This window comes from Zea mays, chromosome 8 (assembly GCF_902167145.1).
Source record: "Zea mays cultivar B73 chromosome 8, Zm-B73-REFERENCE-NAM-5.0, whole genome shotgun sequence".
NCBI classification, from domain to species: domain Eukaryota; kingdom Viridiplantae; phylum Streptophyta; class Magnoliopsida; order Poales; family Poaceae; genus Zea; species Zea mays.
The window spans coordinates 75,903,652-75,975,740 of NC_050103.1; the positions used below are offsets into that span (position 1 = coordinate 75,903,652).

The window sequence follows — 72,089 nt, forward strand, 5'->3', positions numbered from 1 at the left end:
CCGCCTGTCCGCCAACACCGCACAAGCGAGCGCCGGCCACCCCAAAGCGCACCGGCAGGTCCTCACTCCCGTCCTCGCCACGAAAACGAGGACAGAGGACGGAATGTTGCACCCTGGCTGGGCAGCAACTGCTCGCCTTCCCCGACATGGCTGGAGGGCGCCTCCTCCGCAGAGCTAGAGGATGGTTTCCACCCCCAGAAGCTGGAAGAAGAGGTGGCCCGCCGACCCGTGTGGGAGGTAGAGCTCCGGCTCACCTCGCCCTCCGCCCCAGCAAGGATGATGAAGATCCTTGAAGCTAAGGGCGGGGCAGAGGTCGCAGCCCGGCTTGCTTCTCCCCACCATCAAACTAGTGGTCACCGTCTTGGGTGACCATCGGCGAGGGGATGCAGCCGGGCCGCCTGATGAAAATCCTTGAAGTCGAGCGATGGCTGAAAGGTACCAACTTCCGCGAAGTTGTGTTCCTCCAACGACGACAAGACGAAAGCAACGCGGGTGCTCCCCATCCGGGGGCTCGGAAGGTGGAAGGGCGCGATGCATGAGGAGAGTGCGAAGACATGGTTGCCATCCAAGGGGGTCGCCCTTCTTTTTAAAGGCGACTCTCCCCACTTACGTCCTCAGCCGTCGCGGACTGAGTCTTCACCAACACGCTCCAAGGTCCTCCCCCTACGACACGGGGGCTGGGTCCCGCGCGCCATGCAAGCTGGCCCAGGGCAGAAGAAGCCAAACCGCCGCGCGCGGAGCGCACAACTGCCCAGCGGTTACAAGCACTCCTCCACTTTCGCCCAAACTGACGGGTGAAAGGGTGGACCGCCATGCAGGCGGCATGCAACTGCACCAAGGGGGCGCACCCTTTTGACTTCGACGCGTCCAGCATGGAGGCCCAGGCCCACACGTCATGTAACCGGTGCGCCGGTTACTACGTGCGAGAAACTGCACCGCCACTTGCGCCAGTACCGCACCTTCTCGACTACGGAATCGGTGCCGCGACTCGAGGCAACCCTGCGCATGGCCCAACAGTGCCAACCAAGCACATCGGTCACGGGTCGGTCCACCGCGGGAGAAGACGCGACGGTCGATATGGCCAAAAGTGGGCCGGCAGTAATGGCGGCGGCAGGCGGGCGGAAGCAGCAGTCAAGTCGTCTGTAGGCTCACGTCCCCTCCTAGGATAGCGAGAGAGCCCTCTCCCACGGTGTGAAGACGACGCGCCCGTGTTCCGTTCCTCGAACGGCTCGCGCACGCACAACGGCCGCCCCGCCAACCACTCGTCCCGTCGCATTAACTCTGTGACAGGACAGGTGACACCTTTGGCAAGCGAAGCAGGCGACGCTTCACCTCCGCCATAATGACCGCGTCAAAAAAGGTGTGCCACGTCGTTTGATTTCGTATCCTTTTCCTCTTCCTCTTTCTCTCTCTTGCTACAGGGACCGGGAAAGGGGATACTCCGAAAGGGATCCTTCTCCGCGAAGGAAGCGGGCCCCGAGCCCTCCTACTGATCAAGGGTTCGTAGGCTGGCCCCCGAAGGGTTTGACAGCCGCCTCAGAGCACTCGGGCCCCACGCCTACTACTGATCATGGGTTCGTAGGCTGGCCCCCGAAGGGTTCGACAGCCGCCTCAGAGCACTCGGGCTCCGCGCCCACTACTGGTCAGAGGTTCGAAGGCTGGCCCCTCGAAGGGGTTCGACAGACACCTCAGACCACTCGGGCTCCGCGCCCACTACTGATCAGGGGTTCATAGGCTGGCCCCCGAAGGGTTCGACAGCTGCCTCAGAGCATGCAGAGCGAGGGATGACTCTGGGTACGTCCGATACATGGCTGAGGCTCGGGCTACGCTCCCGAGGTACCCTAGGACATTTCCGAGACCAGCAGGAGCGATTCTGTAACGGAGTCCCATCAGAGGGAGGCATCGAGCCCTTGGACCCTATCAAATGGGACCGGGACCGGCAAATCACCTGCAGGTACTTTTGGAGCGCGCCTCTGGGCCACTAGCCGACCCTTATCGAATGGGGCATGGACGTCCACTCGGATCACCCGTTAGCAACTCACTCGAGACACCATGTTCGGCGCCCTCCGAGGGCAACATGGTGCTTCCCCCCCCTCCTCCTTGCGGAAAGGCGACGTAGGGGCGTATGAAAAAAGCCGAGTCAGTCCTTGACCGTCCTCTCGCTCTGTGCGGAGGCTCGGGGGCTCCTCTCGCAAACCCGGCTCCGGCCAAACCGTTGACAGCGTCGACATACCAGCCCGAGAACTTGGAACATGACTATGCACCCGGGCTACGACCAGTTCGCATGAGGGAACAACCAGACCGGCCGAAGCATCACGAAACGCGCTAAGACCTCGAAGGAGCCAAACCACTCCTCCGAGGCCTCGGGGGCTACACCCAGCGGGTGCGCTCGCGCGCACCCACCAGAACAAAAAGCAACCGAGAAAGGCCGGTCCCCTTGCAAAAAAGTGCGACAAAAGCCTCCAAGTGAGTACCAACACTCCCTTCGAGGCTCGGGGGCTACTGTCGGGGACCATAATTAGGGGTACCCCCAAGACTCCTAATCTCAGCTGGTAACCCCCATCAGCACAAAGCTGCAAAGGCCTGATGGGCGCGATTCAGGTAAGGCTCCGTCCACTCAAGGGACACGATCTCGCCTCGCCCGAGCCCGGCCTCGGGCAAGGGCAGCCGACCCAGGAGGATTCATGTCTCGCCCGAGGGTCCCCTCAAGCAACGGACGCACCTTCGGCTCGCCCGAGGCCCAGGCTTCGCGGAGAAGCAACCTTGGCCAGATCGCCATGCCAACCGACCGTATCGCAGGAGCATTTAATGCAAGGATCGACTGACACCTTATCCTGACGCGCGCTCCTCAGTCGACAGGGCCAAAGTGACCGCAGTCACTTCGCCGCTCCACTGACCGACCTGACAGGAAAACAGTGTTGCCTTCCCTGCTCCGACTGCTGTTCCACTCGACAGAGCAAGGCTGACAGCAGCTAAGTCCAGCCTCGGGCACCATAGGAAGCTCCGCCTCGCCCAACCCTAGAACTCGGGCTCAACCTCGACGCTGGACGACGGACTCCGCCTCGCCCGACCCTAGGGCTCGGACGACGGACTCCGCCTCGCCCGACCCCAGGGCTCGGACTCAGCCTCGACCTCGGAAGACGGACTCCACCTCGCCCGACCCCAAGGCTCGGACTCAACCTCGACCTCGAACGACGGTCTCTGCCTCGCCCGACCCCCGGGCTCGGACTCAGCCTCGACCTCGGAGGAGCCTCCGCCTTGCCCGACCTCGGGCTCGGACCGACCACGTCACAAAGGGGGCCATCATTACCCTACTCCTAGCTAGCTCTGGCTACGGGGAACAAGACTGGCGTCCCATCTGGTTCGCCCCGGTAAACAAATAATGATGGCATCCCGCGTGCTCCATGACGACGGCGGTTCTCAGCCCCTTACGGAAGCAAGGAGACGTCAGCAAGGATCCGACAGCTGTACTTCCACAGGGCTCAAGCGCTCCTCCGACGGCCACGACATCACATGAACAGGGTGCCAAAACCTCTCCGACAGCCACGACGGCATGTACTTAGGGCTCTGGCTCCTCTCTGCTAGACACGTTAGCACATTGCTACACCCCCCATTGTACACCTGGGACCTCTCCTTACATCTATAAAAGGAAGGCCCAGGGCTCTCGTACGAAGAGGTGGTCGCGCGGGAGAACGGGCCGACGCGCAAGGCTCTCTCTCTCTCTCCCTCGCGAACGCTTGTAACCCCCTACTGCAAGCGCATCCGCCCTGGGCGCAGGACAACACGAAGGTCGCGGTTTCCCCTTACTGTTTTCCCCCCTTTGTGTCCCGTCTCGCGCCGACCCATCTGGGCTGGGACACGCAGCGACAATTTACTCGTCGGTCCAGGGACCCCCCGGGGTTGAAACGCCGACAGTGTGCGAGTGTGAGGCCGAGCTGTGGTGCGCAAGCGGTGGGACACGGAGTAGGGCGTGTGCTTAAGGATCAAGGAAGGGGATGACCGTAGGGGCTAAGAGCACCTAGAGGGGGGGTGAATAGGTGATCCTGTAAAACACTGAAACTTAATCCACAAAACTTGATTAGGAGTTAGCACAATTAAGCCAAGTGGCTAGAGAGGAGAACTTGCACAACACGATGACCACAAAGAGATCAACATAGAGATGGCACAATGGTTTATCCCATGGTTCGGCCAAGTCCAACACTTGCCTACTCCACGTTGTGGTGTCCCAACGGACGAGGGTTGCAATCAACCCCTCTCAAGCGGTCCAAAGACCCACTTGAATACCACGGCGTTTTGCTTTGTTTACTATATCCCGTTTGCGAGGAATCTCCACAACTTGGAGCCTCTCGCCCTTACACTTTGAAGTTAACAAAGAAGCACGGAGTAAGGGAGGGATGAGCAACGCACACAAGACACGAAATCAGAGTACCAACACGCACACAAGTCACAAGAGCTCACAACACAACCCGGCGAGTTCACAACTCAAATGGAGCTCTAGTTGCTATCACAAAGAATCAAATGCGTGGAATCGAAGTCTTGGTGCTTAGGAATGCTTAGAGAATGCTTGGTTTTCTCCTCCATGCGCCTAGGGTCCCTTTTATAGCCCCAAGGCAGCTAGGAGCCGTTGAGAGCATTTCAAGAAGGCAATTCTTGCCTTCTGTCGCCTGGCGCACCGGACAGTCTGGTGCAGATCTCTTTCCTTATTTGGCGAAGCCAACCGTTGCAGTCTTGGAGCCGTTGGCGCACCGGACAGTCCGGTGCCCCATCCGATCGTTGGCACTTTCCACGCGTCGCGCGCGGATTCCGCGGCCGACCGTTGGCCGGCCGACTGTTGGCTCACCGGACAGTCCGGTGCACCACTGGACAGTCCGATGAATTTTAGCCGTACGCCGCCGACGAAGTCCTGAGAGCAGCTAGTTGACGGATGCCAGCCTGGCGCACCGGACACTGTCCGGTGCACCATCGGACACTGTCCGGTGCACCACCGGACAGTCCGGTGCACCCAGACTGAGCAGACTCTTGGCTGCTTCGAGCCACTCTTTTTCAATTGCATTTTCTCTGATTCTAACACTTAGACAAACATGTTAGTACACAAAAACCAATGTACTAGGTCTAGAATCATACCTTTGTATTGATTTGCACCTTATCCATCATTTGACATAGTTTATCACTTAAGCACTTGTGTTGGACACTAAATCACCAAAATACTTAGAAATGGCCCAAGGGCACATTTCCCTTTCAATCTCCCCCTTTTTGGTGATTTATGCCAACACAACCTAAAGCAACTAAAAGAAGTGCAACATCAATTCAAATGAGAACACAAATTTGTTTTGAATCAAATTTGGCATATATGGATCATTCTTTGCCACCACTTGGTTTGTTTTTGCAAATTAACCTCAGTTTCCTATCTCTAAATCAAACACACTTGTTGAGACATAAGAGAGTTGTTCCAATAGAAATTGATCAAAGATTCAAAAACTCCCCCTTTTTCCCATGATCAAGCCTTCTCCCCTCAAGAGACCAAAAAGATCCAATAAGAGTATTTTGACAAAACAAAAAGCTCTATTCTACTATTTCCAAAATTCTCAAGTGGTAGCTGATCCATTTATTTCTTTGGCCTTATTTTCTCCCCCTTTGGCATCAAGCACCAAAACGGGATCAATCTTGGCCCTTTAACCCCATTGCCTCACCAAAATCTTCAACTAATAGTAAATAGGCAATAAGAGTATAGAGATGAACTTGGAATAAGTTACTCTTTCATCGGAGTGCAGTGGAAGTCTTGCATGGTCCAAGTCCACCTTTTCCCTTTCAAACCTTCTTTGAGACTAAATTAAGCAAACTCAAGCACACAGTTAGTCTCAAAGAGTCAAGTTGTAGCACATCTCCCCCTAAATATGTGCATCACTTGCAAATGTACTTGTGAGGTCCGGGGAGAGCTTGTACAACTTGAGCACCATAAATAAACAACAAAATGCATTAAGGAACATGATCAAGACATAAAACACATGTATGCTTATAAATCAATCCAAGTTCCGCGAATCTAAGACATTTAGCTCACTACGCAGCTTGCAAAAGGTCTGCTCATCTAAAGGCTTGGTAAAGATATCGGCTAGCTGGTTCTCGGAGCTAACATGAAACACTTTGATATCTCCCTTTTGCTGGTGGTCTCTCAAAAAGTGATGTCGGATGTCTATGTGCTTTGTGCGGCTGTGTTCAACAGGATTATCTGCCATGCGGATAGCACTCTCGTTATCACATAGGAGTGGGACTTTGCTCAAATTGTAGCCAAAGTCCCTGAGGGTTTGCCTCATCCAAAGTAGTTGCGCGCAACACTGTCCTACGGCAACGTACTCGGCCTCAGCGGTGGATAGGGCAACAGAAGTTTGTTTCTTAGAACTCCATGACACCAGGGACCTTCCTAAGAATTGGCACGTCCCGATGTACTCTTCCTATCGACCTTACATCCAGCATAGTCGGAGTCTGAATATCCAATCAAGTCAAAGGTAGACCCCTTTGGATACCAGATCCCGAAGCAAGGCGTAGCGACTAAATATCTAAGAATTCGCTTCACAGCCACTAAGTGACACTCCCTTGGATCGGATTGAAATCTAGCACACATGCATACGCTAAGCATAATATCCGGTCTACTAGCACATAAATAAAGTAAAGACCCTATCATAGACCGGTATGCCTTTTGATCAACGGACTTACCTCCTTTGTTGAGGTCGGTGTGTCCGTCGGTTCCCATTGGAGTCTTTGCGGGCTTGGCGTCCTTCATCCCAAACCGTTTGATCAAGTCTTGCGTGTACTTCGTTTGGGAGATGAAGGTCCCATCCTTGAGTTGCCTCACTTGAAACCCAAGGAAATAGCTTAACTCGCCCATCATCGACATCTCAAACTTTTGAGTCATCACCCTGCTAAACTCTTCACAAGACTTTTGGTTAGTAGAACCAAATATTATGTCATCGACATAAATTTGGCACACAAAAAGATCACCATCACATGTCTTAGTAAAAAGAGTTGGATCGGCTTTCCCAACCTTGAAAGCATTAGCAATTAAAAAGTCTCTAAGGCATTCATACCATGCTCTTGGGGCTTGCTTAAGTCCATAGAGCGCCTTAGAGAGCTTACAAACGTGGTCGGGGTACCGTTCATCCTCGAAGCCAGGGGGTTGCTCCACGTACACCTCCTCCTTGATTGGCCTGTTGAGGAAAGCGCTCCTCACATCCATTTGGAACAACCTAAAAGAGTGGTGAGTGGCATATGCTAGCAAAATATGAATGGACTCTAGCCTAGCCACAGGAGCAAAAGTCTCCTCAAAGTCCAAACCTGCGACTTGGGCATAACCTTTTGCCACAAGTCGTGCCTTGTTCCTTGTCACCACCCCGTGCTCGTCTTGTTTGTTGTGGAACACCCACTTGGTTCCCACAACATTTTGCTTCGGACGAGGCACCAGTGTCCAAACTTCATTTCTCTTGAAGTTGTTGAGCTCCTCCTGCATGGCCAACACCCAGTCTGGATCTAGCAAGGCCTCCTCTACCCTGAAAGGCTCAATAGAAGAGACAAAAGAGTAATGCTCACAAAAATTAACTAATCGAGACCGAGTAGTTACTCCCTTGCTAATGTCACCCAAAATCTGGTCGACGGGATGATCCCTTTGAATCATCGCTCGGACTTGAGTTGGAGGTGTCGGTTGTGCTTCTTCCTCCATTACATGGTCATCTTGTGCTCCCCCTTGATCATACGCCTCCTCTTGATGAACCTGTTCATCGTCTTGAGTTGGGGGATGCACCATTGTTGAGGAAGAAGGTTGATCTCGCTCATTTTGTTCCTGTGGCCGCACATCTCCAATCGCCATGGTGTGTATTGCGGCCGTTGGAACGTCTTCTTCATCTACATCATCAAGATCAACAACTTGCTCTTTTGGAGAGCCATTAGTCTCATCAAATACAACGTCGCTAGAGACTTCAACAAAACCCGATGATTTGTTGAAGACCCTATACGCCTTTGTATTTGAGTCATAACCTAACAAAAACCCTTCTACGGCTTTGGGAGCAAATTTGGAATTCCTACCCTTCTTCACTAGAATGTAGCATTTACTCCCAAAAACTCGGAAATACGAAACATTAGGTTTGTTACTGAAAGGGAATTAGGCTTACACCTAGTTCCTAAATAATTTTGGTGGTTGAATTGCCCAACATAAATAATTGAACTAACTAGTTTGCTCTAGTGCATAAGTTATACAGGTGCCAAAGGTTCACAATAAGCCAATTAAAAAGACCAATGTTGGGTTCAAAATAGAGAGCTAAAGGCATCCCGAAAGGCTCCCTGGTCTGGTGCACCGGACAGTGTCCGGTGCACCAAGGGACCTCGCGCAGAACTCCTCAGCCTCGGGAATTTTCAGAGTCGGCGCGCTATAATTCACCGGACATGTCCGGTGTACACCGGACAGTGTCCGGTGCTCCAAGAGGACGCGGCTCTGGAACTTGGCAGTCTCGAGAAACTGCAACGGTTGCTCCGCTATAATTCACCGGACATGTCCGGTGTACACCGGACTGTCCGGTGTAACAACGGGGCAACGGCTACTTCGGCACCAACGGCTACCTGCGGACAGATTAAATGCGCGCCAGCGTGCGCAGAAGTCAGGCACGCCCATGCTGGCGCACCGGACACTCTACAGTGCATGTCCGGTGCGCCACCGGACATCCAGGTGGGCCTAGCGTCAGAGCTCCAATGGTCAGAACCCAACGGCTTTGGTGACGTCGCTGGCGCACCGGACATGTCTGGTGTGCACCGGACTGTCCGGTGCACAATGCGACAGACAGCCCCACCAAACGGCTAGTTTGGTGGTTGGGGCTATAAATACCCCCAACCACCCACCATTCATTGCATCCAAGTTTTCCACTTCTCAACCACTTACAAGAGCTAGGCATTCAATTTTAGACACACCAAAGAGATCAAATCCTCTCCAATTCCACACAAGGCTTTAGTGATTAGCGAGAGAGATTTGCCGTGTTCTTTTGAGCTCTTGCGCTTGGATTGCTTCTTTTCTTTCTCACTTGTTCTTGTGATCAAAACTCCATTGTAATCAAGGCAAGAGGCACCAATTGTGTGGTGGCCCTTGCGGGGAAGTTTTGTTCCCGGTTTTGATTTGAGAAGAGAAGCTCACTCGGTCGGAAGGACCGTTTGAGAGAGGGAAAGGGTTGAAAGAGACCCGGTCTTTGTGACCACCTCAACGGGGAGTAGGTTTGCGAGAACCGAACCTCGGTAAAACAAATCCTTGTGTCACACTCCTTATTTGCTTGAGATTTGTTTTGCACCCTCTCTCGCGGACTCGTTTTTATTTCTAACGCTAACCCGGCTTGTAGTTGTGTTTATATTTGTAAATTTCAGTTTCGCCCTATTCACCCCCCTCTAGGCGACTATCATTTGGTATTAGAGCCCGATGCTTCATTAGAACCTAACCGCTCGAAGTGATGTCGGGAGATCACGCCAAGAAGGAGATGGAGACCGGCGAAAAGCCCACTACAAGCCACGGGAGCACTTCATCGGAAGAGTCCCGCACCAAGAGGAAGGAGAAGAAGAAGGACTCCTCCAAATGGAAGGAGAAGAAATCTTCTTCACACCACAAAGAGAAGAAGGAGAAATCCTCTTCCCACAAGCCGCATCGGAGTGGGGACAAGAAAAAGAGGATGAGGAAGGTGGTCTACTACGAGACCGACTCTTCATCGGCATCCACCTCCGGCTCCGACGCGGCATCCGTCACTTCTAAGCGCCAAGAGCATAAGAAGTATAGTAAGATTCCCCTACGCTACCCTCGCATTTCTAAACATACACCTTTACTTTCCGTCCCATTAGGCAAACCACCAACTTTTGATGGTGAAGATTACGCTAGGTGGAGTGATTTAATGCGATTTCATCTAACCTCGCTCCACAAAAGTATATGGGATGTTGTTGAGTTTGGTGCACAGGTACCATTCGTAGGGGATGAAAACTATGATGAGGATGAAGTAGCCCAAATCGAGCACTTCAACTCCCAAGCCACAACCATACTCCTCGCCTCTCTAAGTAGAGAGGAATATAACAAGGTGCAAGGGTTGAAGAATGCGAAGGAGATTTGGGATCTACTCAAGACCGCGCACGAGGGTGATGAACTCACCAAGATCACCAAGCGGGAAACGATCGAGGGGGAGCTCGGTCGCTTCCGTCTTTGCCAAGGGGAGGAGCCACAAGATATGTACAACCGGCTCAAGACCTTGGTGAACCAAGTGCGCAACCTCGGGAGCAAGAAATGGGATGACCACGAGGTGGTTAAGGTTATTCTTAGATCACTCATCTTTCTTAACCCCACTCAAGTACAATTAATTCGTGGTAATCCTAAATACACACTAATGACTCCCGAGGAAGTTATCAGGAATTTTGTGAGCTTTGAATGTATGATCAAGGGCTCAAAGAAGATCAACGAGCTTGATGATCCCTCCACATCCGAAGCACAACCGGTGGCATTCAAGGCGACAGAGGAAAAGAAGGAGGAGTCTACACCAAGTAGACAACCAATCGACGCTTCAAAGCTCGACAACGAGGAGATGGCTTTAATCATCAAAAGCTTTCGCCAAATCCTCAAGCAATGGAAGGGGAAGGATTACAAATCCCGTTCCAAGAAGGTTTGCTACAAGTGTGGTAAGCCCGGTCACTTTATTGCTAAATGTCCATTATCAAGTGACAGTGACAGGGATAACGACAAGAAGGGCAAGAGGAAAGAAAAGAAGAGGTACCACAAGAAGAGGGGCGGCGATGCCCACGTGTGCCGCGAGTGGGACTCCGACGAGAGCTCCACCGACTCCTCCGATGACGAGGACGCCGCCAACATCGCCGTCACCAAGGGACTCCTCTTCCCCAACGTCGGCCACAAGTGCCTCATGGCAAAGGACGGCAAGAGGAAGAAGGTTAAATCCAAATCATCCACTAAATATGAGTCTTCTAGTGATGATAATGCTAGTGATGAGGAGGATAACTTGCGTACCCTTTTTGCCAATCTTAACATGGATCAAAAAGAAAAATTAAATGAATTAATTAGTGCTATTCATGAAAAGGATGACCTTTTGGATTCCCAAGAGGACTTCCTAATTAAGGAAAATAAGAAACATGTTAAGGTTAAGAATGATTATGCTCTAGAGGTAGAAAAATGTGAGAAATTAACTAGTGAGCTAAGCACATGCCATGACACTATTGCCAACCTTAGAAATGAAAATGCTAATTTGTTAGCTAAGGTTGATTCTCATGTTTGTAATGTTTCAACTTCCAATCCTAGAGATAATAATGATGATTTACTTGCTAGGATTGAAGAATTGAATATTACACTTGCTAGCCTTAGGATTGAAAATGAAAAATTGCTTGATAAGGCTAAAAATTTTGATGTTTGCAATGTTACTATTTCTAACCTTAAAAGTGAAAACAATATATTACATGCTAAGGTTGTAGAATTAAAATCTTGCAAACCCCCTACATCTATCGTTGAGCATGTATCTATTTGTACTAGATGTAGAGATATTGATATTAATGCTATTCATGATCACATATCTTTAATTAAACAACAAAATGATCATATAGCAAAATTAGATGCTAAAATTGCCGAGCATGACTTAGAAAATGAAAAATTCAAATTTGCTCGTAGTATGCTTTATAATGGGAGACGCCCTGGCATCAAGGATGGCATTGGATTCCAAAGGGGAGACAATGTCAAACTTAGTGCCCCTCCTAAAAAATTGTCTAACTTTGTTAAGGGCAAGGCTCCTATGCCTCAGGATAACGAGGGTTACATTTTATACCCTGCCGGTTATCCCGAGGACAAAATTAGAAGAATTCATTCTAGGAAGTCTCACTCTGGCCCTAACCATGCTTTCATGTATAAGGGTGAGACATCTAGCTCTAGGCAGCCAACCCATGCTAAGTTGCCTAAGAAGAAAACTCCTAATGCATCAAATGATCATGGCTTTTCATTTAAAACTTTTGATGCATCATATGTTTTGACTAACAAATCCGGCAAGATAGTTGCCAAGTTTGTTGGGGGCAAGCACAAGGGCTCCAAGACTTGTGTTTGGGTACCCAAAGTTCTTGTCTCTAATGCCAAAGGACCCAAAACCGTTTGGGTACCTAAAGTCAAGAACTAAACTTGTTTTGTAGGTTTATGCATCCGGGGGCTCAAGTTGGATCATCGATAGCGGGTGCACAAACCACATGACAGGGGAGAAGAAGATGTTCTCCTCCTACGAGAAAAACCAAGATCCCCAACGAGCTATCACTTTCGGGGATGGAAATCAAGGTTTGGTCAAAGGATTGGGTAAAATTGCTATATCACCTGACCATTCTATTTCCAATGTTTTTCTGGTAGATTCATTAGATTACAACTTGCTTTCTGTATCTCAATTATGCAAAATGGGCTACAACTGTCTCTTTACTGATGTAGGTGTCACTGTCTTTAGAAGAAGTGATGATTCAATAGCATTTAAGGGTGTGTTAGAGGGTCAGCTATACTTAGTAGATTTTGATTGAGCTGAACTCGACACATGCTTAATTGCTAAGACTAACATGGGTTGGCTCTGGCACCGCCGACTAGCCCATGTTGGGATGAAGAATCTTCATAAGCTTCTAAAGGGAGAGCACATTTTAGGACTAACCAATGTTCATTTTGAGAAAGACAGGGTTTGTAGCGCATGCCAAGCAGGAAAGCAAGTTGGTGCCCATCATCCACACAAGAACATCATGACGACCGACAGGCCGCTTGAACTACTCCACATGGATCTATTCGGCCCGATTGCTTACATAAGCATCGGCGGGAGTAAGTATTGTCTTGTAATAGTGGATGATTATTCTCGCTTCACTTGGGTACTCTTTTTGCAGGAAAAATCTCAAACCCAAGAGACTTTAAAAGGATTCTTGAGACGAGCTCAAAATGAGTTCGGCTTAAGGATCAAAAAAATAAGAAGCGACAACGGGACGGAGTTCAAGAACTCTCAAATCGAAGGCTTCATTGAGGAGGAGGGCATCAAGCATGAGTTCCCTTCTCCCTACACGCCACAACAAAATGGTGTAGTGGAGAGGAAGAATCGAACTCTATTGGACATGGCAAGGACCATGCTTGATGAGTACAAGACTTCGGATCGGTTTTGGGCCGAGGCGGTCAACACCGCCTGCTACGCCATCAACCGGTTATATCTACACTGAATCCTCAAGAAGACATCTTATGAACTCCTAACCGGTAAAAAGCCCAATATTTCATATTTTAGAGTCTTTGGTAGCAAATGCTTTATTCTTGTTAAAAGAGGTAGAAAATCTAAATTTGCTCCTAAGACAGTAGAAGGCTTTTTACTAGGATATGATTCAAACACAAGGGCATATAGAGTCTTTAACAAGTCCACTGGACAAGTTGAAGTTTCTTGTGACGTTGTGTTTGATGAGACTAACGACTCTCAAGTAGAGCAAGTTGACCTTGATGAGATAGGTAATGAAGAGGCTCCATGCATCGCGCTAAGGAACATGTCCATTGGGGATGTGTGTCCTAAGGAATCCGAAGAGCCTCCAAATGCACAAGATCAACCGTCCTCCTCCATGCAAGCATCTCCACCAACTCAAAATGAGGATGAAGCTCAAGTTGATGAAATAGAAGATCAAGCAAATGAGCCACCTCAAGATGACGACAATGATCAAGGGGGAGATGCAAATGATCAAGACAAGGAGGATGAAGAACAAAGGCCGCCACACCCAAGAGTCCACCAAGCAATCCAACGAGATCACCTCGTCGACACCATCCTCGGCGACATTCATAAGGGGGTAACTACTAGATCTCGTGTTGCACATTTTTGTGAGCATTACTCTTTTGTTTCCTCTATTGAGCCACACAGGGTAGAGGAAGCACTACAAGATTCATATTGGGTGGTGGCGATGCAAGAGGAGCTCAACAACTTCACTAGGAATGAGGTATGGCATTTAGTTCCACGTCCTAATCAAAATGTTGTAGGAATCAAATGGGTCTTCCGCAACAAACAAGATGAGCATGGTGTGGTGACAAGGAACAAAGCTCGACTTGTGGCCAAGGGATACTCCCAAGTCGAAGGTTTGGATTTCGGTGAAACCTATGCACCCGTAGCTAGGCTTGAGTCAATTCGCATATTATTGGCCTATGCTACTTACCATGGCTTTAAGCTTTATCAAATGGACGTGAAAAGTGCCTTCCTCAATGGACCAATCAAGGAAGAGGTCTACGTTGAGCAACCTCCTGGCTTTGAAGATAGTAAGTACCCTAACCATGTCTATAGGCTCTCTAAGGCGCTTTATGGGCTCAAGCAAGCCCCAAGAGCATGGTATGAATGCCTAAGAGATTTCCTTATAGCTAATGGCTTCAAAGTCGGCAAGGTCGATCCTACTTTATTCACTAAAACTCTTGACAATGATTTGTTTGTATGCCAAATTTATGTTGATGATATTATATTTGGGTCTACTAACGAATCTACATGTGAAGAATTTAGTAGGATCATGACACAAAAATTCGAGATGTCGATGATGGGGGAGTTGCAGTATTTTCTAGGATTCCAAGTCAAGCAACTCCAAGAAGGCACCTTCATTAGCCAAACGAAGTATACTCAAGACATTCTAACCAAGTTTGGAATGAAGGATGCTAAGCCCATCAAGACTCCCATGGGAACAAATGGGCATCTCGACCTCGACACGGGAGGTAAATCCGTCGATCAAAAGGTATACCGGTCGATGATAGGTTCATTACTCTATTTATGTGCATCTCGACCGGACATTATGCTTTCCGTTTGCATGTGTGCAAGATTCCAATCCGACCCTAAGGAATCTCACCTTACGGCCGTAAAACGAATCTTGAGATATTTGGCTTATACTCCTAAGTTTGGGCTTTGGTACCCTCAGGGATCCACATTTGATTTGATTGGTTATTTGGATGCTGATTGGGCGGGGTGTAAGATTAATAGAAAGAGCACATCGGGGACTTGCCAGTTCTTGGGAAGATCCTTGGTGTCTTGGGCTTCAAAGAAGCAAAATTCCGTAGCTCTTTCTACCGCCGAGGCCGAGTACATTGCCGCAAGCCATTGTTGCGCGCAATTGCTTTGGATGAGGCAAACCCTGCGGGACTATGGTTACAAATTAACCAAAGTCCCTTTGCTATGTGATAATGAGAGTGCAATCAAGATGGCGGATAATCCCGTCGAGCATAGCCGCACTAAACACATAGCCATTCGGTATCATTTTCTTAGGGATCACCAACAAAAGGGAGATATCGAGATTTCTTACATTAACACTAAAGATCAATTAGCCGATATCTTTACCAAGCCTCTTGATGAACAAACCTTTAACAAACTTAGGCATGAGCTCAATATTCTTGATTCGCGCAATTTCTTTTGCTAAATTGCACGCATAGCTCATTTGTATACCCTTGATCATGTCTCTTTCATATGCTATGACTAATGTGTTTTTCAAGTCTATTTCAAACCAAGTCATAAGTGTATTGAAAGGGAATTGGAGTCTTCGGCAAAGACAAAGGCTTCCACTCCGCAACTCATCCTTTGCCGTCGCTCCTCGCATCTCTCCATCTTTTGGGGGAGAATCCAAAGCAAAAGGACTCCATCTTTGGTATAATCTTCACTCATTTATTTATAACCAAAGGGGAAGAATGTAATTAAAGGGCTCTAATGACTCCGTTTTTGGCGATTCATGCCAAAGGGGGAGAAAATATTTGGCCCAAAGCAAAAGGACCGCACACCACCTAATGATTTTCAAATTGGTATCTCATTATGTTCAAAAGGGGGAGAAAGTAGTTTTTTCAAAATTGATATCTTAAAAACCTCTTGAACACTACCTCTTGAACACTAAGAGGAGGATTTCATTAAGGGGGAGTTTTGTTTAGTCAAAAGAAAAGCATTTGAAACAGGGGGAGAAAATTTCAAATCTTGAAAATGCTTCATAAAATCTTATTCATTTACCTTTGACTATTTGCAAAAGAACTTTGAAAAGGATTTACAAAAGAATTTGCAAAAACAAAAATCTGTGGTGCAAGAGTGGTCCAAAATGTTAAAAATGAAGAAACAATCCATGCATATCTTGTAAGTATTTATATTGGCTAAATTCCAAGCAACCTTTGCACTTACATTATGCAAACTAGTTCAATTATGCACTTGTATATTTGCTTTGGTTTGTGTTGGCATCAATCACCAAAAAGGGGGAGATTGAAAGGGAATTAGGCTTACACCTAGTTCCTAAATAATTTTGGTGGTTGAATTGCCCAACACAAATAATTGGACTAACTAGTTTGCTCTAGTGCATAAGTTATACAGGTGCCAAAGGTTCACAACAAGCCAATTAAAAAGACCAATGTTGGGTTCAAAATAGAGAGCTAAAGGCATCCCGAAAGGCTCCCTGGTCTGGCGCACCGGACTGTCCGGTGTGCCACCGGACAGTGTCCGGTGCACCAAGGGACCTCGCGCAGAACTCCTCAGCCTCAAGAATTTTCAGAGCCGGCGCGCTATAATTCACCGGACATGTCCGGTGTACACCGGACAGTGTCCGGTGCTCCAAGAGGACGCGGCTCTAGAACTTGGCAGTCTCGGGAAACTGCAACGGCTGCTCCGCTATAATTCACCGGACATGTCCGATGTACACCGGACTGTCCGGTGTAACAATGGGGCAACGGCTACTTCGGCGCCAACGGCTACCTGCGGACGCATTAAATGCGCGCCAGCGCGCGCAGAAGTCAGGCACGCCCATGCTGGCGCACCAGACACTCTACAGTGCATGTCCGGTGCACCACCGGACATCCAGGCGGGCCCAGCGTCAGAGCTCCAACGGTCAGAACCCAACGACTTTGGTGACGTGGCTGGCGCACCGGACATGTCCGGTGTGCACCGGACTGTCCGGTGCACCATGCGACAGACAGCCCCACCAAACGGCTAGTTTGGTGGTTGGGGCTATAAATACCCCCAACCACCCACCATTCATTGCATCCAAGTTTTCCACTTCTCAACCACTTACAAGAGCTAGGCATTCAATTTTAGACACACCAAAGAGATCAAATCCTCTCCAATTCCACACAAGGCTTTAGTGATTAGCGAGAGAGATTTGCCGTGTTCTTTTGAGCTCTTGCGCTTGGATTGCTTCTTTTCTTTCTCACTTGTTCTTGTGATCAAAACTCCATTGTAATCAAGGCAAGAGGCACCAATTGTGTGGTGGCCCTTGCGGGGAAGTTTTGTTCCCGGTTTTGATTTGAGAAGAGAAGCTCACTCGGTCGGAAGGACCGTTTGAGAGAGGGAAAGGGTTGAAAGAGACCCGGTCTTTGTGACCACCTCAACGGGGAGTAGGTTTGCGAGAACCGAACCTCGGTAAAACAAATCCTTGTGTCACACTCCTTATTTGCTTGAGATTTGTTTTGCACCCTCTCTCTCGGACTCGTTTTTATTTCTAACGCTAACCCGGCTTGTAGTTGTGTTTATATTTGTAAATTTCAGTTTCGCCCTATTCACCCCCCTCTAGGCGACTATCAGTTACCGGTTAGTAGCTCATACGAAGTCTTCTTGAGGAGGCGATGAAGGTAGACCCGGTTGATGGCGTGGTAAGCCGTGTTCACGGCTTCCGACCAAAAGCGCTCGGGGGTCGTGAAGTCTCCAAGCATCGTCCTCGCCATGTCTATAAGCGTCCTGTTCTTCCTCTCTACCACACCATTTTGCTGTGGTGTGTAGGGAGCGGAGAACTCGTGCTTGATTCCTTCCTCCTCAAGATACTCCTCCACTTGAAGGTTCTTGAACTCGGACCCATTGTCGCTCCTTATCTTCTTCACCTTGAGCTCAAACTCGTTTTGAGCTCTCCTTAGGAAGCGCTTGAGGGTCCCTTGGGTTTCAGATTTATCCTGCAAAAAGAATACCCAAGTGAAGCGGGAAAAGTCATCAACTATAACAAGACCATACTTACTTCATCCTATGCTTAGATAGGCGACGGGTCCGAAGAGGTCCATATGAAGTAACTCCAGGGGTCTTGATGTCGTCATCACATTTTTGGCATGATGAGAGCTTCCCACCTGTTTCCCTGCTTGACAAGCTGCACAAGGTCTATCTTTTTCGAAAGTAACATTAGTTAGACCTATCACGTGTTCTCCCTTTAGAAGCTTGTGAAGGTTCTTCATCCCCACATGTGCTAAGCGGCGATGCCACAGCCAGCCCATGCTAGTCTTAGCAATTAAGCATGCATCTAGACCGACCTCCTCTTTCGCAAAATCAACTAAATAAAGTTTGCCATCTAATACACCCTTAAAAGTTAATGAACCATCACTTCTTCTAAAGACAGACACATCTACATTTGTAAATAGACAATTATATCCCATATTACATAATTGACTTATGGATAACAAATTATATCCAAGCGACTCTACTAAGAATACATTAGAAATAGAGTGCTCATTTGAGATTGCAATCTTGCCTAAGCCTTTAACCTTGCCTTGATTCCTGTCACCGAATATGATTGAATCTTGAGAATCTTTATTCTTGACGTAGGAGGTGAACATCTTCTTCTCCCCCGTCATGTGGTTTGTGCATCCGCTGTCGATAATCCAGCTTGATCCCCCGGATGCATAAACCTGCAAGGCAAATTTAGGCTTGGGTCTTAGGTACCCAACTCTTGTTGGGTCCTACAAGGTTAGTGACAATATCCTTAGGGATCCAAATGCAAGTTTTATCTCCCTTGCATTTTGCCCCTAGTTTCCTAGCAATCACTTTCCTATCCTTTCTACAAATCGCAAATGGAGCATTGCCAGCATGATAAATTGTAGAAGGTTCATTTATTATTTTCCTAGAAACAACATTTCTTCTAGGCATGTGATTAATAACATTTCTCCTAGCTAAATTTCTATCATGCATAATAGAAGAACTAGAAGCCACAATGGCATGAGAATCAAAAGCATCATAACTTCTATAAACATTTCTATGATGTCTCCTATCATGATACATGAAGGCATGGTTCTTTTGAGCACTACTAGCCATAGGGGCCTTCCCTTTCTCCTTGGCGGATATGGAATCCTTATGGCTTGTTAAGTTCTTGACTTCCCTCTTGAAGCCAAGACCATCCTTAATTGAGGGGTGTCTACCAATCGTGTAGGCATCCCTTGCAAATTTTAGCTTGTCAAATTCACTCTTGCTAGTCTTAAGTTGGGCATTAAGACTAGCCACTTCATCATTTAATTTAGAAATGCAAACTAGGTGTTCACTACAAGCATCAACATTAACATCTTTGCACCTATTGCAAATCATAACATGTTCTACACAAGAGTTAGATTTATTTGCTACTTCTAGTTTAGCATTTAAATCATCATTAACACCTTTTAAAGTAGAAATGGTTTCATGACAAGTAGATAGTTCACAAGAAAGCATTTCATTCCTTTTAACTTCTAGAGCAAGAGAATTTTGTGCACTAACAAATTTATCATGCTCTTCATATAGAAGGTCCTCTTGTTTTTCCAGTAATCTATTCTTATCATTCAAAGCATCAATCAATTCATTAATCTTATCAATCTTAGTTCTATCTAAGCCCTTGAATAAGCATGAATAGTCTATTTCATCATCATCACTAGACTCATCCTCGCTTGAAGAAGCATAAGTAGTATTGTTTCGAGTACATACCTTCTTCTCCTTTGCCATGAGGCATGTGTGATGCTCGTTGGGGAAGAGGGATGACTTGTTGAAGGCGGTGGCGGCGAATCCTTCGTTGTTGGAGTCGGACGAGGAGCAATCCGAATCCCACTCCTTTCCAAGATGTGCCTCGCCCTTCGCCTTCTTGTAGTTCTTCTTCTTTTCCCACTTTCCACTCTTCTTTTCCTAGTCACTATCATTATCGGGACAATTAGCGATAAAATGACCAATCTTACCGCATTTGAAGCAGGAGCGCTTCCCCTTCGTCTTGTTCTTGTTGGGGTGCTCCTTGCGACCCTTTAGTGTCGTCTTGAACCGCTTGATGATAAGGGCCATTTCTTCCTCATTAAGCCCGGCCGCCTCAACTTGCGCCACCTTACTAGGTAGTGCCTCCTTGCTCCTTGTCGCATTGAGAGCAACGGTTTGAGGCTCGTGGATTGGGCCATTCAATGCATCATCCACGTATCTCGCCTCCTTGATCATCATCCGCCCGCTCACAAATTTCCCAAGAATTTCTTCGGGCGACATCTTGGTGTACCTAGGATTCTCACGAATATTGTTTACAAGATGTGGATCAAGGACAGTAAAGGACCTTAGCATTAGGCGGACGACGTCGTGGTCCGTCCATCGCGTGCTTCCATAGCTCCTTATCTTATTGACGAGGGTCTTGAGCCTGTTGTACGTTTGGGTTGGCTCCTCCCCCCTGATCATCGCGAATCTCCCAAGTTCGCCTTCCACCAACTCCATCTTGGTGAGCATGGTGACGTCGTTCCCCTCATGTGAGATCTTGAGGGTGTCCCAAATCTGCTTGGCGTTATCCAAGCCGCTCACCTTATGGTATTCATACCTGCACAATGATGCTAGAAGAACAGTAGTAGCTTGTGCATTTTTGTGAATTTGCTCAATAATAAATATAGGATTATCAGTACTATCAAATTTCATTCCACTCTCGACTATCTCCCATATGCTTGGATGGAGAGAGAACAAGTGACTACACATTTTGTGACTCCAAAATCCGTAGTCCTCTCCATCAAAATGAGGAGGTTTACCAAGTGGAATGGAGAGTAAATGAGCATTAGTATTTTGAGGAATACGAGAGTAATCAAAAGAGAAGTTAGAATTAATCGTCTTCTTTTTCTCGTAGTCGTTGTCGTCATCCTTTTGGGAGGAGGAAGATTCGTCGCTGTCGTAGTAGACTATCTCCTTGATGCGCCTTGTTTTCTTCTTCCTCCCGTCTTTTCTTTTGTGGCCCGAGCCTGAGTCAGTAGGCTTGTCCTCCTTTGGATCGTTGACGAAGGACTCCTTCTCCTTATCATTGATCACCATCCCCTTGCCCTTAGGATCCATCTCTTCGGGCGATTAGTCCCTTTCTTGAAGAGAACGGCTCTGATACCAATTGAGAGCACCTAGAGGGGGGGGGGGTGAATAGGTGATCCTGTAAAACACGGAAACTTAATCCACAAAACTTGATTAGGAGTTAGCACAATTAAGCCAAGTGGCTAGAGAGGAGAACTTGCACAACACGATGACCACAAAGAGATCAACACAGAGATGGCACAGTGGTTTATCCTGTGGTTCGGCCAAGTCCAACACTTGCCTACTCCACGTTGTGGCGTCCCAACGGACGAGGGTTGCAATCAACCCCTCTCAAGCGGTCCAAAGACCCACTTGAATACCACGGTGTTTTGCTTTGTTTACTATATCCCGTTTGCGAGGAATCTCCACAACTTGGAGCCTCTCGCCCTTACACTTTAAAGTTCACAAAGAAGCACGGAGTAAGGGAGGGATGAGCAATGCACACAAGACACGAAATCAGAGTACCAACACGCACACAAGTCACAACAAGAGCTCACAACACAACCCGGCGAGTTCACAACTCAAATGGAGCTCTACTTGCTATCACAAAGAATCAAATTAGCGGAATCGAAGTCTTGGTGCTTAGGAATGCTTAGAGAATGTTTGCTTTTCTCCTCCATGCGCCTAGGGGTCCCTTTTATAGCCCCAAGGCAGCTAGGAGCCGTTGAGAGCATTTCAAGAAGGCAATTCTTGCCGTCTGTCGCCTGGCGCACCGGACAGTCCGGTGCACCACCGGACACTGTCCGGTGCGGATCTCTTTCCTTATTTGGCGAAGCCGACCGTTGCAGTCTTGGAGCCGTTGGCGCACCGGACACTGTCCGGTGCACACCGGACAGTCCGGTGCCCCATCCGACCGTTGGCACTTTCCACGCGTCGCGCGCGAATTCCGCGGCCGACCGTTGGCCCGGCCGACTGTTGGCTCACCGGACAGTCCGGTGAATTTTAGCCGTACGCCGCCGACGAAGTCCCGAGAGCAGCTAGTTGACGGATGCCAGCCTGGCGCACCGGACAGTCCGGTGCACCCAGACTGAGCAGACTCTTGGCTGCTTCGAGCCACTCTTTTTCAATTGCATTTTCTCTGATTCTAACACTTAGACAAACATGTTAGTACACAAAAACCAATATACTAGGTCTAGAATCATACCTTTGTATTGATTTGCACCTTATCCATCATTTGACATAGTTTATCACTTAAGCACTTGTGTTGGACACTAAATCACCAAAATACTTAGAAATGGCCCAAGGGCACATTTCCCTTTCAGGGGCCCACATGCTAGTGACGGTGCCCAGGCTCGCGAACGCGAGGGAGATAGGTGGTCCACTAGTCAGCGTGAACACTGTTGGGCTCGGCGGGCCCACATTAGTCTTTCACCCCTTTTTCTTTTCTTTTAATTCTCTTTCTATTTTAGCTTTCATTTTCAATTTAAGTCTAGGTTTTGAAATTCAAGCTCTAATTTAGATGCAACAAACAAAATATTCCCAGTATGATGCAACAATATTTTATTATTTTGAACAATATTGATGCTTAATTCATGAGAGAGAAGAAGAAAATAATTCACTCATATCAACAATTAAAAATCTTTATGTTTATTAAAAGATTTTAAATTTTAACTTCTAGTTTTGAGACCTAAATCTAACTTTGACAATTCAAATTATAATATGACATTTACTTAATTTTCAAAAAATAATTTCTAAGCTAATAAAATCCTTATTTACGACATTTATTTAGAACTTAGAAAAATCTTTTTAATAAATCCAAAATAAGATTTTGGATGTTACAGCTGGTTCTAAGAATATTAAAGTCCTCACCTATCAAAGTTGATAGAGAGTTCTGCTTGCATGCTCTCACTAGTTCAGTCAAGAATGCATCTTTGTGATCATCTTGAGCTAGTCCATAATCCCTTCTACAATTACAGATAGCTCTAACGAGGCATCCCTACATCCTAACAACAATCCACCTGATCTCCCTTTTGGTGGTAGAAAAATACATAACACTATAACAGTGCAAAACTAGCTCTTAGTTAAGAACTCGTTTTGATGCATATGTATTTATGTTAATTCTTGCGAAGTAGATCGAAGTAAAAATTAATATAAATTTTATCTCAAACTATTCAACCATATATAGATTAAGACAGATATAGCGACTATTTTAAAGCATAAATGTGTCATCACATGCAAAATTGAAAGGGAAACAGAGTTTAACCATTTTCTATATTAATTTTGGTGCTTGATGACCATCACAATCTTTTGAACTAACTAGTTTGCTTAGGGAGTGTTTGTTTGAGATTATAATCTGACTGGATCATATACTCTAACATTTCTAAATAACACTTAGTTCAAATTTTTAGATTATTTAATCAAGTCAAAATATAATTCCACAAACAAACCCTTAGTATTTGATTTACAGGTTCATAACTTCGACAATTCATATAATCATGCACCGTCGTAATGCACAAATATTGTGGTAGTATGTATATTAAGGGACTGATTGGTTGGATACAGAACCAATTATCCAGGCTAAGCATATGCAAATCCATACTTTTGGTGTCCTATACTGATCTACTGTATAACATATGACTATGACCTGACTCCAGATAAACGAAACCCACGTCCATTTTCTCGGGGCTAGGCTACTGCGAGCGCGCTCAGAGCAGGAGCAACAACTAAGGGTCTGTTTGGTTGAGCTGTGGCTTTGAAAAAAGCTGTTGTGGGCTGTGAGCTGTGAAAAAGGCTGTTGCGGGTGTGAGCTGTTAGAAAGCTAAAAACCGTTTGGTGAAAACCACTAAAAGCCGTTAAAAGTTCTTCGATATATGTTTTTACAGTTACATCGGAAAGCCACTAAAAGTAGATCTAGTGGTGCTTTAAGTTTTGAATTGCGAGAAAGTCAGCTTTTAGATTAAGCTGCATTCTGAATCCGACCCTTTGGTTTGACTTTTGGTTTTTAGAGGGCAAAAACCAAAGTTAAAAAGCCAAACCAAACACACAAGCTCAGGAAGCAAGTATTTGTATAAAGTAACCAAACATCTTTTTAATATAAACCACATGTTAGCTAGACAACTGCCCGGATGCACCAAGCCGCCAGCTCGCGCAACGCAACCCATATGACAGACGGAAGAGCAGGGTGCTCTTCAACTCTCTTTCTTTTTGCAGCGCAGGACAGGAAACCGCATCTCCCGTTCCCGGCCGTTTATTATTAGCTGAGCTCGTGCCTCGTACACGAGGCCGGCCCTCTCGCTCTCGGTGCGTGCGTGGCTGAGCCGCTGAGAGGCAATACGCGGTGCGTGGGGTGTGGGGAGCGAGGCGGCGGCGACGAGGGTTTTGCTGCTCCGCACACCGCGCGCAGCGGCGACGCGACCGCAGCTCGTCGCCGCCCCGGTTCGAGGAGGAGGAGGAGGAGCCGGCTGAGGCGCCTGTGGTGGCTGCTGCGGCGGGAGCGGGAGCGCCATGAGGGGCGGCGGCGGGAGGCAGCCTTCCTATGCGGCGTCGGACGGGGCGGATGCGGATGCGGCGGCGGTCCCGGCTGCTTCCAGGAAGATGGTGCAGAGCCTCAAGGGGATCCTGGCCGACCGCTCGGAGGGCGAGATCTACGCCACCCTCTGCGACTGCGGCATGGACCCCGACATAGCCGTAGAGAGGCTCATCTCCCAGGGTAAGGGTATATACACGCTGCCTGTCTCTCTCTCCTCGCTCTAGCTCTGTCCTCGCGGGCTCCAACTGTTTAGTGTGGACGTTGTCGTGCGATGCCCGTTAGGGTTTGATTTTCCCCACCTTAGCACGGTGATTTGGCGCCGCGCTGATATGCGCGGTCTGTGTCGTATAAGTCGTAACCCCCATTTTGGACGGTTGCTGTTGAATTGCTTGCCAATCCGGTCTGGTTCTGCGGATGCTGTACGTTGTGACTTGTATTTGCTTGCCAGTTTTAGGTTCAACGTGGCTGTGAAGCATGGTGGGTAGTTTTAAACTTTTTAATTCAGACTAGTTAGTTGCCCGTATATTGCTACGGTAGACTTTGTTCAAATGAGATATTTATTCAAACCTGATTATGTTTTTTATTTTCAATTTATTAGTATACCTATATGTTTACTATATCTCTCATTTGTATAGCACAAAACAGTTGTGAGCTGAAGTGGTTAAAGTTTCTTGCCTTGCATCAAGAAGTGCAGGGTTCAAACCTCTTCCATGGGGGACGATGCGTGAAAAATTCACACTTAAATATAGTAGAGAAGAGATAGAGATGAGAGAACACTTTTTTCTCAACGAGCAACTTTTTTTGTGCATTTACGGATGTGTTTTTTGCAACAGATTGTGCCACCCATATGGTGTAATAATAGAGATGAAGAGGGGGGGGGGGGGGGGGGGTCATTTCCCTACATAAGTCCTGATTACTATTCCATTGTAATTCAGCTGTGTTGCAGGATCATGATACCTGGTCCATATGTTGGATTGAATATCATATAGACTGAAACTGTTGCGCCTAGCATAAACATGCCTTTGTCTTCAGCATTAGGAGTTTAGGACGTGTTTAAGCTCACTCATGTATTGCTTACCATTTTCTTGTTACTGGGTTTGCTCTGTTTATAACTTGGCATAGACACATTATCTATTTTCTTAAAAAACTCGTCCGGGAGAGAAAGACCGCCCTTCCGGTATTATATTAAGAAGAGACCGAAACATGGCCCCGGCCGAGAAAACCCTCGAACCCTGGCCCCCCATCACCAACGGGCCGATCAACTGCCCACGCTGCAACGGCCCAGCCAAAGGGTGGCGTGCAAGATTCCGTTCCCCGAGAGCGGGCGGGGCACAACGAGGAGATTTTTTTTAACCAAGCCTGAAATTTGCCACCGAGGGGGATCGAATCCGGGACCTAGAGGTGCTACTCGAAAGCCTTAACCGTTACGCCAAAGGCCCTTTCGCCATTATCTATTTTCTTGTAAATTGATGTGTACCATGTAGCGAATATTTGTTGGAAAGTAGAACTTTCAGTAATTTCAGTGTAGGGTTGCTTGGGTGCCAGTTACCAAAGGTTGTTTCAAAGTTATGAAAGCCTTCCATTAGTCCTTCTCATTCATTTTTTTTGTGTTTGGTCCTATTCTAAAGCACCATCTAACCCTTGCTTACCCATCTGATATTTTCTCTGCTGGAAATAAATCACTACTTTTATGGCTTATGTATTCCTAATAAATGAAGCATAGGATAGCATCTCTAGATCATTGGAGATCTTAAATGTTTGCTTATGATTTTCTCTGGCGGGGATTGCTTATGATTAATCTAACTTTATTTTTTATTCTTGTCTATCCAGATACTTTTCATGAGGTGAGAAGAAAGCGGGATAAGAAAAAGGAGGTTAGTAGATGCATGAATTCCTTATGTCCCCAGGTTTTCTATAGGTTCATTATTTGCTTTTTATTCTTCGATTTTTGTTTGAGAGTTTCTTTTTTACTGCAATGTGAGTATAGGGTCATTGATTATGCACACTTGCATTGATTATAGGTTTAGTGTTAGCTTTTCTTTCCTGAGTTTTTCCTTTTTATCGCAATTTGAGTTTAAGGTTATTGATTGTGCAATTTTGCACTGAATAATAGGCTTCAGTTCTTACCATGCGATGGACTGGCTGATATGTCATGTTGCTGTATGGTGCCATTCTTTCTTGATGAAGAATCAGCATACTACTGTTAACTGAGCAGTTGCATTCCATTGTACTTGCTTTCAAATAGATTCATGCACTGATATGCCTTTCTTTGGGTACTATGTTATTACACTCAAAGACCCTTTTCTGTGATCTTTGATGCATAGTGGCATTTTGATCTGAGTCAATCCATGTCTCCAGGTTTTCTATTATTCCCCTTACAAACTCTCTTATTTGTAGACTAAAGTTAATCAGGAAACAAGGCCTCGTCCATTCCAGAAATCTATATATGGAGGATATAAGGCTGGTTCAGATCGAAGTGGGAGAGGTGCCATTCTGCATTGCCATTTTGTAGTTTTGTGTTATAACAATGTATGATTTGTAGCTTCCTTAGTCTAACCGGTGCTCTCACTTTACTGTTTCCCTCTTCATGTCAGCAAACTCTATAGGCGGTTTCAAAGGCCCTGCCAAAAAAGAACCAGAGTTACATGCTTCAATAAACTCGTCAGCCTTAGATGTCAACACAAGTGCCACTTCAGAAACATTTTCTGCTACTGGGTATGTGCTACTTATTGGTTCCATATCGGATTTTTAGCTATATATTGATTGTTTTGTTAATGTTTACCATTTTCATCGTTTCAAGTCAATGTCTTCTCTCATATCTCACTGTTGCCCTTTTCTTCATTTGTTTCTCTCTTGTGCTTGTAACTCGTTTTGGGTTTCATAGCTAGTCTTATCTAACTTACTCCAGACTGGTATTGTAGTCATTGAAATTGTTGCATTAGTTTTAGTTATTCCCTCGTACTTATTTACTAGTTAGTTACCCGTACATTGCCACAACTTCTATATATCTTATATGTAGACCTTGTATATAACTATATATACAACATCTATTCATTTGTATAACACAAATGAACTTCTGACTTCGGCTGCAGTGGTAGAGACACAACTCTCATAGTGACTGGTCGCGGGTTTGAATCTCCCACCCCGTCCCTTTTTTGCTATTTGACGCGGGACGCGGGGCCTGCAGGGCAGTCAGCCTCACGCGCAGGCGTGCGGGACGCACAGATGGGAATGGATGGGCGACACGGGGCCCTCAGGGCAGTCGGCCTCACTCGCAGGCACGCGGGGCACACGAGCGGGTGCGGATGGGAGACGAACGAAGGAAGAAACTCACATTTAGATCTTTGATCTTGATGGCTATAGTCATGAAAGGGCCTCCAGCTGAATTGGTTAAATGATCTTAGCGCTCTTCAGGTCCTGTATGGATGAGGTAGGGGTTCGGGAGTTTTCTCGACCTGCATGAGAAGGTCCTATCTTTATAACAATATTCAGGGGATGTCTCACCTCCGCAGGTCAAATAACATTCTTCATTTTCTGATTTAACTTCTGTGGGAGCAAATTTTGGGCTGGGGTTAAAAAAACCTTCCCACACAAAAGCTTGTGTCTAATGCCTGATCCTGGTCGTGATCGTTCTCACATGGGCTACAACCCGTGTGTTTGGTTGCATGTGGTGCTTGCATCGTGGGTTGCAATGAGCTGGTGTTTGGTTGTTGTCAACCAGGCTCTACTCGTGCGAGGTGTGTGTTTGGTTACCTGCGTGCAGATGTGGAGCCAGGCTCACATGATACTCAAAGCACCCTGGGCCAGGCTCTGTAGGCGCGAGCAAATTGGTCGCATCTCTGGAGCCAGGCTCCCGCCGGCCTAGCTCATGCAGCCAGGCTACGAAGAGAAGCCAACCAAACATGCCCATATCGTCGTGTATTGCCATATTGGTGAGGCAGAGGTTCGGGGGGTTTTCTCGACTTGCTTGAAAAGGTCTTCTCTTCATAACAATGCCTAGGGTCCGTCTCCCCCCTAGGTCGAGTTTTTTAATGGCTATAACCCATAGCGTTCTCTTTATGAGACACATGTTCAAAGGTGGATACCACAGATCATATAAGTCAAATGTAGGTCCTACAGAGCAGTTTGGACTGTGGAGTAGTTTTTGATAAACCAGAACATAATTGTTGTTTTTACTTGTCATCCTAGATAGCATGCAATTGAAGCATTTAATCTATCACGCGAAAATTACAGTAGTAATTCTATCGCTAAACTTGGGTTAAGTGCCATTATATATTTTTTCTTATGTTTCACTAACATGAAGGGTAGACCTAGTGCAGTGGTGACAGCTATCTTGCCGAGTCACCAGGTCACGGGTTTGAAGCAGCCTCTCCATATTTACAGGGGAAAGGTTTGCCTCGGTTTATCCCTTCCCTAGGCCCCACTCATGTGGGAGCTTCCGGCACTGGGTCTGCCCCTTTATGTTTCACTACCATAATGCTAGAGAAGGGAATGGTAGAAAAAGTTTATTGTGATATTGTTCTGATGTCCTTCTCTACAAGTAACTTGTTACGGCATTGAAGGACCTGATACTTTCTAGCTTGAATATTATGAAGGGATCATCTTTTGCAGTCTCAGAGTTTCATATACTTTGTTTTCTTCATTTTTGCATCATCTGTGATTCTGTTCTGTATTTTTGCACTGTTTATATTATTCACTAACCATTTTCCAGGGCAAACTGCCACTCTCTTTAACTTTGACAATGTATAGCTTCGCTCATGCAAATTAAATATGTTCACTTCATCTGGTAATTTGTAAATGTAGCTTCAAGGTTTCCTAGGCAGGCTTCCTAATTTTTTTAGGCTTATTATGTTTGCAGCAATGTTGCCCAGGCTGATGCTAAGAACACTTTCCAGCCTCCATCTCAAGTGAAACATGGTTGGGGTGGTGTTCCAGGTCGCCCTTCCATGGCTGAAATAGTGAAGATGGGCCGGCCTCAAGCTAAAGTTGGGAGCAGATCTGTTGCAAGTAGCATTGTCATGCCAGCTATTGGTGATTCAGCCATTCCCAATACACCAAATCTTGCGCCCAATGAATACAACCAAACTGTATTTGCATCAGAAGTAGGCCATGGTGCAGCAGATAAATTGCCAAATGTTGCCGATGAGGTGCACTCTGTATCTAAAGATGCTTCCTCACTTGATATGTTACCTTCAGCAGAGGGAACAGATGTTGAAGCCCCTTCCATGAGTGCTAACATGCAAGGTTCATCAACGCCAGATGCCAATGAAGATGACGTTGAAAAAGACACAAATTTGGAAGAGGGCAATACAGAAAGCTTGACGACTCCTGGACAAGTTTCTGCTTCTGGTAAAGGTATACATTCAGAATATACTGAACTTGTCAGTCATCTGGATGAAGGCTCGATGGAGAAAACAGATGACTTTCAGCTCGATGCTCTTTCATTTGAACACAATCTAAGTAAGGCAAAATAAGCATTGTTTGTCTTCCCTGTATTTCTGCATGTTGTTGTTCAACCTATATGATTCTGATGACCCTACTTACTAATAAGTAAATTAAGTTGTAAGTGCTTTAGTTTACTTATTATGTGGATCTTTTTTTTGTTTCCCTATGTGGCTATCACATATTCACATCCCTATGTGGTCCTCACACATTCACACTCCTATGTGGTCCTTACACATTCACACCCCTATGGCCCTATGTGCCATCACACATTCATAGTTGTTTCAAGTCGTCCGATTAATCGTGTCGCTTCGTCCAAGTCTGTTTGGACCAATCACGATTAATTGTCCAAGTCGTCCAACTAGTCGTAATTAATTGCCCAAGTCGGTAGGCCAGAACGACTAGCAAGTTGCCCGACTTGAAAACAATACCTATGTGGACATCACACATCCATACCCCTATGTGGCTATCACACATTCACACCACAATGTGGCCACCCTTTTACTATTTTACCTGTTACCTATTGTGCCCATTTTAACTAAGATGGGATGATGGGACATCTATTGTGTTTTGGTGTGAGATGAGGTTCCTGGAGGCATTCATCAAGTTTCTCATTTTGTATTACCGTTTACCTATTTGATAGCAGATCTGAATGGAGATGTGTCTACAACGACAACACAATTTGATCATTTGACTCTGCTTGATGGACCAAAATTGTCTGATGAGAATCCGGCTGTAATAATCCCTGGCCATCTTCAGGTTTCAAACGCTGATTGTGCGCACTTGACATTTGGTAGTTTTGTGTATGGAACACTTGATGCGTCCTTGACAACAAAACCTCTTGAGAGTCATGGGGATATCGTAACAATTCCTGACGATGATTATGACCAATCAGAGGGCAGGCATGTTCCTTCTTTTTCTTTTATTTTATGCACTCTATTTTTATCATGTATCTCTTATAAACCCTTTATCTTCAGAATCCATGACGATGAAAGCAAGGTAACATTAGCGCCTGCTGCTAATGAATATGTTACTTCTACGTCAAACAGCAATGTAGAGAATCTTGATATTACATCAGTACAGCAATCTGAAGTCACTAGATCCAATTTCCTGGATGTCACGAGCAATACGGAATACAACCTATCATCACCCCCAGATTATGCAACTTCAAGTGCAGCGCTGCAAGATTCTACTTCACAGAGTTATCTACAGGAAAATCGACAATTCCAGAGCATTTCTCCTCTCCCAAGCTTCATGGTACAATACCCATGTGTCATCCTAATTCCAATTGCAGTGATATATTGCGAATTTCTATGCAATTGTGTATATGCAAATTAAGCTGCAGTTGCTATTTTGTTTATATAGTTTGACATAGCTCGCTTATTTTACTATTTGAAGGCACATTGGCTCTTTGAAAAAAAAGAAAACTGTATCTAATTTCCCCTTTTGCAGTTCATGTGCTATTATTATTGTTATTTTACTTTGCATTAATGTTCTTTACTTACGGCTGTTTAATTTTTGTCTGTCTGCAATTAACAGCTGTTTGATTGTTGTGTATGTCCAACTAACAGCTGCTTTATTATTGTGTGTGTCTGCAACTAACAGCTGCTTTATTATTGTGTGTGTCTGCAGCAAATACAAAATGGTCTCATGTCACCAGCAATTCCACCATTGCGCGAATTTGATCCAGCATTCTCACTATTGCTCACTAATCCTCCTATTATGCATGGTACAACGTCATCATCCATGAGCAGTGCAACTGTTTCTACGCAGCCCCAAGAGGTATGAACATTCCACTGAATCATGCAATTTCAACTCCGTCTGTGCTTTTCAGTGAAACAACAATGTATTTCTCCCTTTCTTGCCAACTTCTGTCTTGTTACTTGTTAGTTATGTTGCCTATAAGTACTTGATGTTGCTAGGTAATCTGATCTGCTATGATTACGGTCTTGAAAGGGCAGCATATATTTCATTTGTTGTTGACAAACTAAATGTCATAAATGAGGCTCATGTTTGCTTTAGACAACGAGCCTTTTTATCTTGTTGTATAGGTTGTCAATAGTCCTAAGATTTGCATATGTGGAACATCTGCAGTTTATGGTGAAATACGAGGATACGATGCATACTATTTTGTTATGTTTCTAGCTGACCGATTATTTTCTAATATTTGAACTTGTTAGAATACCGGATTAGGGTTTGGGGTTTTTCCCGTGTAATTACTGTCTCACCCCTCTGTAATGGGTCTGGCCCAGTTTACTCAAGTCTATTAATAGATCACCCAACCCCTGTTAGGGTTAGGGTTTCCAATAGAACTTACCATCGTACATGTAAAAGATAAGTGTTAAGAATGTGGAACCTGCTAGAATGACAAACTTCCTTTGCAGTTTTTGGTGAAAGATGAGGAAGCGATGCATAAGATTTTTTGTTAGCTTGCTATTTGTTTGTGATTATTTGTAATTTATCATGCTACATGTAAATGATGAATGTTATGCTCATGAAATTTTCAAAAATGGTATAGTTCTTTTTCTTAACCTGCTAGATTGTGATTTGGTTTATGCTAACTGCACCATGTCATTATGAGCAAGCTGGGTAGTAAACTAGCAGTCTTCAAATGTGATTTATATTTGGACAAATCCTTATAATGAACCCGGCTACATTGTACTTTTTTAGTCTCCTATTATTGTGGAAACTGGAACTACCACGGTCTCCAGTTTGAACTTTGGAGGGACTTGAGTTTCATCTTTATGCATCTGTTGTGTTTTCTCTGATTTCCATCTCTGTTTTTTTAAAAGAAGATTTCGTAGGGTTAAAATTTCCATTCGGTAACACTATTGTTTACACTACTACACTTATGTTAATTCCAGTGATGATTCTGCTACTGACTGCTTTAGTGATTGGTCCCTGCAAGTTGTGCCAAAACGTTACTTACACCTTATTTTCCATTTAAAACTTGTAGTTAGTTGTCTTTGCCTAATGGACATATTCATGTAGTTTTCCTAGTTTATATTTTTCTTGGATCTGATGTATACATGGCACAATTCTTGTTGTGTGTTTGATTCTCGCAGAATGCCAATCCAGTTGGTTTACCCAACCCTCAATTGACTCAATCTCAGCCAAGCACCAGCATTGCTCCAGGGCCTCCACTCCCTCAGCATCTTCTTCATCCCTATGCTCAAACAACCCTTCCTCTTGGATACGCAAGCATGATTGGCTATCCATCTCTTCCACCAAGCTATGCATATCTCCCACCTGCTGCTTTTCAGCAACCATACATGAACAGTGGCATGTTCCTCCACCAAGCAGCAGCAGCAGTTCCCAACTCAAGTGTGAAATACCCTCTGCCGCAGTACAAAAGCAACATTGCCCTTGCTAGCTTACCACAGCCAGGCTCTTTGCTCTCAAGCTATGTCGGGGGCTTTGGAACTGCAAACAACATGCCTGGAAATTTCCCTCTGAACCAAAGTACAACGTCGGCAACCGCAACTCTTGGGTTTGATGGAACGGTCCCGTCACATTTGGAAGATGGAAACCAGTTTGTTTGTCTTCAGCAGGTAAACTACATGGCGCCTGCGCTTTCCGTACGAGGCTGGCGAATTGTATGATCACTAACTTTCTGTCTGCTGCCGACAGAACGAGAACCCTGCAATGTGGATGCATGGAGCTGGTTCACGAGGGATGCCCCCACTTGCAGCCAGTACCATGTATGGCTATCAAGGGCAGAGTCATCAGACCGGCCTTCGGCAGGGCCAGCTACCTTCACAATATGGCTCTGCTCTAGGGCAGTCACAGCCGGGCCTGGGCCCCGAACACCGAAATCCTAGCGATAGTAACCTAAGTGGTGCTGCTCAGGCTAACCAGATGTGGCCAAACAGCTACTGATCCACCCGACCACCCCCCTTATCAACATCTGTGGAAGACGGTCTTGTTGTTGTGTGCGCAAACGCCAGAGGCCATGCAAATGCCTGTGGCCTGATCCAGGCACGCGGATACCAGCTGCGTGTGCATGAGTTACTGTCGTGACATTTTGAGAGGCGCAAGAGATATATGTTGGAGCATGTTCCACCTGTAGGGTTTGTAGGATATGGCCAAAAATGTAGCTGGATCTGTTCATTCAAATTCTGATAGGGAAAGGGCCGGTCGTTTTTCGTTCTATTTCCCCCCTTTTTTTGTCGTTTGCATATCTTGTGACAATAAAACCGGAATATCTAACACATCAGCACCATTAGTTCCCCGAGGGGAGTGAAAGATAGTCTGTTGTCTTTGCATCACCAGTATTGCGCCTGCCTCGCTTAAATTTTATGATTGAGATGGTTATTTGATGGATGAGAATTTCCCAACCTGTGCCTTGTCTGATGAGATGTATCGTTGTATTTGAACATTGAATGCATAAAAAAGAGAGATTGCAGCACACATTTGCCAGCCAAATGTTGATTATTCGCTGAAGTATGTAAATAGCTCTCATTATATTGATTGATTTGGTCAAATTGTTTGGTTATCTTGCAAATATTACAGTGGCTCAGTGTTATAAAAAAAATTAAGGCTAGTTTGGAAACCATATTTTTAAGTGATTCTTATTTTTCCTTTCCAAGGAAAAATGAACTAATTTCTTTTTAAAAAATAAAAATTCCTTAGAAAAATGATGTTACCAAATAGCCCTAAAAAGAGATTATGACACGATTTTTAAGAGCATCTCGAAAAGAGCGCTAAAATAATCTTTACTCTGCAGGGCTACATTTCATGTTCTGCCATCAATCACAGTTCTGTCATTCACATTCCTTATTCTATCTTTTTTATTCATCCCTCCCCGCACAACCCATTTTCATGTTCTACCACCATACTCTGATATGTCATTCTCATTCCTTGTCATGTCTTTCCCGTTTCTCTCTTCCCGCAAAGCTCATTCTCATTTCCCTGTAAAACCCACATCTAGCTAAAAAATTAAAAAAATAAACATGGTCCCAAGGGGATTCAAACCCGTGACCGCAAATACGAGCAGTAGCTACCGCTACACCACATGTGTGTTTATGTCTATATTTATGACAGTAAAAATATATATTACATCTCTCAAGCTCAGCTGCTACTCTTGCACAATGCGTAGTAGTAGATAAGTATCACCGAGATTCTTTAATTATATGTTTGGATGGAGGGACTAGTATTTAAAGAAGAGCCTTGCATGCAATTTCTTTTGTTTGATTAATGTTGTCAACTTAAATTCCTTTTTTTTTTGAATGTGTGACATTTATTCTTCGTAATATTTTTTTCCATGAATCTGACTTGTGAGTCATTTTCATAAACCAACGTCAAGAATGAATCCATGTTTCATACTTGGAAACCCCGAACAAACACCACTAGCAGGAGACGCTCGTGTTGTCGTCACTCATTGATGATGAGAAGAAGCTTGACGACTACTAGTTCGACCTCTAAAAGTAGTCCTACGTGGCCGCATGCATCGCTGTGTACGACAAGCTCCGGCGCCATTGCCGCTTGGATGCGGTTCAGAGCGGCTGTACCGCACTGTCTATCGTCAAGCAGGGGACCTCATGGTCGTCGCCAACGTCGGCGACTCTTGGGTTGTTCTGAGCACTGCATCAGATGACGACGTCATCACGCTGTCCAGCTCATCGTCCACCTAAAGCCCAACCTGCCACGTAAGTCGCTACTGACCGGCCATGAATTCTTGTGCACTGGGACGACGACCGTTGCTGACGTTGTGAGTGTTCTCGAACATGGTGTATGTAGAGGAGTAGTGTATCCGTGGTGCAACGGATAGGTGTACTACCTCGCTAATGAGCTCGGGGCGTACTTTTTCTGGCAGCCCAGCCAAGAGTCATTGATACTCGCTATGTCGCGCGCGTTCGACGACTACTATATCAAGGATTGTGGCATCATCTCGGCGCCGGAGGTGACGCAGAGGAGAACCGACAGCAATGACCAGCTCATCATCCTCGCCATCGTCGATGTAGCTTTTGTGTCGGTCTGTCTTTAATTATCTTCACAAACACACACATTTGTCTTTTTTATTTAAGCAAGCGTGTATGGTGGTGCATGCTTGATGACTGATGATGTACGAGGGAACTTCTTCCGGTAGGTGTGAGACGTGTTGTTCAATGATGAGACAGTGGCATATATCGAAGTCTGCATGATACTGATGGTTGCAATGTAGTGGTGAAATGACTAGATTAAAATAACAAAATTTATGTATGGACATGATCACAAATAGATTATGAAATCTTTTCTTATAACAGTACAACACATATTTTATATATAAATTATCGTATTATTATATGTTTCCGTTGTAATGCACGGGCACTCACATAGTATATGATTATGTATAGTATTTAATTACAATTTGGATTGCACGACGCTGGATGGAACAGGGGTATCATGGTACATCCTTTTCAGGGCAAAGAACGCGGACAGACGTTGGGCAACAAGCCATGGCTGTCCTGTACTCCTGTCACAGGCGGAAGCCGAAACGCAGGAAGAAGAAGCAGAGCGTGGCGAGGACGACGGCGGACTCTATCACCCACAGCAGATGGAAGACGACGCTCTCGTACAGGCGGCGGAGGAAGACGACGCGCGGCAGGCCGGCGGCGGCGGCCCCGTGCCCGTGCCTCCCCCGGGCCCCGGCGCAGCGCGGCGGACAGCGCGCGAACGCGCAGCGCCCACCGCGGCGACTGCTGCTGTCTGCGCGCGCCCGGTGTCCCGGCGATCGTCGCCATCCTGTTCCGCAGCCACTCCCGCTTCCTCCCGCCGGCCATCGGTTGGTGGCGCGATCGATGGACCAGCTGGTGGTGCTGCCGCCGAGAATCAGGCTCTCTTCTTCTTCGACCGGATCCTGTCCTTGATCAAATGCTTGCTAGGCGAGGCGAGGGGAGTCTACTTATGTTCGTAGCTTTTTATGTTGGACAGTTGGAGGGAGGTCGGATCGTGACGCGTTCTTGCAGCCGCGTGTTGACGAATCGTTGGAGCGTGAACTTCAACATGTCCTTAGATATCATATTGGAGTGGTTGAGATCAGGCGGCAACCGGCAAATGATGTCGCCCGAACAGGTCGAGTACTCGAGTCGAACTATAACATGGGCTGATGGGGCAGTGCTAAAGAGACCGGCAGTTTCCTGGGAAGATGGCACGCTGCGCTGACGACGGCGCGAGCTTGGCTTTATGCGGTTGACCTCATGGCCTCATGGAGCAAGAACAAGGATAGTGGCCTAGTGGGGTAGTGCTAGGAATTGAGCCTGGCTAGATCTAGTATATTATGCTTCGGATCAAACGGACTTGAACCAAAAAGGTCCAAAATATTTTTGGGTCCTGTCGTAACAGTCTAAAGAGTAGAAACAATAGTCCAGTCTGATCCTAAAGCACGCCGTATTTTTTTGGCCCGTGTCGATCTAAGCTCGGCCCCATATATTTGAACTACATAAAATTCAAATAGTACAATCAAATAAAGTTCATGGCTTACTACATTAAAGATATTAAACAATGCTAACATCATTTAACCACATAAAGTTCAATATTACAACAATATAAAGTCTATAGCTTACTAAATTAAAGAAATTAAATAATATGAGTTTCATTGAACCATACCAGGGCCCGACCAGCATTTGAGGCCCAGACTAGGCTCGCTTTTGTGTCGTGCTAGCTTGACTCATATTATTTCGTGTCGAACCGTGCTTTGGGATTATGTTTTAAGGTCGTGCTCGTGACGCCCCCAAAAGACCCGGTCCATATCGCTAAGTGGGGGTGACACATTCGGCGAGAGTTGTCGTGGACTTACGGGAGGGCTGTATCCTGCATGTACAAACACATGAGACTCCTTAAATTTAGAAAGAATGATTAACAATAAAAACTACACTTTCCTCATGTGCCACATGTATATTAGGCCCGATTTATAACGCCATCAAAATATAAATTTGGACTAACATTGTCTACAATAGACTAACATAGCACACTAAAAGCACCCGATTTATAATGCCACATATTTGATAATTAACAAAATTATTTGGACTAATATTATTTGCTGATGTTTTTGATATAATCCAAACGATGCACATGTGGATTTAGACTGAGGCAAAGTTGTAATCTAGATGATCAATAACTCAAGCAAGCAAGACATTGTAAGATATGTTAAAGACCTACTAACACATCTAAGAGTCCAAGAAACAATGAGGAAAAGTCTTGGATGGACACACGAGCAAAAGAAGAACATGTGTTTCTCGATAGCACGAGACATGGTCAATGTCAAACTGAACACTACATCAGACAATGCAACACCGTGTCAAAGAAGAGCAACTGCGACAATGGGCATGAGACACTTAGGTATCTTGTGTATTTTGGTTGTGTGTTTTATCGTCATTGCTTAGTTGTTATTTTGAAACCTAGGTTGCATAATTCTTTGCGGTAGAGAGTGCAACGTGGTCAAAATCGTAACTACATATATAGATAGTGTTGGTCACTTGTTCTTAAATGTTGTGAATCAAGAACAAGGCAACACAATTATTAATTATTAGGGACCTTCGTCTTCCGAAGCATTATCTCCCCATGTATATAATGATCATCAGACGAAGGTCATAAAGGACATGCCTTCATCATTCAATATGTAAACAAGAATGTAAAAAGACGAAGACAGTAAGTATATCTTATTAATTCATTCATATTTGCATTCTATAAAACATGTATGAATATCAACAGAATTCATATTACATTGATACCTTCGGCTTGTTCGAAGGTGAAGACGCGAGAGAATGATTACGATTCAGCGGGAACAGTACGGTTCTACTGTTCATCTATTTATAGGCAGAGGACGCAACCCGTGTAAAAGTACATTCATGTCCCCAATATTGACTTATGATCATAATACAAGTCATTAAGGACTAAGTAGTCTTTTTCCCTTCGGTTAGCATCATCGTCATCATACTTCATCTCCGTTGTGAGCCGAAGCTGTCAATCTGGCAATAGCTTCGGTGTTTATTCTTATCATCTTTAGATCTGTCTTCATCTCGTATGCCTTCAACATGAGGAAGAGACTTGCATCCTTGTCGGTGTTTTGGGTTCGACCGCACACCCAGGGTTGCCCCTCGAGGTGCGTTTTGGAGTAGGACAGTGTTACCGACTGTAGCTCGATGGTTCGCGCTAGATGCACGAGAGACAGTGGACAATTTTGTATAGGTTCAGGCCACTTTGAGATGCGTAATACCCTACGTCCTGGCGTGAATACTTTGAGTGGTGGGTTATAAGGAGGTTCTCTAGTATCGAGGATGTTAGAGAACTGAGTGGATGGCTAAGTAGTGAGATATATTTTGAGGGGATGCCCCCTAGGCCTTATATACTTGACCGTGGGGCGTTACATGTGGATATGATAACAGCGTGAGCCTAAGTAATAGTGAACCGACTGAGCTTATCTTCCTATAATTCCGCCGACCTATCTCCGTTCAGTTTCGATGTATGAGGACACTGTGCGGGAAGGTCGGGTCACTGTTGCGGTTGCCCAAATTCATCGGGCCGTCTGGGCTTGCGTTGGTTCAATCTTGTGTCGCTCCACTTCACTAGGCGTCCCTCCCCAGGCCCACAAAGGAATGACCTCACGAATTATTAGGCCCAAGGCCTTTCGTGAGGTTTTTTAGCCTTCCAGTGGACCCAGGGGATATCTGTCCCCCACAAGCCCCCGATCTTTGGGTTGATTTTGAAATAATCGGCCTGAAGATCCTAGGTCCAGCTTGCGGTTTTTTATTTTGATAAGGAATGCCTTGAAAATAGGTCCGCCAAGCCATTGTTTCTGAATTCTGAGTGACTCGGTAGAAACGATCTTCTGTTGTTTTCTTCTGTCATTATTCATCAGCCTTTGCTTTATTCCTCAGAAATCAGTGCTCTATCTCAGGTTTATGCTTTAGAGATCAGCATTCTGCTTTCTGGAATTCAGGCCCTGAGCTTCGAGTGGATTACTGAAAATAACCCACTCGAAGGTCTTCGTCTCAAGTCTTTTCAGAACTCATGCTTTAGAAGTCATCATTGTTTTATTTTTATTTCATGCTTTAGAAATCAGCATTTTGTCCTTTGGGGTTGATGATCTATTGGGTGCACCGAAGGTGCACCCAATGGGTGTAGCCCCCGAGCTTTGAGTGGATTACTTGAAAATAATCCACTCGAAGGTCTTCATCTCATGCTGTTTTTAGAAATCCTCCTTTCCTCTTCGTCGAATGCCTTAGAAATCAGCATTATATCATCAACTTTATGCTTTAGAGGTCAGCATACAATTTTGCCTTTGAGATCGAGCACGCGATCTGCCCATATCTTGTTAGGTTTGAAATTTATTTGATCTGCAACAGATTGGACGTTCGGTAGATGGCTCTTGGCTAGTCTTCATATCACTTCGTGCTTCAATGCTTCTGTTGATTAGACTTGTACCTCATCGGCTATATTTGGCTTTCCTCTGATCTCCGTTGATATCTTCCTTCTGTCTTGAGATATTCATTGCGTATACTGTATGGATGTGACTGCTTGGGAAAATCTATTGAAAATTCCTGGACGTCCCCCCCTAATGGGTGTGGGCAAGGGACGGCTTGGTGCACTAAGCGTTTAGCAAACTGCCCCTGAGTAGTAACTTGACGTGGCCGCGGGTGTAATCATATCGTCCAAGCAGTTGACTTGAGTCCCAATGGGTGTCGTGTTACGTGAAACGGCGCCAGCCGCCTGACTTGTTTGCAGACGATTTGAATTGCTTATTGAATATTTGCGACTGTTCAGTGACCGCAGTAGGAGATGAGCGGTTGCCTTCTTCTTCTATAAATAGAGCGCTTGTTTCACTGGTGTCTTCACACATCTCTCTACCGCTTGCTGCTTACTCTCTTCTCTTCTCTTCTACTCCACCATGGGCAAGAGCAAGAAAGGCGGAAGCTCCTCGCACCATTCTGGCGACAAGCGGAAGCGCGAGCCGACTCCTTCTTCGGAGGACTTCGGCGATTCCGAGTACTCAGAGGAGGAGTTCTCCTCCGAGTCCGAGGGATCACTGGTCCATGCCTCTCCCCCGGCATCGTCTGACGACTCAGACGATTCCCAGGGGATTGCTGCAGAAGTGTGGACCTACATCCGGGTCGTCGAGCGCACCGGGCTCGAGGGCTCGGATGAGTCGGAGGTTTCCTCGGACGAGGGGAACTCCTCTGACTCGTCCAAGGAGGGGAGCAACGGCGACGACGACGGTGAGGGCGACGGCGGCGACGGGGGCAACGACGATGTCGGTGGCGACGGCAGCAAGGGCGACGACAAGGGCGACGGCGACAGCGGCAACGACAAGGGCGGCAGTGGCAGCGGCAAGGCCAGTGGCTAGGTACCACTAGCTTAGATGTTAGTATAGTGGTAGAAGTAGTATTAGTAGAATAATGTAGTAGTAGTTAGTAGTATAGTGTAGTGAAATGTAATGTATTAGTGTAATGTACTGAACAGTGGGAAGAAGATCAACTCATAATGAGTTGGTTTTTAAGTTTTTGAAAATACTTCCCCTACTTATATAATGAAGAAGACTTCTCCTCGTTTTGTGTGCGGTTCTTGCTTTTCCACCGTTCATTTTGCAATCGGTCGATCGCTTGTGTTTGTGTTTAGGATAACCGCGTCCTTTTGAGCCTGCTCGGCGTTTTAGATATAACAACCCAGTGATTGCGGGTCATGTCGGCGTTTTAGAAGTAACGACCGAGTTACACCGAGCCATGTCGGTGTTTTAGAAATAACCGCCGAGTGAAGATTGGTGACGTTAGCGTTTTAGAAATAGCAGCTGAGTCATATCGAGCCACGTCGGCGTTTTAGAAGTAACAACCGAGTGAAGACCGGTGACGATAGCGTTTTGGAAGTAACAGCTGAGTTAAATCGAGCCACGTTGGCGTTTTAGAAGTAACAGTCGAGTGAAGACCAGTGACGATAGCGTTTTGGAAGTAACAGCTAAGTTAAATCGAGCCACGTCGGCGTTTTAGAAGTAACAACCGAGTGATGACTGGGCACTTTTAGAATCGGTGCCTGGCCCGGGAAAACCCCATTTGTACTGCGCCGTCGCACGCCTCTGCTTTCTGAGCCCCCTTTGCTCTTGGCGGATCTGTCGTGGGGTTATTGTGCCGACTGAGGATACCCACGAGTCCGTTATTTACATTCCTTTTCTCATCCGCGGCCTTGCTCTTCCTATTTCTCCTTTGTTTCACGGTCTCCTTGATTTCTACCATCTGAATCTGACTCATCTGAATCCCAACTCTATTCTGCAAGTTTCTGTTTTTGTTCATTTGTGCGAAGCCTACCTTGGAATTCTGCCGCATTTTGGCTTGTGGAAGTACTTATATCATTGTCGGTCTGGAATGGCCGGGGGCAGCACCAGCTCGTGGGTGGTGTGAGTTTGGAGATGCGCCGTGGGAGGAAGGCAGAGTATCTCGACCTCCCACTTAAGGACAACATCAAAGGATGGCACTTGGAGTGGTTTATTGTAGAGAATCATGGCAAGTCTCTCCCTCCTCGGTCAGGGAGACAACCGGATGTTTGTGCTCCAAGTTGGACTGAATCCCCCACAGACTTGGAGGTAGCCAAGGACAGGGTTCTACTTGCCGAAGTTGGTTTGTTGAAGGAGAGAGGTCTGACTGCCGAAGCTGTAGTTGCGGACTTTGTTTTTAAGAACATTCAGCCACTGAAGGACAGAGCATACCCGTCTTATTTGTATAGTGGTGTCACTGACTCAACCCGGGTTACCAACAAGAGGATTCCTGCTGTGGATTTGGTAAGCCGGCTGGAGATAATCCTTAGAGGCAAAGTGTCGAATATTGGTGCTCTTGTTGCATATTCTGCCTGGAATCTGCCACCTTCCAAGACTTTTTTCAGTTTTGTGTCCAATCCTCCTGCTAGCGACAGTGGCCTGGGTCTTAGAGTGCGACCCTTTCCCGAAGAAGTCGAGGCTCTGGTTGCTTCACTTGGTGTCACACCCGGTTTTAGAAGGCAAACCGAATGCGAACCATGTACGTGCCAGGATCAGCAATTCACGTACACAATAGTTACATAACATGGACATCATCACACAGTGCTCAAATAGTATTAGAAAGGGAAATAGTCGATTACATCATATGTCTGAGACATCCACATAGTCTTTACAATAAATCAAAGTGCGGAAAAGAAACATAGATAAACGCGGTCTTCACAGGCAGCCGACTGGGGGTTGCCGCTAACCCACGCCTAGAACTCGTCGTAGTCTTGGAACTCCTGGAAGTCTCCTTCCACGGCTTCATCTTCTCCTGAGCAGTGGTTGCAATGCTGACAACCTGGGGATGGGGGGGTTTGGTGTGTAGAGCAAGGGTGAGTACACATCAATATACTCAGCAAGTATCCTGTTTGGCTGTAATGGACTAGCTTTATATGGGGATAAGTCAAGCAGTTGCTTTTAGTTGGTCAGATTATTATTTACTAGTAGAAAGCCAGGTTTTAGCATTAACCCAAGTTATTAGCCCGATGTACCCTTTCCAAACGGAAAGAATACCACTTACCAGTACCATAGTCACAACCAGAACCATCCATCTCATTGCCACTTGTAAACCAAAATGTCTCTGATCAAGTACCACTAATCACTGGAGCTCCCTTGGCCGCTCATAACCGCGAGCACGGCTGATATATCAGTTTTCAAACACTCTGCAGAGGTTGTGCACTTTACCCACAAGTCGTGATCCCCTTTCTGCCCGGAGATCATGACTCTCCATTGATCACTACCAAGGTGACCCAGCAGGGCATCACTACGTAGCCTTTACAAAGATTCCCCGGGGCTGTAGCCGCCCGTTAGGTTTCCTAAATGCACCGCACTCCTCCCCAAGGGGCGAACCCAAACTTTGGCAGAGCGAGCCGCATACACCGAGCCCCATTGACGGCACAACGGCTAAGCGAACTACACCCCGGATCCTCTAATTATTCAGCTAAGGGCACCCCATTCCACCCTCATGGTTGCACTGTTTTCCCGGGCGGTCATCCAAAGAACAGGTCCTTACGGAGAGGCACTCGAGAAACCGCTCGAGCCCCCTTGAAGGCCACAAGTATAACATCATAATAAAAGAGGGGAAAACATCGTATCATTGATAAATCTCATCATGTTCATTGATTAGAGTTGAGCAATAGCATAAAGCTAAACAATAATAATCCAACCCAAATAGGTAAACAAGGACATGGATAACAAAAGCTAGTAAATCCTTAGGTATAAATGTGTAATGCGGGAGGTGAATTAAAGAATGAATAGGACAGAGATAGGTCAAGGGACACTTGCCTCCACCAACCGACTGCTGCTCAGGGGCTTCTCCTGCGAGTTCTTCGGGCTCTTCAACCAAATCGTTCTCTATGCGAGTACAAACATACATACATCCATCCATTGAAATTAGGAAACCAACAGTACACCATACAAGAGAACATGTAGATTAAACATGCATAGAATATGACATGCGATATTGCATTTACCATGGTTAGAAAGAAACGGGGAAAGGTCTCGCAGGGGTTAAAGCTTATGCTCGAGGCGCACTACGGGTAGACGAATAACTAAACGTTATGTGCTCTAATTCTACTTAGCTTCAATAATAAGGATTAGCTACATGCACTAATGGAGACGTGACCACTTTTAGTAGATTAATGTTAAATGAGGTAGACAATTAGCTATATAAATTAACCAACGTAACCAATTTCTAAATTGAGTCTCCTATTTTATTAACATGAACAATGTGATTAGCACGCATAAAATATAGGGGGGGTAGACGGGGACGTCTGGGGGGTAGACGAGGGCACGGCGAGCCGTGCCAAGGCACTGCGCATTACGCGAGCACGCGCGCAAGGCCGCACGCACGCGCCGCGAACTAGCCGTGCGCACGTCGGGGCCGCGCGCCACAAGCACGCTGGGCCGAGCTCGAGGCCGCGCTGGGACCGTCACAACGCGAGTAGGGCACGCCAGGGCGGGCGGGCGAGCACGGAGCACGGGCGGGGCGAGGCACGGGCGGGGCGGGGCACGGTCGGGGCCGGGGCGGCACGGCCGGGCGCGGCCGGGACGGGAGCTGGGCGCGGGGCGGCGCGGCCGGGACAGGGGCCGGACGGGGCGGCCGGGCGGCACGCACGGGGCGAGGGCGGCCGGGGCCGGGGCGGCGGCGCCATGGCCGGAGCCGAGGCGGGCGCGGCCGAGCCGGGGCGGGCGTGGGGCGGCCGAGCCGGGGCGGCGGCGGGCGCGGGGCGCCATGGTCGGGGACGGGGAGGGGGGGAAGAGGAGAGGGAGGGGGCTTACCGCACGGGGGAGGGCGGCAGCGGTTAGGGCAGGGGAGAGGGAGAGGGGGAGAGAGAATGACGGGCGGGGCCCACAGGGGAGGAGAGAGGAATTTTGGAGGAGGGGGAGGGGGCGGCTGGTCCAGATTGGGCCCAAATGGGGCGCGCGGGGGGGGGGGGGGGGGGGGCTGGGCCGGCCGGGGCGGCCCACGGCGCGGGGGAGGGAAAGGGGAGGGGGGGCGCGGCTGGGCCGGGCGCGAGGGGGAGGGGCGGCTGGGCCAAAATGGGAGGAGAGGGGGGGGAGAGAGAAGAAAAAGGTTTTCCTTTTTCTAAAATCTATTTTTCTCTGGATGAATGCATTCACATTTTTAAACAATGAAAAAGTATGCATGGTTCGGCATGGTGCATCACACAAAATAAAGTATTTTAGGGTTTTGCTTTACATGGGATCCCAAGCCGAATCCCGCTATAACTTTGGAAATGATCAAGGTTTAGCGAGGAGAAAAGGGGAAAGGAAAGGGTAATGCCCGAATTTGGTGGGGGAAAAGAAGGAAAAAATTCTACCCCCAAATTCAGGGCGTTACAAGCCTATCCCCCTTAAAAGAATCTCGCCCTCGAGATTCAGGGTTGGCTAGCAAAGAGCTCTGGGTATTTAGCCATCAGATCATCTTCACGCTCCCAGGTTGCTTCTTCCTCAGAGTGGTGATCCCATCTGACTTTGCACATTCTGATGGTCTTCCTTCGGGTGACTCTGTCTGCGGTCTCAAGGATTTGCGCTGGTTTCTCTGTGTAGGTCAAGTCCTCTTGGACTTCAAGACCTTCAACCGACAACTGCTCTTCCGGCATACGCAAGCACTTCTTCAACTGAGACACATGAAAGACATCATGCACAACAGACAAATTCTCTGGCAGGCTGAGCTGATAGGCCACTTCTCCACGCCTTGCGAGAATTTGATACGGACCGATGTAGCGGGGTGCTAGCTTGCCTTTGACTCCGAATCTTTTGACTCCTCTGATCGGTGACACTTTCAGGTAGACAAAGTCTCCGACTTCAAAACTCAGCTCTCTTCTTCTTGTGTCTACATAGCTTCGCTGCCTCGATTGCGCTACCTTCAGATTCTCTCGGACCATCTTGATGTTCTCTTCAGCTTCAAGTAGAATGTCTGGCCCGAACACTTGCTTTTCTCCAGGCTGATCCCATTGCAACGGAGTCCTACAACTCCTTACATAAAGCACCTGAAAAGGTGACATCTTCAAACTGGCCTGGTAACTGTTGTTATAGGAAAACTCTGCATAAGGCAATCGCTTGTCCCATCCGGACTGATCTTGCAACGCACAGGCTCTCAACATGTCTTCAAGAATTTGATTGGTCCTTTCAATCTGACCATCTGTCTACGGATGATAAGCTGAACTGAAATTCAGATGTGTGCCCAAGGCTTCATGCAACTGCTGTCAGAAATGAGAGGTGAACTGTGTTCCCCTGTCTGACACTATCTTCTTTGGCACACCATGAAGACAAACGATCCGAGACATATACAGCTCTGCCAATACTGCACTGCTGTAGTTGGTCTTGACAGGTATGAAGTGGGCTGACTTGGTTAAGCGGTCCACCACTACCCAAATGGAATCGTAGCCGGCTCGAGTGCGAGGCAATCCGACTATGAAATCCATACCGATTTCATCCCATTTCCACTGAGGGATTTGCAACGGCTGCAACAATCCAGCTAGTCTCTGGTGCTCTGCCTTGATCCGCCGACAACTATCACATATAGCCACATGCTCTGTGATTTCCCTCTTCATTCCGTACCACCAGAATTTCTTCTTCAGATCTTGATACATCTTCCCACTACCAGGGTGAATCGAATAGGCTGTCTCATGAGCTTCCTTGAGGATCAATTCCCGAATAGACTGGACATTGGGAACGCACAAGCGGTCTTTGAACCATACCACACCTTTGCATCTTCTCGAAAATCTTTGCCTCTGCCAGCTAGAATCAGTCGCCGGATCTCACTGATCTTCTCATCATTCTTCTGTGTTTCTTTGATTTCCCGCTCCAGGGTAGGTTCCAACTCAACTGTGACTCCTCGCGAATTATTCAGAAATCCGAGACTCAACCTGTCGAACTCTTTGGCCAACTCATAAGGCATCGGACGAGCGATCATCAGATTGACTTGACTCTTTCTGCTCAAAGCATCTGCCACTACGTTCGCTTTGCCTGGATGGTAATGGATCTCCAACTCATAGTCTTTGATCAACTCTAACCATCTTCGTTGCCTCATATTCAACTCTGACTGAGTGAATATGTACTTCAGACTCTTGTGGTCTGTGTAAACATCGCATTTCTGTCCATACAGATAGTGCCTCCATGCCTTCAATGCGTGAACCACTGCTGCCAACTCTAGGTCATGGATTGGGTAATTCTGCTCATGAACCTTCAGCTGTCGGGACGAGTAAGCCACAACTCTTCCCTCTTGCATCAACACACATCCCAAACCTGTGTAGTAAGCATCGCAATACACCGAGAAGGGCTTGTGCACATCAGGCAAGACTAAAACAGGCGCTGTAGTCAACTTCTCTTTCAGCGCTTCGAAGGCCTCTTGACATTTCTGAGTCCACTTGAACTCAACTTTGTTGCCTAGCAACGCTGTCATTGGTTTTGCAATCTTCGAAAACCCTTCAATGAATCGCCGATAATATCCGGCCATTCCAATGAAACTCTTGATTCCTCGAGCATCTGTTGGCGCTTTCCAGTTCAGAATGTCTGCCACTTTCCTCGGATCCACAACCAATCCTTCTTTGTTGATTATGTGACCCAAGAACAGGACTTCATTGATCCAGAATTCACACTTGCTCAACTTTGCATACAACTGGTGCTCTCGCAATCTCTGCAATACCATCTTCAAATGACTTGCATGCTCTTCTTCGCTATGAGAATAAATCAGAATGTCATCAATGAATACCACCACAAACTTATCAAGATAATCCATGAATACACTGTTCATCAAGTTCATGAAGAAGGCTGGTGCATTGGTCAAACCAAAAGACATCACAGTGAACTCATACAAACCATACTTGGTAATGAATGCCGTCTTCGGAATGTCTGAAGGTCGGATCCTGAGCTGATGGTAACCTGACCTTAGATCAATCTTGGAGAACACACTAGCTCCTCTCATATGGTCGAACAGATCTTCTATTCTGGGCAAAGGGTACTTGTTCTTGATGATGACTTCATTCAGAGCTCGATAATCGATACACATCCTTTTGGTGCCATCTCTCTTTTCCACAAATAGGACAGGGGCGGCCCAAGGCAAGGTGCTTGGCCGGATGTAACCTTTCTCTGATAGCTCCACAATCTGCTCCTTAAGTTCAACCAACTCTGGTCCGGATATTCTGTAAACTCTCTTAAAGATAGGGGCAGTTCCAAGAAGAAGCTCTATGGCAAATTCAACTTTCCGCTCTGGTGGCATACCTGGTAAGTCCTTTGGAAACACATCTGGGAACTTAGACACAATCTTGATCCTCTCAATTGGGTCTGCTTCACTGCTATCAACAGCCATCTGATAACAACTTCCTTTCTTCGGCTCAGGCGGGACTAACTCGGTCACCACTTCCTCTCCTAGTGGGGACACCAACTTGATTGTCCTCTTATCACAACTGATCACTGCCTGATACTTATCTAGCCAATTCATCCCTAGGATGACATCTATTCCCTGAGTACCCATTACTATGAGGTTGGCGGGAAACACTATCCCCCTTATTTCCACACTTACATTCAAACATATGCTATCAGTTCGAATTCTACCACCGGCTAAGTCAATTTGAATGGGGGTTGACATGGTAGTTATTGAAAGATTATGTGCTTTTACCCATGATGCAGTAATGAAAGAATGCGTTGCTCCAGTATCAAATAACACTTCTGCAATATGGGAGTCGACTGGGAACATACCTACTATCATGCCGGGGGTCTCCTGAACTGCTTCAGCCTCCGAGTGATTCAGTCTCCCATGATTATAGCACGGCTGAGAGCGGTTGCCTGCTCCAGGCTGAGACACATTCTGCTTTGTTGGGGCATTGGGGCCTGATTGCTGCTGGGCTGCTTTCTTCGGACATTGCATCACCCAGTGACCTTGCTCTCCACAGTGGAAACATGCTCTATTTCCAACCTGAGCTGGTGCTGCCTGACTGCTCTGCTGGTTTGCTAGGGCAGGAAGACGAGGTGCCTGCTGATTCTGCCTTTGAAACTGACCTCCTCCTGACTGGTTGGTCTAACGGTTCTGATACTGGTGCTGAGGATACTGCCTTTGGAACTGCTGATGCTGCTGGGGTGGACGCTGGTTCTGCCTGAACTGCTGAGGTTGATTGCCTGAGAAATGAGGACGATTGCTGCTCCCAGGCTGGGGTCCACTGATCTTGCGCTTGCGATCCTCCATCTCTTTACGCTTCCTCTCTGTCATGATTGCCCTTTCAATCAGGTGCTGGAATGTCGGGAAGGTATGATTCATCAGCTGATACTGAAGAGGGTCAACCAAGCCTCTCAGGAAACGGTACTGTCGCTTGGCGTCGGTGTTGACATCTTCAGGAGCATAGCGAGACAGCTGCAGAAACCTGTCTCGGTACTCACTGACAGACGATGACCCTTGCTTGAGGGCCAGGAACTCCTCCTTCTTCACTGTCATCAGACCTGCGGGCACATGGTACTGACGAAAGCTACCTCTGAACTCTTCCCAAGTGATGGTGTCGGGGTTGGCATGGGTGACGAGATAAGACTCCCACCATGACTGAGCTGTTCCTCTCAACAGACGGGGACCGTACAGGACTTTCTCTCTGTCGTCACACTAAGCGGTATGCAACTCCCGCTCCACAGTGCGCAGCCAGTCTTCAGCATCCATGGGGTCAGAAGAGTGGGCGAACGTTGGTGGATGACCTCTCATGAATTCAGCACGCTTGTCCCTGGGCATCTGAGGTATCTGAGGCTGAGGTGGGGCCTGCTGCTGTTGCTGCTGCTGAATGGCGGCCAGAGTCTGACCGATGGCTTGGACTGCCTGAGTCTGCATCAGAAACATCTGCTCGATCGACATCGGGGGTGGGGGTGGCAGCTGCTGTTGCTGGGGTACCTCTTCCTGTTGAGCGGCTTGCTCCTGCTGAGCACGCCTTCCTCCTCTGCGCCTGTTCTCTGACATCTGCAGAATGCAACCACACATCAGAACTGATCTTGCAAATCTTGAAGCATAAGAAAAGGGTATAGAATTCTCCACCACACTGAACAGATGAGCATCTTCACTGATCTCCAACACAGACCACACAGCTTCTCAGATAAAGAGGAAAGTGGAATAAAAGGTTTCCCAACTAGATAACTAACTCCTTTAACATATAACCGGTAAACCAAAATGCAGGGGATACCCACACTCTGGTGACAATCATTACAAAGATCCAAATCAAACATAGTTCATCATGACAAACATAAATACACAGGATATAGCAAACTACCCTGTCTAACTAAGACTAACTAAGAGCGAGACTAACGCTAAGACTGTAGCTTCTACGTATATATTTTGTATTAATTACAAGATCCAACTCTAACGATCTATGGTTCTAGATTTATCTTGGTCTTGCAGTCGGGATTGCCATAAGACTGGCGTCCACGCCGAGGTGAGCGGTACGGGTGCTGAGTCCCGACGGGAGCGGGGGAACCATCATCCAGGTGACGACGTTCCGCGCGCTCAGCCCGCAGCAGGGCGATCTCAGCACGAGCCCTACTCAGCTCGTCTAGTGCATGGTCCAGCTCCGTGTTTAGCACAGCGGCTAGGTTGACTGTGCTGCTCAACCTAGGATTGTCCTCACCGACAGGTGAAACAATCACGCCTCCTGTGCTGCCAGATGGACAGCGGGGGTAATACTTCAGGTTGAGACCGTCAGCTACCCCACCGAGAACCGAGCAATAGTGCGAAAGCACACGCCGTGAGGCATCTTGCATGGCCGCCTCAGCTGAGTCCCGCTCAGAGATGGAATAGTGCTCTGAGCAGGCCTCCTCACCCTGGAGACTGTTCTCCGGACGGCGCACCAAGCAGGTCGCCTCCCAGCGGTCCGGGTAGACCCCGCGACTGTGCTGGTAGACCACACAGCGATACTCGATGGACCAAGTACGCCAGTTAAGTGCCCGACGTAGCAGGGTGTCGAGCGCATCATGGAAGTGACACCCGCGAGCAGCATCGCGAGTGATGGGTCGAGCAACCCATCCTTCCGGCTCCTGGTCAGCAGAGAAGTCGGTGTCGTGGCTCGAGCTGTCGTCGCCACCTCCGTCGTCTGGATCTCCTCCAGCAGCTACTCCAGAGGCTGGGGCGCCCAGTGGTGGTGCAGGGGGCGCCTTCAGGGGAAGCACGGGGAGCAGGTCCTCACAGACTCTATCTCCTGCTGGAGCGAGAAGGAAGAGCCCTGCTGCTCCTATCGTCGACGCTCCTGCTCCTCATGCAGGCGGTGGTGCAGCCTCTCCAAGTGACTAGACTGTCCGGCCACGGGACGGCGAAGCGGACGCTCAGCAAGACGGGAGGGTAAGAAGGGGATGATGGACTTTCGTGCAGTGTGTCTAAGACGGGCCATCTACAAAAGACACCGCAAGCAAAAGAGTGAGAACAGAATTAATATGACCAGCAAGTAATGAACCATAAGTAAATGAAGGATTAGAATAAAACACAATTTTCAGCAAGGTATAATATATAGTAGAACATAGTTTTGGTCGGTATGACCAACTTTTGAAGGGATATCAAAGTCAAGGCAGAGACAGAGGTCTATAGTCCTTAGAACGACCATTCTACTCTAGGTTAGCGGTCCTACAGTCAGCACAGTTTTGATACCACCTATGTCACACCCGGTTTTAGAAGGCAAACCGAATGCGAACCATGTACGTGCCAGGATCAGCAATTGACGTACACAGCAGTTACATAACATGGACATCATCACACAGTGCTCAAATAGTATTAGAAAGGGAAATAGTCGATTATGTTGGGGCGAAGGCAAAGACGTCACCCTTCGCTCGAGGCCTTCGCTGCAGTCGCTGGTCTGACAGAGACAAAACGGGCAGGGACACCCTTCGCTCGATTCGACACCAGACGAAGGCCTGCGACGGCGTCATCCCACAGTGCGGCCTCGTCCAGCTCAGAGGCCCACGTGTGATTCGGCCCATTGTAACGGGCCCTGCATGGCCGCCGCGTGTTACGGGCCTAATTTGTAAAGGCATCCCTGTAATTACAGTCTGTAACCCTGCTTTATGGGAATATTCTGGGGATAACCTAGGTAGCTGAGGGCACATGCGTCCTTAGCACAAGGCGCTGGGTGCTCAGGTACCTATAAATACCCCCGCACAGTGCCCGTGGGAGGCCAGATTAACAGAGCTATTGCCATCTAGCGCGTAACCCTGATAACGTCACTGTTCACCCTTGTTGGCCCCCCTTGCGAGTGAGAGCAAGTTCCAACATTTGGCGCCCACCGTTCGTGCTACGAGAAAACCACCCGTGATGGCACCCAAGAGAGCTAACCCGAAGGCTGACGAGGCTGCGAAGGCAGCACTGCTTGCCGCAAGAAAGGGCAAGGCCCTCGCCCTCACCCAATCAACCCACCAAGAGGCCACTGAAGACAACGTTTCCCGCACCTGTGAAGACGACACTCTCCGCACCTGCGGCCCTGAAGGACAATCGCAGCCACCCCCAGGCTTCGCCCCACTGGAGGGCGCGGACCTCACCGAGGATGGTGAAGTCCTCGGCGTCTCAGCGGAAGAACAGCTACAGCTGCGCGCCCTGCGCCTCAAGAACTGCAATCTCTAGAGGCAGAAAGAGATACTGTAGGCCAAGCGCCAGCGTGTGTCCGCACTAGACAAAGTGCGGCAAATGATACGGGACGAAGAGCAGAAGGCCCAAGACCTCGAGCGGGAGATCGCGCTGATGCAGCGCGAAGGCCACCTTGGCCTGCAGCAAGGGCCACCCCTCCAGCAGCGCTCACAACTGGAAGACACGCGCGAAGGCCACCTCGGCTTGCAGCATGGGCCACCCCTGCAACACCGTGCACAACCGGAAGACCCGCGTTTCCCCCAGCGCGACCACACCTTCCAGCACGCCGCACCATTCCAAGGGGTCAACTATCTCGACGAGCGAAGTCCCCTGGCGCCACACCTGCAAGTGACGCCTTGGCCAACTAACTTCCGAGCAGGGACCTATCCCAAGTACAACGGCAGCACCGACCCGGCGCAATACATAATGAGTTATCAGGTCGCCGTTGCATCTTCCGGAGGGGACGACGCCACTATGGCGAAGTCTTTCATCATCGCCCTAGAGGGCCCAGCTCTCACCTGGTTCACCAGATTGCCTCCGCTGTCCATTGATTCCTGGAGAAGCCTCAGGGACAAGTTCCTGCTCAACTTCCAAGGGTACCACCCAGACACCGACGCATTGGCCGAACTCTCGCTCTGCAAGCAGCTGGAAAAGGAGACTCTATGGGAGTATTACCGCAAATTTTTAACACTCAAGTCACAGCTGCCCTCAGTCGATGATCAGATCGCTATCCACTACGCTATCAGTGGCCTTCGCGCCGGCGTCCTTTACAGCCACTGCATCAGAGATCCGCCCAAGAACCTCCAGGAATTATATCAGCTGTTTGAAAAGTACGCCAAATCCGAAGAGCTCCACCAGCGCAAGGTTGAGTCCCAAAGGAAGCCAAAAGATGCCCCACAGTCCAGCCGCACGTGGACGAGGACTCCGCAGCCGGACTCCGGTCGAGACGGCCGCAATCAACAACAAGTGCACAATATCGCCAACCAGCACCCCGCTGCTGACGCCCCTCGTCGCCAGGAGTATCCCCCCAGGGCCGCGGAAATGGAACTCGCGGTAGGGGTCGGGGGCGGGCGCAGCCGCCGCGCCGATTCTACTGCCTCTTCCATGGCGAAGACTGCGCCCACCAAACCAAAGACTGCCCAGAAACGAAGGCCACCAGAGATAGGATGGCACGGGCGCAGCCTGCCGACAACCCCAGAGTTGTCGCACACACTTACCAGCAACCCCCTCCACCATATATCCACGCCCCCGCCCCGCATCCACCGCACCACGCTTACCAACACCATCCGGAAGTACAAATCGTACCTCCCCCACCCCCACCACCACACCAACAACATCAAAACATCCCCCATGCTCCAAAGCAGGAAGACTTCGCCGATCAGCCATATCGCGGAGTCATTCACATGATAACTGGGGGGTCCAGCACCGACTTCGACACAAAGCGGCAGAAGCGGGACCACTACCGCAGCATCAACCACATCGCCGTCACCGGCCCAGTCGTGCAGACAAAGTGGTCCCACATACCGTTAACCTTCGACGCGCGAGACGTCGACCTACGCAGCGCCCCCCACTGCGACGCCATGGTTATCAATTGCAGCGTGGCAGGCTGGGACCTGCACAAAGTCCTAGTTGACAATGGCAGTCAGGCGGACATCATCTTCCTCCACGCCTTCGATCGCATGGGCATAAGCCACAGCCTGCTCAAGCCTTCGGACAACCCGTTGTATGGCTTCGGCGGCAAGGGCACCTTTCCTGTCGGTAAAATAGAGCTGCCTCTCTCCTTCGGTGTAGCACCCAATTCCCGAAGTGAGCAAGTAACCTTTGATATCGTGGACATGGTATATCCATACAATGCCATCATGGGCCGGGGCTCCATCAATAAGTTCGAAGCAGCCATTCACGGACTGTACCTATGTATGAAGATACTAGGTCCGTTAGGCGTCATTACGGTCTACGGCAATCAACAGACCGTGCGCAACATAGAGCGGGACTTCGTGCCCGGTCAGAGAAACGTGCACTGCCTCACGGCACAGCGCGAGGTCCCCGCGCTCGCCAGCCCAACCAATAAGCAACACGACAAGGCATAGCTGCAGAGCAACAACCGGACCAAGACTGTCCCCCTCGATCAGGCCACGCCCAAGCAGACAGTCACTATCAGCGAAGACCTCACTTCGCATGAAGAGGAGAAACTCCTCTGTTGCCTAACCAAGAATAAGGATGTCTTCGCCTGGTCTGCCCTTGATCTGGTCGGAGTCAGCCGATCCATAATTGAGCACAGCTTGGGAATTGACCCTTCGGTGCGACCAAAAAAGCAGAGGCTTCGCAAAATGTCCGACGAGAAGACAGAGGCCGCCAAGGCGGAGGTGCACCGCCTCCTGGAAGCCAAATTCATCGAGCCCGTGGCTTATCCTACGTGGCTCTCCAATGTTGTAATGGTACAGAAAAAAGCGGGAAGTGGCGAATGTGCATCGACTTCACCAGTCTCAACAAGGCCTGCCCAAAGGACAATTTCCCGTTGCCGCGGATCGACAAAATAGTCGATAGCGCGGCCGGATGCGAGGTAATGTCTCTCCTCGACTGCTTCTCCGGTTACCACCAGATATACATGAAAGAGGAAGACAAGGCTAGCACCAGATTTATAACACCCTTCAGCACATATTGCTTCATCAGAATGTCGGAGGGACTCAAGAACGCCGGGTCCACCTTCTCCAGGCTTACCAAAACAGTGCTCGAAGGGCAAGTTGGCAGAAATATATTCACATATGTGGACGACATTGTCGTCGCCAGCAGGAGCAAGGAGGACCATCTCGCCGACCTCGCCTAGACATTCGCGAACATGCGAGACGCACGACTCCGCCTTAACCCGGAAAAGTGCGTCTTCGGCGTTCGCCAAGGCAAAATATTGGGCTACCTGGTATCACACCGCGGCATCGAGGCCAACCCAACCAAGATTCAGGCCATCATAAGCACGACACCTCCGCAGTCCGCCAGAGACGTCCAGCGCCTGACAGGCAGATTGGCCGCTCTCAACAGGTTCATCTCCAGGTCCGCCGAGCGAAGTCTCCCCTTCCTCAAAACACTCCGTGGTGCAAAAGACTTCGCTTGGGGACCAGAGCAGGCGGCGGCCTTCGCCTCATTAAAACAGTACCTGACAGAGTTGGCCATCCTCACAAGCCCCGACTCCTCGCTCCCCCTGTTGCTCTATGTCGCGGCTTCGCCGCATGCGGTCAGCGCGGCACTAGTGCAGGAGCAGACAGTTGAGGGCGTGGTCAGGCAGTGCCCTGTTTACTATGTCTCCGAAGTGCTGACACCGTCCAAGTGCAACATGACAAAGCTGGAAAAGATTGCCTATGCAGTCGTCATGTCTTCGCGCAAATTGCGCCATTACTTCGAAGCATTCAAGGTCCGAGTCACCTCAGACAGGGGACTCGGCGAATTGTTCAGAAACCCGGAGGCATCAGTGAGGATTGCCAAGTGGGCGGTCGAACTCTCCGGCTACCACATCAGCTTCGTGCCCAGGACAGCCATCAAATCACAAGTCCTGGCAGACTTCGTCGTCGACTGGACTGGGCCGACAACACAGCCAGACTAGTCCGCAGAGAAGGTTTGGACGATCCATTGCGACGGCGCATGGTGCCATGCGGGGGCGGGGGCCGCTGCAGTCATCACCTCACCAGTCGGGGTCAAGCACAGATATGCAGCACGCCTCAACTTCGCTCTGGAATCCGACAGATGCACAAATAATATAGCAGAATACGAAGCAGTCATCCTCGGCCTCCGCAAGCTAAGGGCCCTCGGAGTCACCACCTGCATCATCAAAACAGACTCCAAGGTAGTTGCCGGTCAAGTCGAGAAAGACTATGCAGCAAAGGACCCCGCGCTTATGCAATACCTCGCGGCCATCCGAAGCCTCGAGAGACAATTCAAGGGATTCACCTTGCAGCATGTGGATCGGGCCAAGAACAAAGAGGCCGACGCATTGGCCAAGGCCGCCGCCAGGGGCGAGTCCTTGCCCTCCGACGTGTTCGTTCATGTCATCGGCACGCCAGCCGTCCGGAGCCCCGAAGGGCTCCAAATAACTAATGACAGCGAGGGCCACCGCATAGTCAACCTTATCATGACCGAAGACTGGCAGGCACCAATAACCCTGTTCCTACAGGGGTACTATCATCCAACCGACATCAGTGAGGCTAAGCGCCTCAGACATCGAAGCCGAGACTTCGCACTGATTGAAGGCCAACTCTACAAGAAAGGGGTCAGTCAGCCAATGCTTAAGTGTGTCACCGAAACCGAAGGCATCCAGATCCTACGCGAAGTCCACAGTGGCACGTGCGGCTCGCACGCAGGGCCAAGGGCCCTAGCTGCTAAGGTGATCCGCCAAGGCTTTTACTGGCCCGCAATGATCTGCGCCGCAAATCGGGTCACAAGGTCCTGCGAAGCCTGCCAGAAGTTTTCTCCTCGGTCAGGCAGCCCCTCGCAGTATACAAAGCTGATCGCCCACACATGGCCTCTCCAGCGCTGGGGCCTGGACATTGTCGGGCCCCTGCCCACCGCTCAGGGGAACCTTAAGTTCGCCTTCGTCGCTGTCGAGTACTTCACCAAATGGATCGAGGCAAGGGCTGTTTCCACAATAACGTCAAAAACTGCCCAGAAATTCTTTTGGCAAAACATCGTTTGCCGCTTCGGAGTACCGTCTGAACTAACAGTTGACAACGACAAGCAGTTTGACAGCCAAGACTTCAAGGATTTTTGCTTCTCCATTAGCACCAAGCTTGCCTTCGCCTCAGTCTATCATCCGCAGTCCAACGGAGTTGTGGAACGCGCCAATGGGAAAATCTTCACAGCTGTCAAAAAGATGCTCCTCGATGAAAAAGGGCAGATGGACCGATTTGTTACCCGAGGCAGTCTGGGCACTGAACACGACTGATTGCAAGGCGACTGGGTTTACTCCTTTCCGCCTTCTATACGGATCGGAGGCCATGACCCCACAAGAAATAAAACATGGGTCCCCGCGAACAGTTCCGTCAGCCGTCCCCGACGTGGACGAGCCAATTTCAAAGGATCTCATAGACGGAGACCGAGTCTTCGCCCTGCAGGCCCTAAACAAATACCAAGCCCAGACAAAAGCATGGCGCGACCACGCAGTCATCCCGAGGGAATTCAGCGAAGGGGACCTCGTACTCGTCCGAACAACTCGGACAGAGTCCAGGGGCAAGCTGGAGCCCAAGTGGGAGGGCCCCTTTATAGTCAATACGAAAGCTTCCCCCAGCGCTTACAGGCTCACAACGCCAAACGGCAAAGACCTGGAGCACTCCTGGAACATCGACAACCTCCGCAAATTTTTTGTTTGACTCATCAGGGCTGATTTCGCCCTTGTAATTCGCAAAAACAATCTTATACCGGCCCGCACTCTTTTCCTCCCGGGGGGTGAGGTTTTTAACGAGGCGGAGCCATGTAATATATGTGTGAAAAATCCCCGCAAAAACATGCGTCGAAAAAAGACCGCGACGACGATCTTCGACATTCGACCAATACGAGGTCACCGCGAGGCTAAGCGCTAGCCACCCTCGCGTGCGACAAATCCGCGCAGAAGTCGCCTAAGGGTGCAGCCGGACTAGCACAACAAGTGCGAAAAAACCGAAGTCTACCGCGAAGACTATCTGCGCAGAAGTCGCCTAAGGGTGCAGCCAGACTAGCACAACAAGTGCGAAAAAAACCGAAGTCTATCGCGAAGACTATTCGCGCAGAAGTCGCCTAAGGGTGCAGCCGGACTAGCACAACAAGTGCGAAAAAACCGAAGTCTACCGCGAAGACTATCCGCGCAGAAGTCGCCTAAGGGTGCAGCCGGACTAGCGCAACAAGTGCGAAAAAAACCGAAGTCTACCGCGAAGACTATCCGCGCAGAAGTCGCCTACGGGTGCAGCCGGACTAGCACAACAAGTGCAAAGAAACCGAAGTCTACCGTGTAGACTATCCGTGCAGAAGACGCCTAAGGGTGCAGCCGGACTAGCACAACAAGTGCAAAGAAACCGAAGTCTACCGCGTAGACTATCCGTGCAGAAGACGCCTAAGGGTGCAGTCGGACTAGCACAACAAAAGCAAAAACAACAACACCAAACTGTCCGCGCCAAGACCGACTATACGCGCACCAGCACAGCATAACAAAACACACTAGACCAAGTACACAACGCCTTCGCAGGCATAGACAAACGAGGGCACACAACCTCATCATACAAGCCTTTACACATATACAAGCGAGGGCACCACACTCTACATCGGCTCAACCTTAGGAATAATTCCCATCTCCCTATAATTAAATAACATTATCCTAAGCTCCTCACCCGCAAAAAGACTTCGCAGTTCCCCTTCACCTGTACTCACGGCGGCCGGCAAAGACAACAGTTACTGCCGGCCAGCCCTGCTCACACGAAGCCGACCTCCCTCCGCCCCACTAACTCTACGCTTCGCAACCGCCCTTCGCCGCCGGCGCCCGGTGCTAGGACCAGGCACATCTTCTATGTCCGCGGCGCGCGGTGAAGCCTCCGCCGCAGCCACATCCAAGGCCGCAAAGTAGTCCAAGTCCTCCTCCGACGACTCCTCAGTCCACTCAACCGAGCTCCCAGAGTCAGCAAAATCAGAAAACTCAGATGCAGACCCATCACATTCATTACCACCATCCACGGTCGAAGCCGCCAAAAATTTAGTAGTGGCGGTTGCGTGCGCAGGCCCAAAATCTTGAACCTGCGCAGCAACCAAAATTCAGCAACATATCCAAAATTCCCTAACTATCTACACCCACTACGCCACCTGCGGAGCCTCCGCCGTTGCCTCCGCCGTCGCCTCCGCCGCCACTGTCGCAGGATCTTCAGCACTCGGCGCAGCGGCTGCGGGGGCATCAGGCGCGCCTTCGGCGGTCTCTGGGGGCAGGTCTCCGCCGGCCGCAGCGGATGCGGAGGTATCCGGTGCGCCTTCTGCGGTCTTCGGGGGCGGCTCCAGGGTGGCCCCGGACACGGCCTCCGCCGGGGTCGGCTCCGGGTCAGGCAGCGCGCTGTTCAACGCCCCGAAGTCATCCACCCTCTCGCCACGCGCCACCTAAGTCACAGCACGCAAATTCAGCAAAAACCACATATAGCCCACATCCAGAAAACTCCAAACAAACGCCAAACGTTACCTGAGCCCTCGCCGTCTCGGCCCGCTCGCTAACCACCTCGCGACCGTGTGGACCCCACATCCGGTCGTAGATGGCTCCGGCAGATTCCTTCACTATGGGGTCCTCAACCTTGTAGATATCTCGCTCAAAGTCTTCGTCAGCTTGGTCGAAGACCTCGAAGTGCCGGCACCCTTCGTGAGAGAGCGCGTTCATCGCCCCCTCGCAGGTGACCAGGGAGGCATACGACATAAACCCCTCCACGATAGTGGGGAGTGCCTGCAACTCCTCCTGCACCCACTCCAGGCAGCGAAGTCCGGGCTCTCGCTCCGGCACTTCGAAGTCACCGGTCCGCGCGCCCAGCTCATGGTACGAATCCATAAGCTGTTTGCGCGTCCGCTCGGCCTCCGCGCGCGTCGCGGCCTCGGCCCTCTCCACGCGGCTCTCCAGGGCGATGAGCCGCTCCTGTAGCTGCTCGGCGCGCTCCCTGGCAAGATTGCCCTCCGCCCGTGCCAGATTAGCCTCCGCCTGCGCAGCCTGCGCCTTGACGAGGGCCTCGTTGGTCTCCCTCCTCTCCCCGCCAATTGGCGCCGGAGGTCAGCCTTCTCTCCCTCCAGCGCGGCCACCTTGTCCGCCAGCTTGCGGCACTTGCTGTCGGCGACCGATTTTTCACGGACGGCGTCAGCATGTTGTGTTCGAAGTCTCTCGACTTCGGCAGACACAACTGCCGTGAGGGCCCCCGACGCTATGCGGTTGGCGAAGTCAGCCACCTGCAGAACACACATAAGACCGCGGCCCCGGCAAGCCGACAAAAAAAACGAAGTCCAGCTCAGCAGACCTGACTTAGCGCCTCCGTCACCTCCTTCAGCCGGCGGGACGCAGCGCCCGCCTCATCCCTGACGGCTGCGAGTGCCGACATCTCGCCTCCGGCGCTAAGAGCCCCGCCCTTCGCCTTCGGCACCACGGTAGCTGCCGCGGTCGCCGCGGCAGGCGCAACTATAGCAAGTTGGCCTTCGTCCGACCCTGCGACGCATCAACGAATTAAAAAAAAAACCGAGCCAACGTCTTACCACCAAGATAGTCGTCCACACTAATATCGGTGGCGAAGTCGGCGACGCGCTTGCCGGGCGACGGCAACACTCGGGCCGCCTTCGCGACCTCCGCCACTCTGCTGGACGGCGGCACAGCCTTCGTCGATTTGGAGCCTCCGGCGCCTGCCGCTGCCTCCGGCGCCTTGCTAGATGCAGGGACACCCAACTTCGCCGCCAGCGGCGGCTTGCCTCCGCCGGGGGCCGCAGCCTTCGCAGCCCCCCGCTGCCTCTTCGGCCTGGCTTCATGAAGCCTGACAACCGCCTGGCGCTTTTGTGCAGCTCCCTGGCGATCCTTGTCCATCACTGCTGACACAACAACAGCAATATTCCGCCCGTAAGGAAAAACTCTCCATTCACGAACCATGCGAGATGTAAAAAAGTCTTCGCCGGCCGCGCAGGGGATAGGAACATTCCTAGGCCAACAACCCCCGGTAACCCTCAGCATCCGAGCCGAAGACTCCCGGAGCTCGGGCGAAGACATCCTTCCCCCCGGGGCCGCGCATGTCCTCATCAACTCTCTAGCAAAACCATCGGAAACCCCAAGTCCTCCCATAGCAGTACCTAATTTCCTCTTTTTAGAGGATGGGGCAGCCGCCGGCGCAGGGTCGTCTCTAGTCTCCACCACCGGTTTCTTCCCACGGCGGTCCACATCGTCTTGACCAGGATAGCCGTCATACGACAATTGATTCAATTCAAAAACCCTGTTCAAACGGTCATTCGACCCGCGGATATCCCAGCTGCGCTGGCCCTCTGTCCTCGGCACGTAACGACCAACGAGCCGCACCGCCCCATCCTCCGCCTCACGCACAAAGGCGGCCGGATCGCGGCTTTGCAGGTTCAGCGCGAAGGCGGGACTTCGCACCACCCTTCCACCATGGAAAGGCATCTGGCGAGGGCACACTTTGCCCAACGCCCAGCCATGCGCCAAGGGCCATACCCCGTACGCCACAAATTCTTCAACCAAATCGCGCCCACTGCTCAGGCCGGCGGCGCACCGAAGGGCCCCTTCGTCCGCATCCTCCTCCGCCACTTCAAAGGGCGGGTACGCTGAGTAAAAATGAGAACACATCTCGGACACGGGGAGTCCCTCATGGTTTTCGACGGTACCCTCAGCAACGTAAAACCAAAACTCATTCCAGTTGCCCCACTTGTTGCGGGCGCAAGGAACCAACTCGACTACCTGCATCGTGGTCTTGCCGGTCTTCGGCGTAAACGTGCAGGACCCAAACTGAGCAACTTCATCTCCAATCATCCTCTTCTGCCAGTGCAAACAATAATACTTCGCAAAGACTTCGACCGATGGCTGTCCGCCGTACGAAGTCGTCGCCCAGACATACTTCAACAGAGCCACCATGGCATTCGATGTCAGCTGATGTATCTGAACGTTAAACCTGCGCAGGACTTCGCCAACAAATCGGTGCGCAGGCAGGCGGAGACCGGCGGCGAAGAACGCCTCAAACACAACCAACTCGCCCTCCGGCTCGGGGACTTCCTCCGTTCCCGGGACACGAGCAACGCCGCCGCCGAAGTAACCCAACCGCTGCATATCTTGCACGCGGACCGACGACATCCGCGACACGCCAAAATCAACAGAATCGCCAACGCGCAACTCCTCCGCCATCAAACTACTCAGCGTCTCCTCAGACGAGGCGTCGGCCGGCGGCGAGGCGGCAGCCGGCGGTGAGGGGTCGGCCGGCGGCGTAGCGGCAGCGGAAGAAGAGGAGGTCGGCATCGCTACGTACCGTCGGCGGCGGCGGGCGGTATGCTTCACTCGAGCCAGATCTCCGGCGAACAAGAGCACGGCGGGCAGACGAGCAGCAAGACGGTGAAAAAGGCGGCTAGGGTTTTCACGGAGCGCGGAAAGTGAAGTTCAAAAAGCACCGACCCCCGCCCCCTTTTATAGACAGGGCACGGCTCTTCGGGAAACCCGCAATCCAACAGTGCGCAGCGCTCCGGGAAACCCGCAATCCAACAGTACGCTGTCAATCAACGGTCATGTCAAAAACCCCCGCGGAACCACTTCGAGCGAGGGCAGCGTCTCCGCCATCTAGCGACGTCTTCGGCACCAGGTGACTTTGTCGAACTGGTCCCTCGGAGGGCAAATGTTGGGGCGAAGGCAAAGACGCCACCCTTCGCTCGAGGCCTTCGCTGCAGTCGCTGGTCTGACAGAGACAAAACGGGCAGGGACACCCTTCGCTCGATTCGGCACCAGACGAAGGCCTGCGACGGCGTCATCCCACAGTGCGGCCTCGTCCAGCTCAGAGGCCCACGTGTGATACGGCCCATTGTAACGGGCCCTGCGTGGCCGCCACGTGTTACGGGCCTAATTTGTAAAGGCATCCCTGTAATTACATTCTGTAACACTGCTTTATGGGAATATTCTGGGGATAACCTAGGTAGCTGAGGGCACATGCGTCCTTAGCACAAGGCGCTGGGCGCTCAGGTACCTATAAATACCCCCGCACAGTGCCCGTGGGAGGCCAGATTAACAGAGCTATTGCCATCTAGCGCGTAACCCTGATAACGTCATTGTTCACCCTTGTTGGCCCCCCTTGCGAGTGAGAGCAAGTTCCAACAGATTACATCATATGTCTGAGACATCCACATAGTCTTTACAATAAATCAAAGTGCGGAAAAGAAACGTAGATAAACATGGCCTTCACAGGCAGCCGACTGGGGGTTGCCGCTAACCCACGCCTAGATCTCGTCGTAGTCTTGGAACTCCTGGAAGTCTCCTTCCACGGCTTCATCTTCTCCTGAGCAGTGGTTGCAATGCTGACAACCTAGGGATGGGGGGGTTTGGTGTGTAGAGCAAGGGTGAGTACACATCAACATACTCAGCAAGTATCCTGTTTGGCTGTAGTGGACTAGCTTTATGTGGGGATAAGTCAAGCAGTTGCTTTTAGTTGGTCAGATTATTATTTACTAGTAGAAAGCCAGGTTTTAGCATTAACCCAAGTTATTAGCCTGATGTACCCTTTCCAAACGGAAAGAATACCACTTACCAGTACCATAGTCATAACCAGAACCATCCATCTCATTGCCACCTGTAAACCAAAATGTCTCTGATCAAGTACCACTAATCACTGGAGCTCCCTTGGCCGCTCATAACCACGAGCACAGCTGATATATCAGTTTTCAAACACTCTGCAGAGGTTGTGCACTTTACCCACAAGCCGTGATCCCCTTTCTACCCGGAGATCATGACTCTCCATTGATCACTACCAAGGTGACCCAGCAGGGCATCACTACGTAGCCTTTACAAAGATTCCCCGGGGCTGTAGCCGCCCGTTAGGTTTCCTAAATGCACCGCACTCCTCCCCAAGGGGCGAACCCAAACTTGGCAGAGCGAGCCGCATACACCGAGCCCCATTGACGGCACAACGGCTAAGCGAACTACACCCCGGATCCTCTAATTATTCAGCTAAGGGCACCCCATTCCACCCTCATGGTTGCACTATTTTCCCGGGCGGTCATCCAAAGAACAGGTCCTTACAGAGAGGCACTCGAGAAACCGCTCGAGCCCCCTTGAAGGCCACAAGTATAACATCATAATAAAAGAGGGGAAAACAGCGTATCATTGATAAATCTCATCATGTTCATTGATTAGAGTTGAGCAATAGCATAAAGCTAAACAATAATAATCCAACCCAAATAGGTAAACAAGGACATGGATAACAAAAGTTAGTAAATCCTTAGGTATAAATGTGTAATGCGGGAGGTGAATTAAAGAATGAATAGGACAGAGATAGGTCAAGGGACACTTGCCTCCACCAACCGACTGCTGCTCAGGGGCTTCTCCTGCGAGTTCTTCGGGCTCTTCAACCAGATCGTTCTCTATGCGAGTGCAAACATACATACATTCATCCATTGAAATTAGGAAACCAACAGTACACCATACAAGAGAACAAATAGATTAAACATGCATAGAATATGACATGCGATATTGCATTTACCATGGTTAGAAAGAAATGGGGAAAGGTCTCGCAGGGGTTAAAGCTTATGCTCGAGGCGCACTACGGGTAGACGAATAACTAAACGTTACGTGCTCTAATTCTACTTAGCTTCAATAATAAGGATTAGCTACATGCACTAATGGAGACGTGACCACTTTTAGTAGATTAACGTTAAATGAGGTTGACAATTAGCTATATAAATTAACTAACGTAACCAATTTCTAAATTGAGTCTCCTATTTTATTAACATGAACAATGTGATTAGCACGCATAAAATATTGGGGGGTAGACGGGGACGTCTGGGGGGGTAGACGAGGGCACGGCGAGCCGTGCCAAGGCACTACGCATTACGTGAGCACGCGCGCAAGGCCGCACGCACGCGCCGCGAACTAGCCGTGCGCACGTCGGGGCCGCTCGCTGGCCGAGCTCAAGGCCGCGCGCCACAAGCACGCTGGGCCGAGCTCGAGGCCGCGCCGGGACCGTCACAACGCGAGCAGGGCACGCCGGGGCGGGCGGGCGAGCACGGAGCATGGGCGGGGCGGGGCACCGCCGGGGCCGGGGCGGCGCGGCCGGGACAGGGGCCGGACGGCGTGGGGCGGCGCGGATGGGGCCGAGGCGGGGCCGGGCGGCACGCACGGGGCGAGGGCGGCAGGGGCCGGGGCGGCGGCGCCATGGCCGGAGCCGAGGCGGGCGCGGCCGGAGACGGGGCGACGGCGGGCGCGGCCGAGCCGGGGCGGGACAGGGGCGGCCGAGGTCGGGGCGGGGGCAGGGCGGCGCGGCCGGGGCCGAGGCGGGGCCGGGCGGCACGCACAGGGCGAGGGCGGCAGGGGCCGGGGTGGCGGCGCCATGGCCGGAGCCGAGGCGGGCGCGGCCGGGGACGGGGCAACGGCGGGCGCGGCCGAGCCGGGGCGGGACGGGACGGGACGGGGGCGGCCGAGGTCGGGGCGGGGGCAGGGCGGCGCAGCCGGGGGCCGGCGAGCCGGGGCGGACGCGGCCTAGGTTGGGGCGGGGGCAGGCGCGGGGGCGGGCGCGGGGCGCCATGGCCGGGGACGGGGAGGGGGGAAGAGGAGAGGGAGGGGGCTTACCGCACGGGGGAGGGCAGCGCGGCGGCGGCGCAGGGAGAGGGCGGCGGTGGTTAGGGCAGTGGAGAGGGAGAGGGAGAGGGGGAGAGAGAATGACGGGCAGGGCCCGCAGGGGAGGAGAGAGGAATTTTGGGGGAGGGGGAGGGGGGTGGCTGGGCCGGATTGGGCCCAAATGGGGCGCGCGGGGGGGGGGGGGGGGGCTGGGCCGGCCGGGGCGGCCCACGGCGCGGGGGAGGGAAAGGGGAGGGGGGGCGCGGCTGGGCCGGGCGCGAGGGGGAGGGGCGGCTGGGCCAAAATGGGAGGAGAGGGGGGGGGGGAAGAGAGAAGAAAAAGGTTTTCCTTTTTCTAAAATCTATTTTTCTCTAGATGAATGCATTCACATTTTTAAACAATCAAAAAGTATGCATGGTTCGGCATGGTGCATCACACAAAATAAAGTATTTTAGGGTTTTGCTTTACATGGGATCCCAAGCCGAATCCCGCTATAACTTTGGAAAAGATCAAGGTTTAGCGAGGAGAAAAGGGGAAAGGAAAGGGTAATGCCCGAATTTGGTGGGGGAAAAGAAGGAAAAAAAATTGTACCCCCAAATTCAGGGCGTTACACTTGGTGATCTCCCCAATGATGAAAGGCAAGTTCACTTTGAGATGCCTATAAACCCGAGTGATGCAGAGATAAGTGCTATGCTGGACATGTTGGCTGAGGATTCATCTGACTCCGTCCCTGCTGAAACCATAGCTATTGCAATTGTCCCCGAGCCTGAAAAGACCTTGACTACTCAAAAATCTGATGGTGCTCGCCCAAAGCGCCTTCGCCCGGCCAGTCATCCAACTACTCCTGTCGAGGGGAAGAAAAAGAAAAAGAGGAGGCTTCGGTGAGTGTCATGTTTGAATCAGGATGCCGACCCTTCTGCTCCTGCTGCTGAGGAAGTGCCAGCGGAACTTTTTAGTGGAGCTGATCCCAATGGGTGTGACCCTGCTGATGCTGACCCCAATGGGTGTGACCTTGATGATGCTGATCCCAATGGGTGCAATCCGGCCGACGCTGGCCCCAATGGGTGTGTTGTTTGTATTGTTGACGAGGATGAGGAAGAAGAGGAGGAAATCCCCTTAATTCAGAAAAACAGTCGGTGTTACCTAGTCAGTGGGGGGAGTAGTGATATTCCTTCTCCAGCTTTGTCTGCTCTCGTTGGTCTGCAAGAGTTGTCCATAGCAAATTTTGACCAGGCTCTCAAGGATATGGTTCCTGAAGATCTGCTGTCCAAGCCAACAGATGGTGGTATGATGGACGTTTGCACTGACATTCCGGATGTGGGGTTAGAGTTATCCCGAGCAGCGTCTCGTGCCTCGTTGACCTTGGAGTGCGGTCTTGAGAGTCAAGAAGCTGGTCTAGGTTGCTCCATTCCCATGGAGGCGACTGAGAATCCTTCAGTCTTAGAGGTGGCTGCTGCAGAGAACCCAGTCCCCAAGGATGACGCCAGCGATTACACAGCCCCCGAGGGTGTTGCCTATGGTGATCTGGCTCCGATGGGCAATGCAGGTTGTGACCCAGCCCCCGAGGGTGTCCGAGCGGGCTCCCCTTCTCATACCTCCATGGATGTCCACGTCGGGTCTTCTCCTCCACATTCTGATTACATGGCAGCAGCACGTGCTTCAAATCAGGAAGTTGCCTTAGAGACAGGCACACCCAACGCTAGAGTTTTGATTCCTACTGGTGATGTTGAGTTGATCCCCAATGATGCTCTTCAGATTGCCTCGGCTGATATTCCCTCATCGAGTCACCAACTGGTTTCTCATAATTTGGGGCTTCCTTCATTCTTCTCCAATCTTTAGGTAACTTGGTTTTTCCTGATCTGGCTGTACTTCGGGCGAAATATTGTCTTTGCACTCACTTGTTTTCAATACCAGGCTTTGGTTGACGAGATGGCTGATCAACTGAGATCACAGGGTGCTTCTGTCCCAGAAAGAGCTATGTCTCTGATGCATTGGAATCCAGTGCTACTTCAGCGGCGGGTATCTGAGTTGGAGATGACAAATGCTGGTTAGTGCCTCTGTTTCTTCTTTGGCTATTTGATTATTCTGCTTTTTACTGAATGTCTTTCTTCAACCATTTCTTGCTAGATATGGTCCGGCGGTACTCTGAGCTCGAGGAGAAGTACTCTGAAGGTCAGATGGACCTGGCTCGAGTTTCTGCTTTTTTAGACGATGCCAACTTATTGAATTCCTCTCTCAGTGCTCAGCTTGACTCTGAAAGGGTGGCTAACGAAGTAAGTTTACTTTGACTTTCTCTGCTGTGTTCTTACTGCCCGTTGGGTATTTGAGAGCTGATTCTTGTCTACAGGAAGAAAAACGTGCCCTTGCAGCTTCTCGCGATAACCTTGATAGGTTGTATCGCGATGCCAACAATTCTTTGACTATCATGGAGAGGAGCCATCGCTTTACCATGGCAGACTTGGATAATCATCGTTACAAGCTGCAAGAGTCCCAGGATGAACTCATTCGTGTTAGGCAATTGGTGTCAAGCAAAGATTCTGTCATCAAGGATTTGCGTGCTTCCAAAAGATCAGTCATCCAGGAGCTAGAAACTACTCGGTTGGCTGTTAAGGCTGCTGAAGACACTTCTACCACCTTGAAGGCTCAGCGCGACAAGGCTATGGACAAAGCCATTTGCGCGGGGCGGATCTTGATGAGAAGGTCGGGTGTGATTGTTCCTGACGACATAATTGCTGATGTCAACACTGCTCCTGACTCTTCGAGTCGCCCTTCTTCATCAGTTGCTCCTGAGAAAAACATTACTAAGTAGAAACACTGAATGCATTGTGTATGTGGTCAATGTGCTCGAATATTGTGTTAGAAAATGTTCTCGGTACTGAACGCTATTATTATTTTTCTGTTGTTTGAATTCAACAGTCGTTATGATTACAGAAGTAAGTGCAGTGTGATGGTTTTGAAACTTCTTCCTATTTCGTGGGGCATAGATATCGCCCTAAGACGAGCAATCGCAAACGTGCTTATGCTGAATCGAGTGGTCGCGAGCATGTTGCACCGCCTTAAGTCACTACCGACTTAAGCCGATTGCTCCGTTAGTAGGGTATAGTGGTCACCCTAAGTTAAGTAAGTGTGAGTATGTTGCATCGTCTTAAGTCACTACCGACTTAAGCCGATTGCTCCGTTAGTAGGGTATAGTGGTCACCCTAAGTTAAGTAAGCGTGAGCGTGTTGCACCGTCTTAAGTCACTGCCGACTTAAGCCGATTGCTCTGTTAGTAGGGTATAGTGGTCACCCCAAGTTAAGTAAGCGTGAGCATGTTGCACCGTCTTAAGTCGTCGCCGACTTAAGTCGATTGCTCCGTTTGTAGGGTATAGTGGTCACCCTGAGTTACGTGAGCGTGAGCATGTCACACCGCCTTAAGTCGTCACCGACTTAAGTCGATTGCTCCGTTTGTAGGGTATAGTGGTCACCCTAAGTCGAGTGAGCGTGCAGATTGACAATAAACAGTTCGAGTGCCCTTGAGAATGAAGTCTTTTTATTGATGGTGTACTTCCCAATTACAGAATACAATGCTGTCCCAATAGCTTTTGAAATCTGGCTAGGGGTAAAATTTCCTGAGATGCTCTATATTCCATGAGTTTCCTATTTCCGTGCCATCCATTTGAGTAAGACGATATGATCCAGGCCGAGTGACTTCTGCTACTATGAATGGTCCTTCCCATAGCGGCGACAATTTGTGACGTCCCTCCCCCGCTAGAATTTGGCGGAGGACAAGATCTCCCACTGCAAAGGATCGATGCCGTATGGCCTTATCATGATAGCGCCTCAGAGTTTGCTGATACCTGGCTGACTGAATCACTGTATTCAATCGTTCTTCTTCTAGTATATCAACATCCTCCAGTCTAGTAGCCTCAGCCTTAGCTTCAGCTATGTTTTCGAAGATCAATCTTGGCGCCCCAAACTTGAGATCAGCAGGTAGCACTTCCTCCGAACCATAAACCATAAAGAAAGGAGTGTTTCCATGCAAAGCTCGGCTGGGTTGAGTTCTTAGGCTCCAAATCACATACGACAACTCTCTGATCCACTTTCCTGCGAACCTTTCATTCTTGTCGAAGACTTTCTTTCTGAGTGCTTCCAATATCATTCCATTGGCTCTTTCTACCTGCTCGTTGGCTCTTGGGTGTGCCACTGATGCATATTTGATCTAGATGTTTTTTTGTTCGCAGAAATCAAGGAACTCCGAACTAGTGAAATTGGATCCCAGGTCGGTTATGATGTTGTTCGGTATTCCGAACCTGAATATTATGTCCTGTATGAATTCCATTGCCTTAGCTGAAGTTAGAGAAGCAATGGGCTTGTACTCTATCCACTTAGTGAATTTGTCAATAGCAACCAGTACATGAGTGTATCCTCCTTGAGCTTTCTTGAAGGGTCCAATCATATCCAGTCCCCAGCACGCGAATGGCCATGTTACAGGTATGGTTTGCAGTTGCTGTGCTGGTAGATGCTGCTGTTTTGATAAGTATTGACAAGCTTCACATCTCTGGACTAACTCGGCTGCGTCGCTCTTTGCCGTTGGCCAGTAGAAACCAGACCTGAAGACCTTCCCAACCAGAGTCCTGGATGCTGCGTGTATCCTGCATTGTCCAGCGTGAACCTCTTCTAGGAGTTGCATCCCAGTAGCCGAAAGAATGCATTTCATGAGGACTCCTGTCGTGCCCCTTCTGTATAGTGTTTCCCCAATGAGAGTGTAGTGAGCTGACTGCCTTGCAATGCGCTCTGTTGCATTTTTGTCATCCGACTCCTCCTCATTCTTTATGTATCTAATGATTGGCTCCCTCCAGTCATCAGAATATGACTCTAGTTGGCTCAGAATATTGCACTCTTCCGCCCGATCTGATGAGATGCTCGGGCGGAGTACTTCTTGGATGAAGACTCCAGGCGGGACCTGAGTCCGACTGGATCCTAGCTTTGACAATGCATCAGCTGCCGCGTTGCGATCTCTCTCCACATGATGAAATTCTAGCCCTTCGAATTTGTCTTCTAGCTTTTGGACAGTGGTGCAGTATTTTCCCATGGAGTCTTTCAAGCAATCCCACTCTTTGTTTATCTGACTTATGACCACTAGTGAATCCCCATATACCATCAGCCTCTTGATGCCCAGTGATATGGCAATGTTTAGTCCATGAATCAAAGCTTCATACTCTGCCGCATTATTGTTGAAGACTAGTTGTAAATCTTCAATGAAATTTTCTGAGTTTTCTATCTTGATCACCATGTCATCCACATAAGCTTCCACACGCTTACCTCAGTGGTCGGCTAAGCATGTCTGAATGGCTCTCTGGTAAGTCACTCCAGCGTTTTTGAGGCCAAACGGCATGGAGGTATAGCAGAAAGCTCCGAACGGGGTGATGAACGCTGTTTTTCCCGTCTTCTTTTGCCAAGCTGATCTGATGATACCCAGAATAGCAATCTAAGAAAGACAACATAGAACAGGTAGCGGTCGAGTCTACCACCTGGTCTATTCTGGGGAGTCCGAAGGGATCCTTCGGACAGTGTTTGTTGAGATCCGTATAGTCGACGCACATGAGCCAATCCACTTTATTCTTTTTGAGTACAAGAACAGGATTTGCTAACCACTCGGGATGTAACACTTCTCTAATGAATCCTGCAGCGACCAAGCGAGCCAACTATGCACGGATGGCTTCTCTCTTGTCGGGCGTGAAAGGACGTAATTTTTGTCGGATCGGCCTCGCCTGGGGGTAAACCTTCAGTTTGTGCTCGGCCAGTTCTCTCAGGACTCCCAGCATA

The 72,089-nt window shown here is 49.2% G+C and overlaps 1 protein-coding gene across 8 annotated transcripts; it reads left to right on the forward strand.

Annotated features, from left to right (window-relative positions):
- Positions 1–24,115: 24,115 nt before the first annotated feature.
- LOC100280182 (Putative DUF1296 domain containing family protein) lies at positions 24,116–34,294 on the forward strand. Of its 8 annotated transcripts, none has more exons than XM_008656629.3 (10): positions 24,116–24,693; positions 26,344–26,387; positions 26,911–26,998; positions 27,108–27,228; positions 29,372–29,973; positions 30,602–30,857; positions 30,933–31,212; positions 31,588–31,737; positions 33,021–33,506; positions 33,586–34,294. In XM_008656629.3, the coding sequence occupies exons 1-10, from the start codon at positions 24,489–24,491 to the stop codon at positions 33,832–33,834; spliced, it is 2,481 nt and encodes an 826-aa protein (XP_008654851.1). In that variant the 5' UTR covers positions 24,116–24,488; the 3' UTR covers positions 33,835–34,294.
- The last annotated feature ends 37,795 nt before the right edge of the window (positions 34,295–72,089 follow it).

Bases quoted from the DNA above. Each gene is read 5' to 3' on its own strand.
- LOC100280182 (XM_008656629.3), top strand. From the start codon at position 24,489: ATGAGGGGCGGCGGCGGGAGGCAGCCTTCCTATGCGGCGTCGGACGGG. The intron at 27,229-29,371 runs GTATGTGCTACT...TTATGTTTGCAG, and splicing joins GAAACATTTTCTGCTACTGG to CAATGTTGCCCAGGCTGATG. The intron at 31,213-31,587 runs GTACAATACCCA...GTGTGTCTGCAG, and splicing joins CTCCTCTCCCAAGCTTCATG to CAAATACAAAATGGTCTCAT.